This window comes from Alexandromys fortis, unplaced genomic scaffold, assembly GCF_014885135.2.
Source record: "Alexandromys fortis isolate MF-2015 unplaced genomic scaffold, M_Fortis_MF-2015_v1.1 scaffold_294, whole genome shotgun sequence".
Classification (NCBI taxonomy): domain Eukaryota; kingdom Metazoa; phylum Chordata; class Mammalia; order Rodentia; family Cricetidae; genus Alexandromys; species Alexandromys fortis.
In genome coordinates this window covers 941045-1013133 of record NW_026068192.1, presented here as the reverse complement: position 1 = coordinate 1013133, position 72089 = coordinate 941045, and positions in this window count along the sequence as shown.

Genomic DNA, 72089 nt, shown 5'->3' with positions numbered 1-72089 from the left:
AAACTAGCCTGTGTGTTTCAAGATTAGCAATACATTGTAAATGTCTGCGTATGAGTGTATTTAAAGCAGGCAGAATGCTGTAAGCACATGTAATCCATTGTGTATTAGAGTTTACAGTGCTTGTATCCAAGCTTTTCTTGGTTTCAGATTCAGCTTTAAGAAGTCAGGTGTATTTGATTTGTTTCGTTTTATCTTTTGTCCTGCCATTTTCCCACAAAAGGTTAATATACTTTCTGTGTTTTTTATGTTGGATGATTTCATAATTATATGCCAAAGAGACTTTCTTTTCTGACACAAACTATTTTGCATTTTGTGTATTTCTTGTACATTTATGAGCAGCATTTTCTTTAGGTTAGAATTTTTTTTTTCTTTTATGATTATTTTGAAAGATTTTCTGGGATTTTGACCTGAGATTCTTTTTCCTCTATTCCTGTTATTCTAAGGACACTATTCATAGTATCCCAGATGATCTGGATGTTTTATGTCAGGAATTGTAGATTTAGCGTTTTCTTTGCCTCGTGTATTCATGTCCTCTACTGTATCATTGATGTCTGATATTCTCTTTTCCATCTTTTGTTTTCGGTTAGCCAAGCTTACTTCTGTAGTTCTTATTTGAACCTGTAAGTTTTTCATTCCCCCAGATTGTTTTTTCTTTATTGTTCTACTTTGTTTTCCAATCCTTGAACAGATTCATTCATTTATGTACACTTTTTCTTTGTGTTTTTCTTCAAAGGATATATTCTTCAAAGGATATATTAATTTTCTCTTTAAGAACTTCTGTCATCTTCATATACGCAGTATATGAGCAATGCTGAAGTATTCAGGGACTATTGTGATAGGGTCACTGGTCCCTAGCAGAGACATATTCCACTTACTGTTATTGTCGTTTTTTTTTAATTGATTTTATTGACCTTTATTTTTTACTCTGCTCCTCTCCCTGCCTCGCCTCTCCCCATCAACCCTCTACCATGGTCCCCATGCTTGCTCCCAATTTATTCAGGCAATCTTGTCATTTTCTACTTTCCTATTATTTGTCTTTTTATTCTGCTATCTAGGCACCTGGGTTTGGAATGATTACAGATGTATGTGTTGATTTCTGGTTTTGTCTTTGTTGGTTATCTGTTTTCCTTTCATGTTTCTGTTTCCTCTGTTTCCATGACCTCCTTAGTTACTTACTCACAGATAATCCCTGCTGATGTTGCATACTGTGATAATAAGATAAGTTGGGTGCAGGAAAGTGGGAGGAGAAGATCTGTGTGATCCTTTGATAATGGGACAGAGATGAAAGAGAGACCACAGCAGGTGTTCTGCTAAAGATCCAGGTATGTTAGTAGGGAAATAGGGATCAGAAAAAACAGGAAGAAATGAATCTCCATAGTTAGCCTATCTGGTTCCCTGTAAGGAGGTTTTTTTTTTTTTTTTTTTTTTTTTTTTTTTTTTTTTTTTTTTTTTTGTGGGGAGAGGTTAGCAGGGGTGTCTGCTGTAATTTGGGGCTGACATAAAGCAGAGCCATTAAAGGAAGTTGGGAGAGGAAGTTCTGTGAAATTTACAAGAGACACGGTAAGGCTGGGGGAGGAATATAGAAGCAGGTATTCTTTTTAAGAACTAGGGATGAGAATGAGGAATTGGATTTGTAAGAGAGGAGGGAGTGGTAAAGGCTGTTAGTTAGGTTACCTGTTTCCCTGGCCTACTCCACTGGTTAGTTTTCAGGGGATATCTAGTGGTGTTAGGGGCTGGGAAAATGGGATGATTTGGGGGAAGGAAGATTGGTGGAGAAGAACTTTGTGATACTTTAGGGATGGGGTCGGATATTAAAGACAGACCACAGCAGGTGTTCTTTTACAGGGATGGTGGTGAGATTGTGAGAACTAGATTTGTTGGAAGAAAGGAAAGGAGATCTGAAGGCAGTCTACCGACATCCCTGGAACAAGTTTCATGACAACTTCTTCTTAACTCTATTATCATGTAAAATAAAAATTAAAAAGCAGATCACATACTTCAAACATTAATTGAAACATGATATACATTACAATAAGGAAAATGTAAATATAGTGAGAAAATTCTGGACCAAAGCAAGACTGAAAACTAGCTGAGAAAACTTCATATTCTGCATGACCATATTCAATATCAAAGCATTGTAGGCAGCTGATTTTTCAAGTAGACTTCTGGGTCCTTAATAATGATACAGAGGCTTATTATTAATTATAAAAAACCTTAACCAATAGCATAGGCTTCTTTCTAACTTGGCCTAAAACTTAAATTATCTCATTTTTGAATTTTACTTCATTTTTTTTACAAGTTTGTACCATTTTTTCACAAACATTATTTACACACCAACCCAAATTCCCTCTCACTCCTGTTCTTCCCCTCCACTCACCTTCTCCCCAGTCCAGAACCCATCCACTCCTTAGACAAGGTAAGGCTTCTAATGGGGAGTCAAGAAAGTCTGTCACGTCACTTGGTCAGAACCATGGCCCTTCCACATTTATCTAGGTTGAAACAGATATCCCTTCACAGGGCATGGGCTTCAAAGAGCCATTTCCTGCACTAGGGATAGATACTGGTTCCACTGTTAGTGGTCACACTAACTGCCCATGCCACACAACTGTCACACGCACCCAGAGGGCCTAGTTTGGTCTTATGTAAGGTTACTCAACAGTCAGTCTGGAGTCAGTGAACTGCCACTTATTCAGGTAAGCTGTTTCTGTGGGTTTTCCTAGAATGGTCTTGGCCCCTTTGGTCATAATATCATTCTTCCCTCTCTATGACTGGATTCCAGGAATTCATCATAGTGCTTAGCTGTGGATATCTGCATCTGCATCAATCAGTTCCTGGATGAAGGGTCTATGATGACTTTAAGGTAGTCATGAATCTGACTACAGGAGAAGAGCAGGTAAGGCACTCTCTCTATTATTGCTTATATTCTTAGCTGTGTCCAATCTGAGAATTTTGCTAGTGCCTGGTTTCATGCAAATTCAATAATGGCTCCCTATTTCAAGGTAACTCTTTCTTTACTCTTGCTTTCTGTTATTCACCAAAGTCGACCTTCCAGATCCCTCTTGTTCTCCACCACACTTTCCCCTCCCTATTGCCCTACTGCGCTTTCACCTCCCATCAAGCTGCAAATTTACTAAGGAAATCTTGTCTGAGTCTCTTTCTTGAGGGGATACATGTATGCCCATTTTAGGATTCCCCTTCTTTCCTGTCTTTCCTGTTGCTGCGGAGTACAGGATGCTTATCCTTTCTTTATGTCTAATATTCACTTATTGTAGTGATGAGGAAAGCAGGCCTGCTTTACGTCCCACCCGGCTCCCACACAGCTAACTTTACATGGGGAAATAATTACATGGAAACTGTATTCTTTTAAACACTGCCTGGCCAATATAGTTCCAGCCTCTTAATGGCTAATTCTCACATCTTGATTAACCCATTTCTAATAATCTGCATAGCACCACGAGATGGTGGCTTACCAGGAAAGATTCTAGCCTACATCTGTCTTGGGTCGAAGAATCATGGCATCTACCTCACTGACTTCTTTCTCCCAGCATTCTGTTCTGCCTATTCCACCTATTTAAGCTGCTGTCCTATCAAAAGCCAAGGCAGTTTCTTTATTAACCAATTAAAGTAACCCATAGACAAATGACCCTCCTCCATCAACTTATGAGTGAGTACATAGCGTGTTTGTCTTTCTTTGTCTGGATAACTTCACTCAGGATGTTTTTTTTTTTTTCGAGTTCCATCCATTTGCCAGCAAATTTCCAGATGTGATTGATTTTTATGCTTAGCAACAGTCCAGTTTGTAAACATAGCACATTTTCTTTATTCATTCTTCAGATGAGGAGCATTTTGTTTATTTCCAGATTCTTCCTATTATAAATAATTATAAATAATGCTACTCGAACATAGTTGAGCAAATGTCCTTATAGTATGAGTGGGATTCCTTTGTGTATATGCCCTAGAGTGGTGCTATATTGCTGGATTTTTCAGTCAAGGGGCATTTAGGTTGTTTCTCGGTCCTGGATATGACAAACAAAGCTGCTATGACCATAGTTGAGCACATGTCCTTGTTGCATGATTGAGCATCCTTTGGATATATACCCAAAAGTGGTATTACTGAATCTCGAGGAAGGTTGTTACCCAATTTTTGAGAAATTGCCACACTGACATCCAAAGGGGCTATACCAGCTTGCACTACCACCAGCAATGCAGAAGTATTCCCTTTTCCCCACAACCTCTCAAGCATAAGTAGTCATCAGTCTTTTTGATCTTGGCCATTCTTACAGGTTTAAGATGGAATCTCAGAGTCGTTTTGATTTGCATTTCTCTGATGACTAAGGATATTGAATATTTACTTAAGTGTCTTTCTGCCATTTTAGATTCTTCTGTTGAGAGTTTTCTGTTTAGGTCTGTGCTTCATTTTTTATTGGATTATTTGTTCTTTTGATGACCAATTTCTTGAGTTCTTTGTATATTTTGGATATCAGACCTCTGTCTTATATGGGCCTAGTGAAAAACTTTTTCCAATCTGTAGGCTGTTGTTTTGTCTTCTTGACCTTGTTCTTTGCTTTACAGAAGAATTTCAGTTTCAGGAGGTCTCATTTATTGATTGTTTCTCTTAGTGTCTGTGCTACTGGAGTTATATTTTGGAGGTAGTCTTCTGTGCCAATGTGTTCAAGTGTACTTTCTGTTTTCTCTTCTATAAGGTTCAGTGTGGCTGGTTTTATGTTGAGGTCATTGATCCATTTGAACTTGAGTTTTGTGCACGGTGATAGGTATGGGTCTATTTTCATTCTTCTACAGGTTGATATACAGATATGCCAGCAGTGAGACAAGCAAGTCAGGGCACTGACTCTCTCCTTCCAGGACCTAAGTCACGGGAGTTAGTTTCTATATAAATATACAGTGATGGTGGAGATAAACTAGACATACAGATAGTAATTACTAGCCCTGACAGTGAGGTGCCATGAGATTCAGTGTGTGCTCATTGGTCACCAGAGGCTTTTATTCCTAGTTTTTGAGAATATCTATAACACACATTACAGGGACCCACCACCATCTTCTGACATCCCTGGGCAAGAGGCCTACATGTAGTGAACAAACATAACTGCAGGCCAAATACAAAAAGACAAACAATAAATAAATATAAAACTATTCCAAGAAAAGAAAATTGTTTGGATATGTAAAAATGTTCTACTTCCTTCATTTCATTAACAGTTAATATCTGGTGATTCTTCCTGTAATGCAAAATGAGAGTATCCACTAACCATTTTGATTAATGCTGTCTAGGACTTATTGCCACGAATGTACTGTCTAATAATTATTTTAAGGGTGAATTTCTAAACATTACTTGTTTTGTGAATGTATGAACTGTTATACAGCACACAGTAATGCCTGTGGTCTGATATGGAAATCATCATATAATCATACATGTGAAAATGAAGCAACAGAAATTTAGTGTGGTAAATGCACTGACTTTTCAATGGCAGGAACCATAGACACAAGGGAGATTCCATTACAATTTCTGTTCCCTTTTCTTTTTTTCTCATACCATTTTCATATGCCTCTTCTGAAGAGATGATGTAGTTAATGTAGCAAAAATTGTAAGAATTTATAAAAAATTAAAAGTCAAAAAATAGCGATTTGCTTGAATTTCTGTCCTTTTAAAAAAATTTCCACATGTTATTCTAACACTTCCATATTAACTTGTAAAATTAAAGTAAAACAAAATACTTAATGACTATGACTATAGTCATTTTGGGGATAGACTACTATGATTTTACTGTGAGGAAGAATCTGAAGGGTTAAATATTAATTTGCTTCTTCAAAGCCTCCCTCCATTTGGTGACAGGTTTTTCAAAGAGAGGCTCCTCTAAGTCTACAAAGTTCCCATGTGGTCTCTCATTGTTTTCTTGCCCTAAACAATAACGGCCAGCATCTTCAAGGTTTTAATTACTTACTAAGTGACTCTTTGGAAAATAAAGTGTTGAACTCTGAATTACAATGTTTGGTTCAAATTTTTCTAAGACAATAAGAAAATCCAAAACTTTGAATAAAAGGGTAGAGGCAAAGTTATAGGACCAATTAGGGAGAAAAGTTAGCAGAAACCATCAAGTGTTAGGCTATATTAAGTGAGGATATGAAGTGCTCTGTCCCTGAACTTGTTGTAAAACATAGTATAGAAAGTTTATTGATACTTGGATAATTTTAAGTGGTATTTTATAATATGTATACATGAATATAGATAATGTATGGCATTGTATCATCAAATCTCATGTTAAAATAACTTTGATAGAAAGTTACAAAATAAGAGAGTCATTTGAAAAATGAAAATAACAATACAGGAAAATGCAGCACACTAGCTTCTCTAGAAGTGGCTGGGACTCATCACAGTTAGAGTTTCCAGGTGAGTATAATATAGATAAATGATAACTTATAATATTGATGCAGAAAGGTGAAAAATAAGGAATTCTGTACCATGTCATCTTTTCCTGCTCCTTAATAAAATTAAAAAAAAAAACAGACTTGTAGTATTCACTTTAAGAACAGCAGGAAAAGATGACATGGTCCAGAATTCCTTATTTATTTATATGAAACACAAACAATATAACTCTTCTCCAGCCATTAGTTGTGACATTTCAATATTGAAATAAAACTTTAAGAGTTCAGCTGAACTGAACATAGTACTTTGCTCCTGAGGCACCAGTTTTCATGTAGGAACTTTTAAATGGCCTTTCCTTAGGTAACTTCATTTTGTAGGATGGTAGGTGGAACTGTGAGCACAGGAGTCACTGACTCCCCAGAACATAATGAGCCATGGAAGTCTGATATGTGCCTTTAAGACAGTGGTTCTCTAACTTCCTACACCTGTGATCCTTTACTAGTTCCTCATGTTATGGTGACCCCTGCAACCATAAAATTATTTTTCTTTTACTCTATAATTGTAACTTTGCTACTGTTATAAATATTGATGTAACTATCAGATATACAGGATATGTTATAGGCTACCATAAAAGGGTCTCAATCCATAGGTTAAGAACCATTGCTTCAATATATGGAAAAAAATCTGAACTTCAACCAAAATTGTCTCCTTATCAGAGGAGAGTTTATGTTCATCTTGGAATCTGTGACAGAGAAACACAGGTAAATCAAAGGAAGTTCAACGTTGACAGCATATTATTTTTCTTGTCTTTTATCCTTATGCTGTTGCAATTTCTCCTATTGCATATCCTTTCTTTCCTTCTACAAGAGCTTCCTGTAGCACCCACTTTCTTCTTCCCCAAGTTTTTTAATCTTCAAAATTTAAATGTTCCAGGAATGTGGTTTTCGTTTTCTTTCTTATCATCTTCCTTTCTTTTTCCTTTCTTTCTTTTTTGTTTTATTACTTTCTTTCACTTGGGTATTTTTAGATGGAACAATGCACATACAAAAGTATAAATGACTGAAACCAAGAGAGATAGATGAACATAAGGACAACTAAATAAAAATGAGGGAGCCAAGGCCCTGGCTGAGGAACCTCCCAATGGCATCGGTGCCATTTAATTCTCAGGATTTCAATCACTACCCCCTAGTCTGTGCATTAGATACTCAGTAGGAAGGAAGGAGAGATTTAAGAAAGTGAGATTGGAATAGAGCACAGAGGTGAGAATAATAATGTACAATCCAAAAGAAAGTAGTAGGCTACTTTAACAGAGTACTTGATCAGAGGCAATGAGAGATGGAAGACCCTAGACTCTAGTTCCTAGAGAGTAGGCAAAGAGAGGAGCCTGAATCAGATGCTTATCCTTTTCCTCTTATGCTATGAAGATGCCCCATCCTCTCCAGGAGCTACTAAGGCCCTTTAGGTATGAGCTCTTCACATTATCTACCCAAGGTCAATGTGCCAACAGCCCGAACTACACACCTTGCCTATTCAGTCCTAATCCTGCAGTATGATGAAAAGGGACAAGGTGATGTCCACATTTAAATCTGCATTACATGTTTTCCATTGCAAAATGTTACTTATATCCCTCTTTTAAACAGTCAGCCTCAAAAGATTTTAGTTGATTGTTAACCATTTTACTATTTTCTGTATGAGATGACATCAAACAGGTTCCTTCATCAGTACATTGTCTGTTTCTGAAGGGTATATATACATCCCTTTTTGAAATTAGACATTAAGTTTTGTTTTCAATGTGACAATAAAATCATTTTGAAATGAGCACAGTCATTTCGTATTCTTTGGTGTCTTTACATTTTTGCAGAACTTTTGGGAGAGGGTTCAATCCATCTTCCTGTTTTGTCATCTGCTAGATGGCACTGTGAGTCCACTAGTCATTGATTTATCAAGTATAGTTTGGCATGTGCTTTTAAGGGCAGCAATGTTATCTGTGCTTAACATGACTCATCAACATCTGTTAACTTTAACAAGAGATCTAGGCAGATAAAGGAGATTTTACAATGAGAACCTGTTTTTTCTCACCATTTCCCTGTGCTGGATTTCTGTAGCCTCTTTACTTTATCTACCCTCATATTTTTAACTTTCCCTATCTAAAATCGAACCTTAAACTTCATGGTTTACCATCCCCCAAAAATCAATTACACAGGATATTTAAATTCATTAAAAAACAGTATGGTTTTTCGAGACAGGGTTTCTCTGTGGTTTTGGAGCCTGTCCTGGAACTAGCTCTGTAGACCAGGCTGGTCTCGAACTCACAGAGATCCGCCTGCCTCTGCCTTTCAAGTGCTGGGATTAAAGGCGTGCGCCACCACTGCTCGGCCAAAAAACAGTATTCTTAAGATCTATAGATTTGAAGATGAAAGCACAAAATTCTGTAACACTTATATATACTGACCAGAATATAATTGTGTAGTATCCCCTTGTGATGCATTTCTCAAAGAATGGGCTGCTTTGTCTGCTATGGTTTCTCGCTGAATAGTAGTCCTTCCATTGTCTTCCTTAGCTTTAGTTTTTATGAATTGCACCTACTAATCTGTGACTATTCAATTATAAATTGCTTGCTCTAATGGCCCATAAAGGACTATTCAAATGCTGGTTTCACTTAAAGAATAATCAACAACCTTGTCATGTGGACAGGCATATCAAAACCACTTGCAGATGTCATTTTACACTAATCAGGATGGATAAGATCAATAAACAAACTACTGCACATGCTGGAGAAAATGTAGATTAAGGGGATCCTGATCAGCTGCTGGTAGAAATGAAAACTTGTACGTATACATTGGAAATCCTTGTGCACATTTTGTTCAAAATATGAAATTATAAATCTCACAGGTAAATGAATGGAAATAGAAAAAAGAAACCATTCTGAGTGAGGTCCTAAAATTGCAAAGAAAAATATGATATATATTCACTTATATTTGGAGGTTAAATTTTAAGCTTTACAAAGACATTCAAGAATCCAAAGGTAAAGTATAGAGTAAGGGAATATGAAGGAGGGAAGAGTTTCCCACGAAAGGAGAAATTCCATATGCAATAATGAAGACACTTGTGTGGTCATGCTGTAGTGGGAATATTAGCTGGAGGTAGTGTTGAAATGCTGACAGGAAGACTAAAACTATGGACCATGTAAAAAGTTAGAGAAACCTACTATAGCAGAATTCTTAATATATCATTTATAAATGAAAGAAATATAAATCAAATCACCAAGTAAGTGGGATACAAATCTCCAACCACATTTCTCTCCACCACATAAATTCTCTAGTCCAAGGCATGGGTTATATCTAATTGATTTCTTGGACAAAGGCTTCACATGGAAACACACACACAAAAAGTGATTATATTGCTCAGGAAATTGGTTCCTCTACACAAATTAAGGACATGGCCCTATTGCTTACTGTAACACCTACGTATCTCTTAAAACACAGAGGAGTTTAGCATGTGCCTTCCTGAAGCCCTCACACTGACAGAATAGTATGATGGTATTGGAAGGTGTTCTGCATGCTTACTGGGGAGAAACTTAAACATAAGGCCAACTCTGAACTGTTTGTTCTACAATGGAAGTAAGCAAACACTATGCGATTAGATTTAAAGCCTTGAGAAAATACACATTTTTGACATTGCTCTTTTTGTGTTTGTTTGTTTATTATGTTGTTGTTTTTTTGTATTTGTTTTTTTTTCTAGAGAGGTTTTCTCTGTAGCACTGGATGCTGTTTTGGAACTAGTTCTTGTAGAACAGGCTGACTTTGAATCACAGAGATTCACCTGCCTCTGTCTACAGAGTCCTGAATATAAATAATGGCCACCACTGCCCAGACTGACATTGTTCTTGTATCCAGGTAACTGGGATTAAGTATTGCATGAACCTATGAAAAACCAGGTAATTTTATTTTGCTAAAGAAATACAGAAAAGTAATGTTTACAATGACATTCTGTTGTACCCATGATCAGTGGGTTATTCAGTCATCCAGAGAAAAGATACCATCTGCAATAAATGGGAACAAATCCGAGACTTGCTCCTGGAAAATGTGCAGAGAATGAAAGATCTTGGATCATCCAGTCATAAATATGTCTCCATCTAAACCTTCCCTTCAGTGCACAGAAAACTGCAGGAGATACATAGATTCTAAGAACCAGTGGGATTGGAGAAATGTCACCAATGAAACAATGTTTATCAGAAAAAAACAAGACTGTTTCACCTTTCAACACACAAAGAGACTGCAGTCAGCAAGTATACACAGATCCAAGTCATATGGGGTCTCAGCACTGAGATGAGGAAGGGGACATAATCTGTCATCTCTCACAAAAAAGCTATCTCGATTTGGCAACTGTTCCCAAAGGAAATATTAGTTTACTTAGATGGAGCTCCACTGGACATGTCAACTATTCTCAGGTGGAAGCCCCATGCCACACAGTAGACAGCTAACTCATATGAACACAAGTGTTTATTATTATTTTGTTTGGTTCATAAAGCTCTGTCTGTGCTTTTTTTACTTTCTGGTAATATGCTTACATATTGTGATTTCCAATTTTGTGCTTTTGTGGGTATTGTGTGAGAACATTTTTCTCTTTGCTTTGTAATGGGCTCTGTCTCTGAATCTCTCTGTCTCTCACTCTCTTCTCTGTTTCCGGATTGTGTTCTATTATGGTTAATTTTAAAAAATTTGGCTACATGTTTCAAAAATGAGAGGAAAAATAGAGGCATTAGATCCTTGGCAGGTGGCATGCATGGGGGGGTGGTATGATCAGAATACATTGTCTGAAAAATAACTATCTTGAATACAAGTAATAAATGATGGTTTCATGTTCACTCACCTTAAGGTAATAAAATTAAATTAACTTATAAATGGCTGGTGGTACTTTAATTGGTTCAAGAAAAACTTGAGTAATTCAATTCTGTTTCTGTCATAAGACTTTCGTGGATGAGACTCTGGGTGTTAGTCTTGGCTGGAAATCATTCTACCTAGAATGTCCTCTTGGTTGTGCTACAGATTAATTTTTGACAGTAATGCTGGGGTTCAGCCCATGAGCTCCAACATGTTGGGCATGCATACTACAACCGACCTAAATCCATATGCCTTAAGGATTTTGAAAAGAATAATATTGTACAGCCTCGAAGCCAGGATATCAGGCATACTGAGCATGCATGATAATATTGAGCTATACCCTCTGTTTTAAAGATTTTGAAAATAATCATAATAATCTGATCTAATCTATACTGTCAAACCTAAAATCTTAATTGATTCCTTTAATGTTTGTCTTACTAGCACCTCAGATAAAATAACTTTTTGTTTCTTTGTCTGTTCTTCTCATCATTGCCACTACATTCTTTTATTTTTTTAGAAAGATTCTGAAAATGCAGCCTAGGCTGGATACTATCCTTTGTGGTTGAAGTTTCTTCTGTGAAACTGTCTGTTCAGAATAGTGGCTGACAGTTAATTCCTTCAAGCTATTCTTAAAATGAAGTGGTTGCTGTCACATCAGGAAAAATTGGATGGACAGGGACAGGACTCCTTGAAATACAAAACTTTCTTTAATTTGGAATTAAAGGACAGCATTGATTATCAGTTTAAGTGACAATATGACAATGAGTACCATTTATTCTTAAGCATGGCCAATTGCTGATAAAGATCACCATGACTATGGAAATTTTTTATAAAGGAAAATATTAAATTGGGGCTGGCTTACAGCTCAAATGTTTAGTCTGTTATTGTCAAGTAGGGAAACAAGGTGGCATCCGGGAAGATGTACTAGGGAAGGAGCTGGGAGTTCTACATCTTGATGTTCAGGCAGCACGAAGAGATTATGAGTCTTCCTTAAATTCTGAGACTTCAAAGCTCACCTCTAGTTATACAGTTTCTTGAACAAGCAACACTTACTCTAAGAAAGCCATATCCTATAATAGTGCCTCTCTCTATTGAACTATGGGAGCCATTTTAATTCATCATTTTCTACTTTCTGGCCCCATAGGATTGTAGTCATATGATAATGTAAAATTCATATAGTCCAACTGTAAATGTCCGCATTGTCTGTCACAGTAACAACACTGTTTAAATGTCCAAAGTTCAAAATATCTTCTTAGACCCATGTATTCTCTTAACTGTAATCCCCTATAAAATGAAAATGTAAATGCACATCACATATTTTCAACATACAGTGGCACAGGATATACATTACAAATACAAAAAAGAAGAAAGAGAGCATAGTGTGGACATACTGAACCAACACAAGACTGATAACCATCAGGGAAAGATCCAACACTGCATATCCATGTCTAATGTCAAAATGTTCTTCAGATAGCCAACACCTTTTGTGTTTGCTAACTGCAACATACTTCTTTCTTTGCAACGTTCCACTGCTATCAGCTTATCTTGGCAAGAATACTATTGCTCTGGAATCTCCACCATCATGGGGAACCCAAGACAATCCTGGCTTCATCTTCACAGCTTCTATGAAATTAAAGCCCCCCTCCCACATGACCAGTAACACAGTTCCTTCTAAGAGCTGCACCTTTTAACAGTACCCGTCCTATGGGTCTATGGGGTTCGTTTTTCTTCAAACAAGTGCCCATTGTTTTGATGATAATGAAAGGAAGCTCCAGTGATCCTGAAAACTACTCTCATAAATATAACAACAGCTATAATTTTTCACAATCAAGAAATTGGGAGAAATTACAGTCAAGACACATGAACCTTTCTAGCTTATTCCCAATAAGCCATCTTTTGACTCTTTCATTAGTCAACCAATACAATAATTATTTAGCTCCCTTTTATAGAATGTGCAGTAAAATCCAGAATCATTATAAAATAAAATAATATAAATCATTTCAATGGGATCTAGCTTAATATTCTTTCCACTACCATTTTATTCCCTAAAATTCAGCTTCAAACCTCACCTCCAAACCTTATCTTACATAGAGATCTCCATAACTTCTTTATTAGAATAGTACAATTCCATGAGGTGGTGGTGCATGCCCCTAATCTCAGAATTAGGAGGCACTGCCAGGCAGACCTCTGAATTCAAAGCCAATTTGGTCCACAGAGCAAGTTCCAGAGTAGGAAAAGATAAACAGATAAACCCTACCTTAAAAAAACAAAACAAGAGCATAATACAACCCATGAGGCAAACCTGTCTTCTTCGTGTATATGAGTTTACAGCAAATTGAGTCTTTTTTTCTGGTCTAGAAACAAAGACTGGTTGTCAAGGAATATCCTAAGGACCATCAACACTGGATTACTTAGCATCACCTTCTGGGAAGCTGCTTCCAGTGACACAACAGAATTAATTTTTTAAGGCAAAATTGGATATATATATAGTGATTCTCCTGTGTCATAAACATACTATACTACAAACATAATACACATATTTGTGACTTTCTAAAGTATCAGAATATGTGGAATAACAATAAATTTCAAAAATCATCAATTATGTTGGGTGTCTTTTTCCAATTAAATCCCAATTTTCTTAATAACAGCCCAATTACAATGATAGGTTATATGTTAGATTTTATTTATTTTCATTTTATGTGTTTGTGTATTAGCATTTGCCTGAAATCTGTGTACCATATGTCTGCAGTGTCAATGGAGGCTAGAATAGTTGTCAGACCCCCTGGAAATAGAGACACAGATGGTTGTAATCTGACGTATGGGTACTGCAAATTGAACACAGTTCTTTTCGACAAGCAGCTGGTGTTCTTAACTGCTGAGCCATTATTCATGTTCCAGGTTTTTAAGGCTGATCTTAATCACCAATATTAACAGTCAGGCACAGTGGGGACTGTTTTTGAGCAGAATGAAAGGTTTGAATGCTTCCATCACAGGCGTGGGATGCTGGAGACTGAAGAGTGGTTTCCTAATATGAAGGGAAGAATACAAAAGGCCAGATATATGTAGGATGTCTACTTAGATAATTGATTTTTTCATCTGGTGACAGAGACTCAAAACTAGATGATAGCTCCTGAGGCTTAGTCTGCCTTAGTGGTTAATAATTTCCCTCTGTTGATTATTCACTGGCTCCTTGAGTATAAACAAATTCAAGAACATATGGTGTACTCTGATCTAACCTCAACCTCCCAAACAAGATTATGAATGAAGTTCCTATCATAATGGTCAACTTTGTTTTCTGCTTTATCAGGAAGCTTTACCATCTTCACACCACACACACACACACACACACACACACACACACACACTGTCCTGGTGGCAAAATTTAAGATGTAACATGTGCCATGATACTTTATATTGAATAATGTGGCGCTGAAGCAATTATCTTCTATTAAAGTATGTCTCTAGATTTCTGTTTGGAGACATATTGGTAGAAAAAAAATAATGGTATCAAGAGAAAAGCAAAATGTGTTAGACATCCACAATGTATTTAGGAATTCAAGTCTTTAGTACTTTTAAGTGACAAACCTGTTGAAAATTCAGTGTAAAACTTCATTTTCTAAATGAGAAGCAGATGGATGCATAAGATGTTTACCCGCACAGAATTAACGCCAAGGTTAAAAAGCAAAAGACTCTCATTAGGTCTCATTTATAAAGCTACGTCTATTAGTAAGTTTATGATTTAAACAATTTAGGACTTAATTCAGTCAATGAAATCCGAAAATTGAAAACGGAAGAAGAAAAGTGCTCAATGCCAAGCTCCTGCGACCTGGAAATTCGACTGTGTTTACTGCTGGGGGAAACCGCAAATAAAGAGAATCTTTGATTTAAACAACAAATTTCCCACCGAAAGGTACGACATCGCCTGCGTCCTGGAAGTGCGACTGTGTTTGCGGCTCGCGGGAAACCGCAAAGAAAAAGAAACTTTTATTTAATCAATTAAATTTCTCGGTCATAGCTAACTCGGCTTCCATCCGGAAGTGCGTCGGTATTTGCTGCTCCGGGGAAACAGCAAAGGAAGAGAAACTTTGGTCCCTCTGGTTTCCTTCCCTTTCCTTTGCAGCCTCGTCCGCGGGACCGTGACGCACTTCCGGTAGTGCCACTTCAGAGGGACGAAGTGACTGTGAGAACCTTTAGCAGAGTTGGGGAGGACAGCGAAAAATAAAGGGGGTCGGTTTCTAAATCCACGCTTCAGAATAATCTAGAAATATGTTTAGAAAATAATCGTAATAACTTAGGAAAAATCGCCGTAAATATCATCACAGTCCTGCGCCTTGGAAGGAAGGAGACTGAAGAGGAAAGATGAGGAGACCACAGGGACCAAAGTTTTCTTTTTTTGTCCTTTCGCCGAGCATCACCCTTTTTAGATATAGTTTATTTAGAAACAATTAAGTGATCAATGAAGGAAAAGAATAATACATAAAATATAATACTACATTTTCCAATATATTTTACTTATTTTGATATTTTAATGCCATTTTAAAACCGTTTATTATTTATTTATTTATTTATTTATTTATTTATTTATTTAAGATTTCTGTCTCCCGCCACCGCCTCCCATTTCCCTCCCCCTCCCCCAATCAAGTCTCCCTCCCTTGAAAGCCCAAAGAGCAGTCAGGGTTCCCTGCCCTGTGGAAAGTCCAAGGACCTCCCCAAAACCGTTTATTTTAACAAATACAACAAAACAAATATGTCACCTTTTAACAAATACCCCCAGTTCACTCCTCTAACAGCTGTAGATTCTACATAGTAATGCAGAAAAAAATTGAAGCTTAGAAAGCAAAGAAATACAGATTCCTCTCTCCCGTTACAGACAGAATCATGGCTTCACTCACACTAAGTAACTGATTTAGTAAGGAACTATATGCCCATACACATGTAGTTTTAAGGTATTGATTTGTATACAGATACATTTTGTATGCTGCTAAGTAGTAACTATGTGAATGGGGAAACACTGCATAGTCTTTATTGTAAATTAATTTATTGCTATTTTTATAATTATAACCACTGTAATTGGGTCACTGGTCTCTAGTACAGACATAATCTCCTCACTGTTATTATCTGTCTTTTTTTATTCATTTTATTGAGCTCTACATCTTTCTCTGCTTGCTTCCCTGCCTCTCTCCTCCTTTTTGACACTCTCCTATGGTCCCCATGCTCCCAGTTTATCCAGCAAATCTTTTCTACTTCCCAATGGTCTGTCTTTTATGCTGTCATGTGGGATTGGGATGATTACAGATGTATGTGTTGATTTCTCATTTTGTCTTTGTTGGTTATCTGTTTTCCTTTCCTGTTTCTGTTTCCTCTGTTTCCATGCCCTACTCAGTTACTCATTTGCAGGCAATTCCTGCAGATGTTGCATGCTGTGATAATGAGATGAGTTAGTGTAGGAAAGTGGGAGGAGAAGATCTTTGTGATCCTTTGATAATGGGCCAGAGATGAAAGAGAGACCACAGCAGGTGTTCTGCTAAACATCCAGGGATGATAATGGGGAGACAGGGATCAGAGAAATGGAGGGAGAGATCATTCTCCATAGTTATCTTGCCTGCTTTCCTGTTAAGAATGGGTTTGGGGTGAACAGGGGTGCCTGCTGCAATTTGGGGCTGGGACAAAGCAGGGTCATGAAAGGAACTCGGGAGAGGAAGGTCTGTGCAATTCACAGGAGATATGGGAAGATTGGGGGAGGAATAAAGAAGCTTTTTTTTTGCATTACTAGGGATGAAAATGAGGATTTGGATTTGTTAGAGAGGAGGAAGTGGTCCAGGCCTTTAGTTAGTTTACCTGTTTCTGTGACCTACTCAACTGTTGTGATTTCAGGGAAAGTCTGGTAATGTTGGAGGTTGGCATAAGGCATTGTTTGGGGGAAGGAAGGTTGAAGGAGATTTTTGTGATACTTTGGGGATGTGGTGAGATAGAAAATAAAGACCTCAGCAGGTGTTCTTTTACAGGAATGTTGATGAGACTGTGAGGACTAGATTTGGTGGGAAAGGAGATCTGAAGTCAGCCTACAGACTTCTCTGGAAGGATTTTTATGACAATCTCTTAACTATAATATTTTGTAAAATAAAAATTAAAAAGCAGATCACATAGTTCTAAAATAAATTAAAATATGATATACATTACAATTTCAAAAGGGAAAATGTATGTATAGTGAGGAAATGCTAGGTCAAAGCAAGACTGAAAACTAGTTGGAAAAACTTCATATTCTGCATGTCCATATTCAATATCAAGGCCTTGTAGGTGGCTTATTTTTTGAGTGGACTGTTGGGTCTCTAATAAATATAAGGAGACTTACTAATTGTAAAACACTTGGTCAAAACGTTAGACTTTTTTTTCTAACTAGCTCTTAATCTTAAATCATCTCATTTTTCATTTTCATTTTTTTTGCTAGTTTTTACTATTTTTTCTTTACAAGCAACACATCTCACTCCTGTTTTTCTGCTCCACCCATCTTCTCCCCTGTCAAGCCCCATCTACTCCTCAGACAAGGTGAGGCCTCCTATGTGGAGTCACGAAAGTCTGTCATGTCACTTGCAGCATACTAAGCCCTTTTCCCCTGTATCTAGGATAAGGAAGATATCCCTCCACAGCAAATGGGCTCCAAAGAGGCATTTCATGCACTAGGGAGAATACTGTTTTCACTGTTAGTAAACACACTAACTACCCATGCCACACAACTGTCATACACACTCAGAGGGTCTAGTTAGTTCTTATCCAGTTTACCCAGTTGTCAGTCTGGAATCAGTGAGCTCCCACTTATTCAGGTAGTTGTTTCTGTGGGTTTTCCCATCATGCTCTTGGCCCCTTTGATCGTAATATTATTCTTCCCTCTCTCGGACTGGACTCCAGAAGTTCATCCCAGTGCTTAGCTGTAGATCTCTACATCTGCTTCCATTAGTTATTGGATGAGGGATCTATGATGATATTAAGGTAATGATGAATCTGATTATATGGGAAGGCCAGTTAAGGTACCCTCTCTACAATTACTTAAATTATTATATCTAGGTCCATCATGAGAATTTTGCTAGTGCCTGGGTTCCTGCAAAACTCCATAATGGCTTCTACTTTCAAGGTATGTCTTTCCTCACTCTTGCTTTTTGTCCTTCACCAAAGTCAACCTTACAAATCCCTCTTGTTCTCCATCCCACTCCACTTTTCTCCTCCCCACTCCTCTACCTCCCTTCCTCCTCCCACCATGATTCAAATTTACTAAGGAGATCTTGACTGCTTCCACTTCCTGAGAATACTGGTAAAATACTGGTAAGAAGGGCAGAGTAGCATGGGTATGTCAGGACTCAGAGGAAGGAACATGTGAAGTACAGAGTAAAGGTAATGAAACCAAGAGGCAGAAAAATAAATGAATAGAAATTAGTTAATTTTGCCATTTTTACTGTATTGATCCTACCTATCCAAGAGCATCTTTTCATTTTTTAATATCTTCTCTAATTTCTTTCTTTGAATAAAAAATGGAAAAACAAACACCAGAAAACTTTAAACAGAAGAAGCCCAAAATATCAGGCACAATAAAGGAACTCCTGGAGGTATCACCATCCCTGACTTCAAACTCTACTATACAGCTAGAATAATGAAAACAGCCTGGTATTGGCATTAAAAGGCATAATAAAGATGAGTGGAATCTAATTGAAGAACAATTATCAATCTGAATGCCTATGAACATCTGATTTTTGAGTAAGCAGCTAAAATATATAATGGAAAAATAAATTATATTCAACAAATAGTGCTGGCAGAAGTAGATATTAACATGTAGAAAATACCCAACTTCTAACAGAGGGCTGAGCTGTGAAATATACCAGGAACTCAAGAAATTTGACATCAAAAGATCAAATAATCCAATAAAAATGGTGTAGAGACATAAACATGTAACTCTCAACAGATGACACTCAAATGGCAAAAAAAAAAAAAAACATTTAAGGAAATGCTCAACATCCTTAAACATCGGAGAAATGCAAATCAAAACAGCTCTAAGTTTTCATCTTATACATATTTGAATGGCCAAGATCAAAACACCAAGAATAGCTTATGCTGGACAGGAAGCAGAGTAATGGAAATAATTCTCCATTTTTGATTAGAGCAAACTTGTACAGCCACTTTAGAAATCAGTAATGCAATGTCTCAGAAAATTAAGAAACATTCTATCTCCAGACCAAGTCACACCACCATTGTGTATATACCTATAGCTTGCTCAATTTTACCACAATGACATGTGCTCAATTATTTTCATAGAAGTATTATTTATAACAGTCACAACCTGGAAACAGCCTAGATTTTCCTCAATTGAAGACTAGATAAAGAAAATGTGATACATTTACAAGGTGGAATTCTGTTCAGTGCTAAAAAATATTTGCTTCACATTTTCAGAGAAATGGATGGATCTAGAAAAAAAACATATTGTGTAAGTAAATCAGACTCAAACAGAAAAAAATATATAATATACTCATTCATAAGTTTTTAGAATAAAGCAAAGAATAAACATCATACAGTCCAAAACTTCAGGAAACCAAAACAACAGAAAGCCCCTAAAAGAGATATACATGTTTCTACATAGGGAGGAGAAAAAGGCAAAATGTCCTGAGTGAATTTGAAGCATAGAGGTCATTGGTGTGGGTAGAAGGCAAGGGGGGAGGGAGGGAATGGAGTAGAGAAATTGTATAGTGCAATAAAAATAATAAAAAATGAAAAAGAGGGGGTAAATAGGATAACAATTTAATTAAAGGAAGTTTGAATTACAAAAAACACTTGACATTTTGAAATTTGTAGGTATATGTTTGGAACTAGAAAAAAAAAATCATCACAAGTGAGGTAACCAAGTCCCAGAGAGAAAACACAGTATATATTCACTAAAATGTGGGTAATAGATGTCAAGCAAAGGATAACCACGCTACAATCCACAACCCCTGAGAAACTAGGTTACAAGGAGGATATTAATAAAGATGTACATGAATGACCCTATGAAGCATGAATGAAGAAGAGTGCCTGAATAAAATGGGAGAAGCAGAAGGAGGGTCAAAGGTGAGAGAGAAGGAGGAAATGAGGGGATGGGACAGTTGTGTTTGGGTAGGTACAGAAAGGGAGAGCAATGAAAGAGATATATTGGTATTGGGAGCCATTATGGAGTTAGGGAGAAATCTGGTACTAGGAAAACCACCAGGAATAGACAAGGAAGACAGCAGCTAAGACTCCCTGCCAAAGTGTAGAGGGTATTTAAACTGGTCTCCCCTTTAATCAGATTGATAACCACCATAATTGTCATTATATACTCTTCATCCAATAATTGATGGCAGTAGCTCCAGTAGCTCATGGTTTCCAGCGCTCCAATGTGTATCATTTCCTCTGTTCTCATCTGTTGTTGGATGAAGGTTCTATGGTGATATTTAAGATAATAATCAGTCTGACTACAGGACAAGGTCAGTTCAGACACACTCTCCTCTATTGCTTAGGGTCTTAGCTGGGGTCATCCCTGTGGGTTCTTGGTCATTTATCGAGAGCCAGGTTTCTTGAAAACTCCATAATGGCTCCCTCAATCAAGATATCTCTTTCCTTGCTCTCATATCTGTCCTTTCTCCATCTCGATAATCCCATTCCCTCAAGTTCTCCTCAACCCTCCTTATCCCCTTCCTCCTACACCCTGCCCCCATGGTGCCAAATTTTTGTCTGATTCCAATTTCCAGGTGGGTGTATATATGTTTTTCTTTGGGTTCACATTATTACTTAGTTTCTCTAGCATCCATAACTGTAGGCTCATTGCCCTTTATTTATGACTAGTATCCACTTATGAGTGAGTACATACCATATTAGTTTTTATGAGTCTGGGTTACCTCACTCAGGATAATTTGTTCACTCAGGATGAAATGAGTTTTCTCATTTCATCCGTTTGCATGCAAAATTCAAGGTGTCTTTATCTTTTATTGCTGAGTAGTACTTAATGTCTAGAAGTGCCACACTTTCTTTGTTCATTCTTCAGTTGAGGGGCATCTAAGTTGTTTACAGGTTCTGGCTATTACAAATAATGCTGCTATAAACATAGTTGAACAAATGTTCTTGTAGTCGATTGAATCTTTTGGATATTTCCAAGAGTGAAATTGCTGGATACTGAGGTAGATTGATTCCCAGGTTTTTGAGAAACTGCCACACTGACTTTGAAAGTGGTTGCACAAGTTTGCATTCCCACCAACAATGGATGAGTGTTTCCCTTGTTCCACAACCTGTCCAGCATAAGCTATCATTAGTGTTTTTGATCTTAGCCATTCTGACAGGTGTAAGATGGTATCTCAGAGTTGTTTTGATTTGCGTTTCCCTGATTGCAAAGGAAGTTGAGCCTGTCCTTAAGTATCTTTTGACCATTTGAAATTCTTCTGATGAGAATTCTCTGTTTAGTTCAGTACACCACTTTTTAATTGAGTTATTTAGAATTCAATGTCTAATTTCTTGAGTTATTTATGTATTCTGGAGATCAGTCTTTTTCTGATGTGGGCTTGGTGAAGATTTTTTTCCCATTAAGTAGGCTGCCTTTTTGTCTTATTGACTGTGTCCTTTGCTTTGCAGAAGCTTCTCAGTTTCAGGAGGTCCAATCTATTTATTGATGCATTTATTTTCTGTGCTACTGGGGTTATACAGAGAAACTGGTCTCCTGTGCTCATGCATTGAAAGTTACTTCCCATTTTTTCCTCTATCAGGTTCAGTGTGATCAGATTTATACTGAGGTCTTTAATCCATTTGGACTTTAGTTCTATGCATGGTGACAGATATGGATGTATTTTCATTCTTCTACATGTTGACATCCAGTTATGTCAGCACCATTTGTTGAAGACACTTTATTTTTTTCCATTGTATCTTTTTTGCTTCTTTGTCAAAAATCAGGTGTTCATAGATATGTGAATTAATATCCAGGTCATCAATTCAATTCCATTGGTCAATGTTTCTGTTTTTATGCAAATACCAAGCTAATTTCATTACTGTAGCTCTATAATAGAGCTTGAAGTCAGGGATGGTAATGCCTCCAGCAGTTCCTTTATTGTACAGGATTGCATTGGCTATCCTGGGTTTCTTTTTTTTTTCCATATGAAGTTGAGTATCATTCTTTCAAGGTCTGTGAATGTTGAAATCTACTTTTAGTGTGTTGGGTTCATTGTGGGATTTAAATTCTAGTAATGTTTCTTTTACAATGTGGGTGCTCTTGACTCGGGGTCATAGATATTCAGGATTGAGACTTGATCTTGATGCATTGTTTCTGATATGAGTATAAAGTGTCCTTCTCCATCTCTTCCTATTGATTTTGGTTTGAACTCAACTTTGTTTGATATTAGGGTAACCATACCCACTTGTTTCTTAGGTCCATTCGATTGGAAAACATTTTCCCATCCCTTTACTCTGAGGTAGTGTTTGTCTTTGAATTTGAGGTATGTTTCTTGTAAACAGCAGGAGGGTGGATCCTGTTTTCATATCCATTCTCTTAGCCTGTGTCTTTTTATATATGAGTTGAGTCTATTAATATTAATCAATATTAATGACCAGTGGTTGTTAATTCTGGTTATTTTTCAGTAGTAGTGTTTCTGTGTTTTCCTTCTTTGGGTTATGCTGGTGGGGTTTTATCAGATGCCTGTGTTATTGTGGGTGTAGTTATCTTCCTTGGTTTGTGGTTGTCCTTCTAGCACTTTCTGTAATGCTGAGTTTGTGGATACATACTTTTTAAATCTCTTTTTTCATGGACTATCTTGTTTTCTCTATCAATGGTGAATAAAAACTTTTCTGGGTATATTAGTCTGTGCTTGCATCCATGGTCTCTTGGTTTCTGCAGCATATATATCCAGGACCTTCTGTCTTTCATGGATTCCCTTGAGAAGTCAAGTATAATTCAGATAGGTCTATGCTCTGTGTGAGGCACAGAACAAAACCATGAGGGCCAGGAATATGCCTGACATCTCTTGGGTTGCATCATTTTCCAGAGGGGAGTCAGTGGCAATGCAGGTCCAACAAGCTGCAGCAAGTCCTATACATGCCGAAGGGAAGGTACAGGTTCAGGGCACCAATGGCACACCTGCTCCAGACTCACTGCCTGTCTGTAGTCAGCACAGGGAAAAAGAATAGAGATAAAATGTGCAGTGAAGATAAGAGTTAAAAACAGTGTGTCTTCTTTATCTATCATATACTGGAGATTTTTTTGAAGGTCCTGTGACATACCTGGATAATGGGTGCTGATAAACACTCATGTGAACTGATATATGAGGGAAGAATTTATATATATATATATATATATATATATATTCTGTGAGTGAGGTAAAGGTAAGGTCAAGATGCTGAACTATAGCTTCCCCGAAATTCATCGTAAACAGACAAGACAGTACAATCTAGCTAGTGGGTCATCACCCAATTGTCCAGGAGCTGTTATGAGTGGGAAAACATGGTTGTCTATGTCATCATGATGGACAGGGGTCAACTGGAATTTTGAACCTGAGAGATGTGTGGTTGCCCAGTACTAGGGCTTGTGGATGTGTCTTAAATATAATAAACAAAGGTTGAGAGATGAATCCTCATTCATGGAAGCATGGACATAGATGGAGATGGAGAGGCTTACTGTTATTGATTATGGTGGTGTTGGATAGAGGCATTCAGTGATCCTTCAGTTGAAAAAGTGACCAGATTGAAGGTTACAGGTTCATGACACACCTCAAACTGCCAGGGCAGGAGGAACTACCAGCAAAGCCTGCAGAGTCTCTCACAGCACCAGTGTTATGGTGCTGCACAATATAGATCTTTTTTGTATCTAACCATGGCAAATGAGGAATAATGGCACCATGTAGTCAAGTTTACATAGGGAGTTTTATTGGGAAAGTGGAATGAAGTGTGGAAAGGGAAGAAAGAGAAGAAGAGAGAAAGGTAGCACAGAGTGGACTTATGGGAAGAGAGAGAGAAAGAAAAGGAGAGAAGAGAGGGGAAAGTGAGAGATAGAGGTGAATGGAGGCAGAGAGCTAGAGAGAGGTGAGTGGGAGGGAGAAAGGGGAAGAAAAAGAAGAGCAAGAAGTATGTGCAATTATACCTTTTAAATCAACATGGTGAGACCACACAACTGGCCAGAGTACTGTCTGTCATGCATGCGGGGTGATGTATTTTGTAAGGTCCCCATGGGGTAGGCCAGATGTGGTACACCTGAATGATAAGAAGTTAGTAGCTTTCATATGTTTAGGATTTTATAGTTTTTGTTCCTGTTAAGTTTGAGCCTTAAAAACACAATCCCTTAACATCAAAATGAAACTTTAATCCATAAATATATTCACAAAGACAGGGAGGTCAGACATATAATTTTAAATTAGCCTATAATTTCCTTAATATAGCTTAAGATATTATAGATCTTATTTTTCACATGTATCTTATTTATCAAATACATGTTGCTATTTAGTTAAATATTTTTGTAGTCTGTTGTTAGCAAACACGTAAGTAGTTAGATATACATCACAATCCAAATTTTGTTCACTTCAGTAGACTTTTACAATCATATAAATTTATTGTTATATATGTGAAGAGAGAGAGGAGGACATATATGATCAATGTGGGGGTCAAGATCATGATGGGGGAAATCAGAGACAACTGACCCATGCTATAGGAGCTGACAGACTCTGGAGTGACAGCTGCAGACCCTGCATAAAACTGAACTAGGCCCTCTGATTGTGTGTGGCTTGATCTGCTATGGGTACTGGAAATGGGACCAATTCTTAATGGAGGTGCACAAATTGGCATAAAGCCTTTTTTATCCAGATGTGCCATCAGCTAACATTGACACAAGATATGTGACTGTTATATAAATGTCATTTATTTTACATAGTATGATAGAGAAGACCTAATTTTTACATAAGAGCTGAATCTTATAGATAGCAAGCTATGGTTAATCTAAAGTATTTATTTACAGGTTTAGGTTTCTGCCTTTTGTTACAAGTTGAGTCTAAATTATTATTGCATATTATATATGTTTGTAAACCATGCCTAATGAATTTCCAAATGCTGAGATAAAACGTTTATGTAGAACAGAAAGATCGTTTCTGCATTGATTTGAACATAAGGTTACTTAAAATATTGAATGGCTTAAAAATATCTAATCAAAGCTCATTGATTATAGCAATTTCAGATTACTGAGTTGTACTATCTAGAGTACACTCGTTTTTGGTGAATATGGAATTTGTCTATAAAATACATACTCCTTGTCTTTTTGAAGGGACAATTATAAAAGCAAGAAAAACAATATTTATAAAAATTTTAGATGTACATTAAGATAATTACTGTGTGATACCATTAAAATATTTAAAAATATTTTGATAATATGCAAGATATTCACCAGAGTGGTTATAGTATAGGGCCAGTTCAGGCGCCCTCTCCTCAGCTGCTCAAGGAACAAGCTGGGGACATCTCCTTGGACATATGGGAACCCTTCTAGAGTCAAGTCTCTTGCCAACCCTCAAATGGTTCCCTTAATTAAGATATATACTTCCCTGCTCCCATATCCACTCCTCCTCCATCCCGACTGACCCATTCCCCCAAGCTCTCCCCATCTTCCTCTTCTCACTTCTCTCTTCCCATCTCCCCTTACCCCCGTCCCACTCCCACCCTGAAGCTCTCAATTTTTGCCTGGAAATCTTGTATACTTCCAATATTCAGGAGGATAACTACCTGTTTTTTGGGGGGGGTGTGGTGGGGGTGTGGTAGCCTTCCTATTTAGCTTCTCTGGGATCATGAATTATAGGCTCAATGTCCTTTATTTAGGGCTAGAATCCACTAATGAGTTAGTATATACCATGTTCATCTTTTGGGGTCTGGGTTACCTCACTCACGATAGTGTTCTCTATTTCCATCCATTTGCATGCAAAATTCAAAATGTCATTGTTCTTTACTGCTGAGTAGTACTCCAATATGTATATATTCCACACTTTCTTTATCCATTCTTCCATTGAGGGGCATCTAGGTTGGAGATAGAGACAGACACACACATTGGAGCACTGGACTGAGCTCCCAAGGTGCAAATGAGGAGTGGAAGGAGAGAGAACATGAGCAAGGAAGTCAGTGCCGCAAGGGGTGTGCTCATCCACTGTGATGGTGGGGCCGATCTAATGGGAACTCACCATGGCCAGCTGGACTGGGACTGATGGAGCATGTAATCAAACCAGACTCTCTGAATATGGCTGACATGGAGGGCTGACTGAGAAGCCAAGGACAAAGGCACTGGGTTTTGATTCTACTCTATGTACTGGCTTTGTGGGAACCTAATCTGTTTTGATCCTTAACTTCCTAGACCTGGATGGAGGGGGAGGACCTTGAACTTTCCATAGGGCAGGGAACTCTGATTTCTCTTTGGACTGGAGAGGGATGAAGGGAAATGGGGGGAGGAGGAGGGAAATGGGAGGAGGAGAGGAGTTGAAAATTTGTATAATAATAATAAAAAGAAAAAATATTTTGGATAGTGATTCTTTATAGATCCTGAGTAACATGAAATATAAACTCCCAATTATTATCAGTGTAGAAGAAATAATGGAACTCATTTCATTTAGGGCTATAATTTCTGTAAGCTTTTTACTAGTAAGGTATTATTTCTATGAGACACTGTTTTGGCAGCAGCAGTATTTAATACATTAATATCCATACACACTCTATATTGTATATTGTTGGAGGAAGATGGTAGTTAGTTCATGGCTGTTCAGCCCCATATAGTCACATAGAAACCATATTACTTAAATCCCTGTTTGGCTCCTTAGCCCTAGCATTTTATTGCCTAACTTTTACATATTCATTTAACCTATCTCCATTAATCAGTGTATCGCCACTTGGCAGTGGCTTACCAGCAAAGTTTCTGCATGTCTGAATTTTGTGGAGACTCCATGGCATCTCTCTGACTCTGTCTTTCTTTTTCCTAGCATTCAGCATAGCTTGTTCTGCCTACCTAAGTTCTGTTATGCTATAGGTCCAAAGCAGTTTCTTTATACATTAATGGTAATCACAGCACACAGAGGGGACTCCCACATCAATATATGTAGTATTTAATTGCAATTACAAAAATTATGTAAATCTGATAGCCAAATCCCAAATCCCAATTATGATAAAGAGATGAAAACCTAACCAATGAGAAGACACAGAATTTTATTTTTGTTTTTGTCATGAAAGTTAAGCATTCATTTATGTATTGATTAGATGAGCATATAACGAATGACTAATACCTCTGGAAACTTAAACTACATTGAAAAATGCTTTATGACCCAGCTGTAATTGCTTCTATATTAAAAATGGACTTTCCTTTAATTTTCTTCTCCTATGAATCAATCATTGATATTGAGTTATTCCCATGTTTGGGCAACACAAACAAACAAACAAACAAAAATTTCCCATGAAGAAACCTTTGGCATTGAACAATAATCTCTATGAAGGGAAAATAAAACATTTAAAGAAATCCCAAAGATTCAACTCTGAGCAGTGAGTCTCACTCATCCTGTTTCCCTGGAGCCAGACCTCTAATCTCTGGAAACTGAAAAAACTATGGCATGGAGTGGAGAACTTTGAGTTCCCCCCATATTTCTGGGGTGAGCAAGAGGGCAGATATGTCTCTGTGACCACTGAAAAACTTAAATGACTGGAATCCTTTCTGGCCCATCCTGAGAAGATAAGCCAAGATGTGTGGCAGAAGATTTTCTCTTTCTCAACTTCTTTCCCATGCCTCAGTGTCCAGTCAATATATTACTGTACTCAAACTTGTAAAATAATTAACAGGGATTTGATGAACCTTTTCATATGCTCTGTTTATGTTAGTTCTTTTGTATGTGAAGTTGGAAAAATGTCGCTCTGAATATTGTGTTCTTGTGGACCTTACAAATTTTTCCAATAATTGTATTAAATGTTTTGTCACAAAGAACTGAGAAAAACATATTAATTTTCACTTTGTCACTTATGATCATGATCCCTTTTGAGTAGGAAGACTGAGGTTCTTAAACCCCTAAGTTCTATTTAAAAAAATGATTTTTTCTTCAGTGGGGAGCTATGTGTCATGTGCCCCATGTTTGGCACCAGCTGTGGAAATGTCCCAGCAGACTGTATAGCAGGAAGGGAAAAATGATCAGGGTGAAGGAGGAATGAAACTCAGACGGTCTGATTTAGTAAATGATTAGAACTTCTAGAGTCTGACATTAGTGTGTATGTTTTTGCCATATATTTGCATAGCACAGTTTTGGAAAATAGTTTTTAAGATGATAATTAACTTAAACTCATGAGTACAATAATGCTCAAGACATGTTTACCTTGAAGCTACTTGTAAATTACATTTTGATTTGCCTGTTATAAAGTTTTTGTTGAGTTTGAAACAATGCTCCAGATAAAGGAGCTAGGGAAATGACTGGGACAAACATATTGACCTGACTCTGAGATAACACAGATGTTACTTAAGCTGTTTCAAATTAAAAATGATGTTTGTCACAAGGATGAGTTTTATGGTATAGAAACAATGCTCGAAATTTTAGGGGGAAATGGTTTGTGATAAGTAAAACAAATGCTGGAAGAGACAGGCTGAACCTGACTCCTCATAGAACAATGGATCACCAAATTGTAAACTACACCCATTCCAGCATTTCAGGAATGACATTTTAAACATCCCTTTCCTGTGAAGTATGCCTTGTTGTGAGTTTAATTCTCCTGGATTCTCCAGTGCTTATCTGTGTGCACTCTGTGCCCTCTACAAACCTCGTTTTGTTTTTATTTTTCTCCATTTATACCCAAGATGCATTACTTGATTCCTTAACTCTGTGGCACTCTCTGTGCTAGTATGCCAAATGAATCCATGAATTGTTTCACTGCAATCAAAGTATAGAGAGTCTCAGGCATCAGACTAATCTTTAAAATATCACTTCTTTCTATAATCACTTCCCCTACTCTGTCTTTAAGAGTTATTTTTTAAAGCCAAGAAAGCAGGTATATGGTACATTATAGTCCATCCAAGAAAACTTTTTCATTAATGACAGTCATGTGAGCAAGTCACTACATACAGAGAGCTACAGTTGAGTTTCTCTGAGAAGTAGAATTTGCCACTACACACAACAATTTTCAGATTGTTCCAGTGATGGCCACAAAATCCAATCATGGATGCTTTCAGTGGCAAGATGTACAATTTTTTCCCCAAACTCTTTAGGTTGGGATACGTAGGTTGAAGAAGAGTAGCCTATGCACCATATAAAAACAGGTTAGGCATCTGAGTTATGAGGTCAAGTATAGATTAGCTGTGTCTTTATTAAGTCCCAAATATAAAGGGTCAGATTCTTTTAATAAAGCCTTTTGGGCCCTGGACAGGAAGGTGGTAACCCTTTCCAGATTTCCCATTTAGTACTAACCCTGTAAAGACCCAAATTTTTGCTAATTATTGACTACTGTCCCCTTAGAGAGGCTCTGCTTTTCCCATTAACCAATGAAAAAAATTGAAAATCTTCTTGTTTTCGGTACATGGCATGTGGTAAAACTAGCTTTTAGGAGCAGTGCTCATACAACAAAGCTCACAAAAGCTCTGATTTCTATGAGACAGTGCTATTGGCCCTCAAGTCCCTCCATTTCCATTTTCAGAGTTGCATTGTACAGACAAGACTTCACTTTCCACCATGCATAATATGGGGCAAGAGTCTAATATATTTTACAGTCATTCACTATGTCAGTGAAATCATTACTTTGCATCATTTTAGCTGGCTGAAGACATGAATGAATCATCACTTCTTGTCTTGATTGTGATTTTCTGATTGCCAGCTTCCCTGAATCATTGACTTCTACTTGGGCAGAATTGCATTAAAAGAGCACTGCTCAGTCAGTGTTGAAATTTCAATATCAGGAATGAAATGAGGTCAGAGGCAGGAACCCATAGAAAATATATATGAAAGGAAAGTATGCCTCCTGTGCACTGTAGAAAACAGCCCTTTGGAAAAAATAAAGTGGAGAATAAGGTCTTCAAGAAGCAAGTGATGGTGTAGAGTCCTTAAGTTGAGTTTCAGAAACAAACACATTTGTGCAGTCAAATTGGAGAAAATTTGTGGGTATAGATTCTGATATTATGAAGAGATACAATCTATATCTATATAGATACCTTGTCTATAGGCTTTTACATTTTTATAACCCCTCTTCTGCAATGTTTACTGAGCCATGGTACAATAATGTTTTGTAGACATATCTATAGGACTAACTAGTAAACTCTGTGTTTTGGTCAATTGAAGAGTAGTCCTCAGGAAGGAAACATCATGTCAGTTGCATTAATAATTATAACTTACATTATTCCAATATTCTAGTATATGTTAACACATGGCTCGATACCTTTTTCAGTGGGGCAGGTCACATCTTGCTTCTTCAGTGTCTGGACAGGACTGGGGAGGAATGGGCTTCCTCCTTCCCAGAATTCTTCCATTCTCATTGACCCACCTCCACTTTTTATCAGGTTGTCCTGCATATACTTCCTGCTTGGCTACTGGCCAATCAGCATTCAGCATTTATTTAAAACATAACTGACAGAATACAGAATGTAGACAATTGTCCTGCCCCACTTCCTCTTCTAAAAAAAAAAAAAAAAAAAAAAAAAAAAAAAAAAAAAAAAAAAAAAAAAAAAAAAAAAAAAAAACAAGAACATCCATATTCTAATTTTTGGGAATGTGGGCATAGTTTTCCAGGTATCTTTTTGCTGGTTAAGGACACTGATAATCTTATGGGGACCTAAAGAAAATTTAGAATTATGATTAAGTCCTTTCTGAAGTATCCCGTGAGTCTTGATCATCTCATGCAGAAGTCTTGAATCTGAGAACTCAAACATCCAGGCCATCTGTTCCTATTGGAGATTTCTCAGGTGGTCTTCCTTGATCAAACCTGATTTTTCTTAACTCAGAATGAATCCACATCCTCTCATTTCTTGTGGAAACAAAAGCAAAATCTATTCTCCAAAGTAACATACCTTTTGACTTCAATTTTGAAGTCAAGGTATTTTTTAAATACCTGTCTTAAATTAATTTAGCAGAATTTATAAACAAATATCTTTTTAGCACCCATTGTTCTTTCCTCAGCATTCAAACAATTCAAAGAGGCATAAAAACATACAGCATCCAGATTCTCTGTGTATTTTCCATCTCTATGTGGCTTTACTCTAACCTCTATATCTTTTATATTTACTTTTTGAGACAGGATCTCTGTATATCTTTGGCTGTCCTAGAACTTCCTTTGTAGACCAGACTGTCTTTGAACACACAGAGATCCACCTGCCTCTACCTCCCAAGTGTTAGGATTAAAGGTATGTGCCACCACACCATGAATTCACAGAGGTGTTTGCCTCTGCTTCCCAAGTTTTGGGATTAAACGTGTGTGACACTACACCTTGAACTCGCAGAGGTCTCTCTGCCTCTGCCTCTGCCTCCCAAGCGATGGGATTAAAGGCATGTGCCACCATGCCTTGAGCTCACAAAGGTCTGTCTGCCTCTGTCTACCAAGTGTTGGGATTAAAGGTGTGTACCACCACACCCAACTACTCTTTCTTTTTTATTTTAAGGACTTTAATTTTTAGCCTGCATATATTAACACACTGTAAACCATTTAAAAGTTTTCTTCATCTTTGACTCTCTCTTTACTCTATATCTCTTTTTTTCTGACCATATGAGTCTTTAATTTGCTAATCAATATGGAGAGGATTAAAGCCATGGCTTTGATGGCTAGATCTAGCCCATTCCTTAGTTTTGTGAAATTACAGGCTCATGGCAGAGGTACAGACTGGAGCCATGCTTATTGCCACAACTCTATGGCATTCAAGGTTCTTGCCAGCAAGCAAGCTGCAACAGTGTGTCCAAAAATAGCACTCAAATGCTCTCTCTATAGCCAGACCTCCTGCCTCAAAGAGTCAGAGTTTGCAGTGGCAGGATGGCCCAGAAAGCCAGCATTTTAAAATGGTCCAGCTTTTTTTTCCTGCCATTGCTGAAAACCAAAAAGCATGCAGTTAGCCTTTATCAAAACCATTTAAGTGTTTCATGTCAGGACCTCTTTAAGAGCTGCAGTGTTTTCCATCTAAAGCTGAGTCAGGAAGCTTCTCTTAAATCAAAGTGCTTGTCTCTAATGAACAGACCCCATTTGAGAAAATGCTGCTATCAATAAGCCATGCTTAACTCTATTTTTTTTTTCTGTCTAGATTACTTCCCAAGCTCTGCCAGGCTTTTTGTGGATACAGTTTTCTGGGTTGGCATCATTTGGAATAGGGTGGTGCTATTGAGCAGGGAATTTTTCAAAACTGTCTTATCCTGTCTTGGCAAGATTTGACAGTCCTTCTTATTCATTTCTGGATATCATGTAACTTGTCAGTGGTTGAGGCTTGTCAGTTCCTTGACCAAAGGCCAGTTTTTCCAAGAAGAAAACAAGCTCTAAGTGCTCTTTGATGCTCAACATTCTCTCCAGAACAGATTGGTGCTGTCAGAAGCAGTGATGTCTCATGTCAACAGAACCCTAAGTTATTTAAATGCCATACTGCACCTATCCTCGAAGCGGTTGAAGATTACCTAGATAGACAGAATACAATCTCTAGGTATCTAAAAAACCTAACTGATCTAATTGTATGTACAGCAAGCATAAACAACTATTGACTTATAATAATTAATACCTATATAACTTAAAGACTAAAACTTCATGTCAGAATATTAAATAATCTGTAAACAAGTGTGCAACAAATGAGGACAATGACCTCAAAATGTAAACAATATATAAGTACCTTGATCAGTGGTAGGAGTAATATATAATGCAATATGAAAATATATCCTAAAAGTTGTATCAATATAAACATTTGTCCTAAACAGAGATAATAACATACATGTATACAATCTGATAAAATAACTTTGTATAGGTGTACAATAATGTAAACAAAATTGACAAATATAATTTGAACTTGTATCAATATACAAAAACTATACCAATGTAAATTATCCATGAATAATAGCTCACAAGTATTCCCTCCATTACCCACTATTACTTTCCCCCCTTTTTTAAACAGATATAGTTTTCACAAAGAACGGAGATGTGACCTGACCCTCTGAAAAAGGTATCAAGCCATGTGGCTAGCTTAGACAAAAATAACTGGCTAATGTAAGTTATAATTATTAATAAGAAGCCTGAACTAATGGGCCAATCAGTTTATGATTAAGGTAGACTTCTGTGTGATTCCTTTGGGGCTAAATGGCTGTGGGACCTAGTGGGATGACAAAACCAGGCAGGACAGAAAACCCAGAAAACACAATTCGTTACACTATTCAGTAGTCTGATTAAAAAAAAGACACTAACCTAATTAATAACTATAATATATACACAAAGGACATGGTGTAGAACCATGCAGGCCCTGTGCTTGCTGTGTCAGTCTCTGTGAGCTCGTATGTGCCTTGCATAATTGATTCAGGGGACCACTTTCTCCTGGTATCCTATATCTTCTCTGAGTCTTTAAATCTTTCTACTTCAAAAACCACATAATTTCTTGACCTCCGAGTAAAGGGCTTTGATCGAGAGCTCTAACATAGATTGTGTCTCTGAATAATGACTGGCTGTTAGTCCTTCCATCCATTTCTCTCTGCTACCAAAGGATGACGCTTGATGGTGAGGGGAAAAGGCCTTGATCTATGAATATATCAAGATATCATTAGTAATTGTTTATGTATTATGTATATATGCATGCATATATGCATGCATGTGTTTACCTTATTGTGGCCAATTGTATTTGATTTTATCTGAGATCTTTTGACTGTCTAGTCTCGTTCTGTATTTCCCAAGCACTGTCAGGTATATCTAAGATCCCAACCCAGCTACGAATCTTTTGACCTACAGTTTGTTCTCCTGCCTATGCTTGGACAATGATGCCAAAGAAACTGTGAGAGTATCCAACCAAAATTATTCCGATATGACTTCAGTACTACTTAATGAGTTTTAAGATGCTATACATTTATATGTCCTACAGATTTCTGGCTGGTAAACTCCCTTTTAACCAGATTTTGTTTGTGTAAATAGCACACATGGTAGTGTTCCAAAATCACTAACTGAACTTTACAAGGTCTGCTTCTTTTTTTTAACCAAAATTATTCAATTATTAATACTAAAAAGCAGAAAATACTCCCTATGCTTATTTAAAGTAGGCCAAAACAAAATTCCCCCAAATGATCTCTAAAGCCAGTCCAATAGAAATGACATAAGACTTTTTTTTATTGAAAAATGAAATTTCTGCCTCCTCCCAGCCTCCCATTTCCCTTCCCTTCCTCCCACTCCTCTCCCCTTCCCCTCACTCCTCTCCCCCTCCCTCTCCAGTCTGAAGAGCAATCAGGGTTCCCTGCCCTGTGGAAAGTCCAAGGTCCTCCCCCCTCCATCCAGGTCTAGGAAGGAGAGCATCCAAACTGGCTAGGCTCCCACAAAGCCAGAATTTGAAGAAGGATCAAAACCCAGTGCCATTGCCCTTGACTTCTCATCAGGTCTCATTGTCTGCCATGTTCAGAGAGTCCGGTTTTATCCCATGCTTTTTCAGTCCCAGTCCAGCTGGCCTTGGTGAGCTCCCAATAGATCAGCCCCACTGTCTCTGTGGTGGGTGCACCCCTCGCGGTCCTGACTTCCTTGCTCGTGTTCTCCCTCCTTCTGCTTCTCATTGGGACCTTGGGAGCTTATTCTGGTGCTCCAATGTGGGTCTCTGTCTCTATCTCCATCCATCACCAGATGAAGGTTCTATGGTGGTATGCATAAGACTTTTTAAAATGGAAATTTTATGGTTGTTTTAAAATCTGTGTAAAAATGTTAAGTATCTCGAAATTTTATATTTTATTGATTTTTATTGAGAAATGCATTTTTTCTCTGCTCCCTTCCCTGCCTCTTCCTTCCCCTTCTACTCTCTCCAAAGGTCCCTATGCTCCAAATTTACTCAGGAGATCTTGTATTTTTCTAATTTCATGTAGATTAGATCTATGAAAGTCTCTCTTATTTGTCCTCATTTTTGTCTAGGTTCTCTGGGATTGTGAGTTGTGGGCTGGTTTTCTTTGCCTTATGTGTCAAACCTACTTATGAGTTAGTTCATGTGATAATTGTTATTTTTTGGTCTGGGTTACCTCATTCAAAATGATGTTTTATAGCTTCATCCATTTGCCTGAAAAATTCAAGATGTCATGATTTTTTTTTTTTTTTCTGCTGAGTAACGTCAGCTCCAGGGGATCAAACATTGCTTCTGTATTTGTGGACAAATACACAAACACAAAACACTTGGACACACACACACATACATATGAAAAAATAAAGCAAATACTATTACAATAAGTAGAGAAATAAAAGAAGATATCTGATGTTACTACATGCTCAAGAATATATATGACACAATCACAAATACATGAGTTTAGATTTTTATAGAAAATCTTGGCCACAGAAAGAAAGCATCACTAGCAAGCAGGTGAACTACTAGCAAAACCTCTCTAGAGATACCATACATAAAGGATTAAGTTCATTACCAAGGTCTTTTTCCTTCAGTCCCTTTGGTACATAACTTTCTCCTTGTTCTTAACATTTATTATAAATTCTTACAAAGGGCTAACAAAAAATTTGGACCACCTGCAAAATAAATAATCAAAGACTGCTGACCGAATATGTTGAAGACTCTAGTCTGGGAAGGTTCCTGATGTATCAGTGAGTGCTGGGATTATTACTTCTAATATGAAAGTTTTAAACACACACAAACACAGACACACATACACACAGACACAAAGACACACACAGACACACTTATCCAAAACAGAATATACAGGATAATTTGAGAGTGGGATGTTGGAAGTGGATTCAGGCTAAGTTTAAAGATGTAATGGAGGGGTGGTATAAGAAAATGCATTGCACTCATGTACTAAATTCTCAAAAATACAAATGATGAAAGTATAGCCAACAACATAAATTATATACTTATACTGTGTACTTAGTCATAAGGTACCTAAAATAAAAATTTTGACATGTGACACTTATTTGAACAAAGCAGTATTTCACAACTATGTAGACAAATGAAAATAAAAACAATAATAAAAACAAACATATCAAAACAAAAGTAAAAGAGTTCAGTTAGCAAAATAATATATTTTCAAATAACAGAGTCCCTAAGATTGTCTTCTCTATAACTTCTTATAAATGTGACATTAAGGAAGATATCTAAACTAAATAAATGAATTCTCTAATGAAAATTTCAGTAAGTACCTACATTAAACATGAAGCAAAGCACATAAAAGTTATGAATATTTAGCTCTAAGTGTACTAGAGATCTAAGTAGCCTTGATTTATGATTCACATACCTAAGGATCATGCTGCAATATGGAGAAATAATTTTCAAAAACCAAAAAGCATTAAAGAACGCATAAATGGCAGTGAGGTACTTTGGCTGTACATACTGGATTAATAGGTTTCTAAAGACCTGATTTTTATTTTCTGTCTCACAATTAGAAATGAGCACTGCTCTCTTGTCCAGCCCCTCCCCACAATGTAATTACCTAATCCAGAACAACTGTCAATCTAACTTCATCTTTATCCCTGTTCACGTTTTTGAAAACCAGAATATGATCACACAGATGTCTCCTTAAGAATGGGAGAATACATTTAATAGAGAGGAATTGAAAAAATTTTACCCATGCATTTATGGGCACAGTTTTCTATGCAGAATAGTTCAATGACAGGCCAATAGTTTATGACTCATATTCATCTGACTGGCATTTTTATTTCTTTCTGGGAATTGTAAAGGAAATTCAACCTCTGGGAAATTTTATTCCAGGGGAATTAGAGGGTCAAATTCAAATGTATTTTCCATTTTACTAGTGTTATGTGTTATTGTGTTATGTCATTAGCACCCGGTTCTGAGCTAATCTAACATCATTTTGCAAGATTTATGTGGATATTCTCTCTTCTTTGGTTCTGGGACAATCTGTACAAATCGATATTAATTTCCTTGTGAAACAAATCCCCTGTGTCCAAGGCTCCATGAAAGTCTAGAATAATTTCCCAGTTCTCTGAATGTCAATATGGCTGTGAGTGTATGTGAGAAGTTGCTGCCCCACGCTTGTGAAAACAATGCATAACGTAGTAGGTTGTACTGCAAGCACAGGAATGACAAAGTCACATGAATTATCAGAAGTATCAAAATCTGAAAAGTACTTCATACTTCTGTAATCATGGTAATGCTCCATGATTTTACATTTATTTTGAGATTTATTGTCCATTTTCTGGAGTGAACTGTGAGATGGAATGGGTGGGAAAACCTGTGCAGCTTCATGTGTAGTAAGAGGTCGCTAAGGATGTGCTGCCCTCATCTCAGCAGTGAGACAAGTAAGTCAGGACACTGAGACTCTCTTTCCAGGATCTAAGTCACAGGATTCAGTTTTTCTTTTTCTTCCATCCTTCCTTCCTTCCTTCCTTCCTTCCTTCCTTCCTTCCTTCCTTCCTTTCTTTCTTTCTTTTTTTTTTTTTTTTGGATTTTCAAGTCAGGGTTTCTCCGTAGCTTTTTGGTTCCTGTCCTGCAAGTAGCTCTTCTAGACCAGGCTGGCCTCAGACTCACAGAGCTCCACCTGCCTCTGCCTCCCAAGTGCTGGGATTAAAGGCGTGCGCCACCACCGCCCGGCAGGAGTCAGTTTTTATATAACTGTACAGTGATGGTGGAGATAAACTAGACATACAGACAGTAAAGCACTGGTCCTGCCTGAGAGGTGCCATGAGGTTCAGTGTGTGCTCATTGGTGATCAGATTCCTGTTTTTGAGAAAATATACAACCCACATTATAGGCATCCACTACTGTCTTTTGACCTCCTTGGACACCAGGCCTACATGTAGTGAAAAAACATACTTGCAGGCCAAACACAAATAGACACACAATAAATAAATCTAAAACAAATTTTCAGAAAAAGTAATTTCTGAAATTTTTGGATATGTAAAAATATTCTGCTTCCTTCATAAACAAAGGGCAACTATAGTTCAGGATTCTAGAGAAACTAAGTAATAAGGTGAACCCAAAGAAAAACAAATATAGACCCACCGGAAAATTGGAATCAGACAAAAGTTTGGGAACAGGGGAGCGGGGAGTAGAGGCGGGGGAGAAGGGGGGTTGAGGAGAACTTGAGAAAATGGGATGATTGAGATGGAGGAAGGACAGATATGAGAGCAAGGAAAGAGATATCTTGATTGAGGGAGCCATTATGGAGTTTGCAAGAAACATGGCTCTAGAAAAATGCCCAAGAATTCATAGGGATGAACTCAGCTGAGACCCTAAGCAATTGAGGAGAGGGTTTCTGAACTGAGCTTACCCTGTAGTCAGACTGATGATTATCTTAAATATCACCATAGAACCTTCATCCAACAACAGATGGGAACAGAGGCAATGACTCACATCGGAGCACTGAACTGAGCTCCCAATATCCAGTTGAAGAGTGGAGGAAGTGAGAGTATGAGCAAGGAATTCAAGACTATGAGGGGGTCATCCTCTGAGACAGTTTGCCTGAGTTAATGGTAGCTCACCAACTCCAACTGGACTGGGAGTGAATGAGCATAGGAAACACCAAGCTCCTCTGAAGTGGGTTGACAGCTGGGGAGACTGAGAGGCCACTGATAGTGACACTGGGATTTGTCTCTACTGCATATATCAGCTTCCCGGGATCCTATTCTCTTTGGACGTAAACATTGTTCAACCTAGACGTAGTAGGGAGGGCCTTGCACTTTCCACAGGGTGGGGTGCATGGCTCTCCCTTACAGTTGGAGGGGTGGGGGAAGGGTCTGTGGAGGGAGAGGGAAGGGACTGGGGAGAGGGGAGGGAGTAGGAGTTTGGATATTTGGATTGGTATTTTTTTAAGTAATAAAAAAGAAAAAAACAATAAAATAGAATACCATCAAAAAACAGAAAAGAAAAAGAAAAAGAAAGGTTCATTGAGCAAGAATCAAAACTGACAGGAAGAGAAATCAGTAAACGTTTTCACTGTGGGCTACAAAGTGAAAGAACTGGCAGTGTTTAGACTTGTGATAAATTTCCAAAAGCTGGTTTAAATCCACTCAAGCAGAGACAATGGAAAACAGAGTGTGGGGATCACCAGTGTTTTGCACATCAAGTCCTCACAATGGAGAACAAAGGGGAGAAGCTCCAGTTGGTGTTTAGGTCTCAGCCACCAGGCACAGGGGCCTCCATTCCCCAGCTCTACTGGTATTCAGTGAAAATGATTTCAGCAGGGTGTCAGGGACCTGGACACCACCTGGAGACTGCGCCAAATACAGATTCCACTCTACCACATTTACCACACACTAAAATGCATGAATCTTTAACTTAAGTGATTATTTTAGGTTTTTCAACCATATAACAACTGTAGACAAAAAAAAAAACTTATGGAAATATATCACATATAGTTAGTCAGTCAGTCAAAAATAAATATTATAATACAAGGTGAACTGAATAAATCTGAGAGCCAAATATAAACAGTGTGTGTGTTCATGCCAATATATCCTTGTTCCTCCATGCTTGTAAATACGCTTAAAAAAAAAACAGACTTATAGTATTCACTTTAAGAACAGCAGGAACAGATGACATGGACCAAAATTCCTTATTTCTTTATATGAAGCATGAACAATATAACTCTTCTCCAGCTATCAATTGTTAATATTGAAATGAAGCTTTAGGAGTTCAGCTGAACTGAATACAGTACTTTGCTCCTGAGGCACTGGTTTTCACTTAGAAACTTTTAAATGACCTTTCCTTATGCAACTTCGTTTTGCAGGGCGGTAAGTGGTGCTGTGAGCACGGGAGTCACTGACTACCCAGAACATAATGAGCCATGGAAGTCTGACATGCGCCTTTAAGGCAGTGATTCTCAAATTTTCTACACCTGTGATCCTTTACTAGCTCCTCATGTTATGGTGACCCCTGCAATCATAAAAGTATTTAGCTTTTACTCTATAATGGTAACTTTGCTACCGTTATGAATGTTAATGTAAATATCTGATATGCAGTAAAAATGATTTAAACCAAGATTTTTCATTGCATGGATGCAGAGAAAGGTGACTCAATAAAAATGAGGGATCCAAGGCCAATGCTGAGGAACCTTCCAATGGCATCTGGCCAATTTACTACTCAGGCTTTCGAGCACTACCCCCTAATCTGTGCATAAGATGCTCAGTAGGAAGGAAGAAGGGATTTAAGACAGTGAGATTGGAATAGAGCACAGAGGTGAGAATAATAATGTATAATCCAAAATAAAGTAGGAAGCCACTTTGACAGAGTACTTGGCCAGGGGCAAAGCAAGATGGAAGACCCTAGACTCTAGTTCCTAGAAAGTGGCAAGGAGAGGAGCCTAAATCAGATGTTTATCCTTACCTCTGACACCATGAAGGAGCTCCATGCTTCCAAAGATCTAATACGGCTCTTTAGATGTGAACTCTTCACATTATCCAGGAAAGGACAATGTGCCAGCAGACTGAACTACACAACTTGTCTATTCAGTCCTAATCCTGCAGTATGATGGAAAGAGACAAGGTAATGTCTACATTCAAATCTGCATTATATGTTTTCCATAGCAAAATGCTACTCTATACCCTTCTTTTAAGCAGGCAGCCTCAAAGGATTTAGTTGATCATTAACCATTGTGTTGTTTTGTGTAAGACGTGATAGCAAATAGGATCTCACATTAGTATACTGTCTGTTTATGAAGGTTTATACACATTAGATATCCCCTTTATAAATTAGGCATTAGGTTTTCCACTTGATGTGACTATGTAAATCCTGTTACAATGAGCACAGTCATTTCATATTCTTTCACCTCTTCATTTCCTTTTTTCAACTTTTGATAGAGGGTTCTAGCCATCTTCCTGGTTTTTTGAAAGCTAGATGGCGCTGTGAGCACAGTGGTCATTAATCCATCAAGTATGCTTTTAAGGGCAGCAATATTCTCTGTGCTTAAAATGACTTGTCACCTTCTGTTATTTTAACAAGAGATCTATGCAGACAAAAAGGAGAATGTACACTGGGAACATATTTTTTCCTCACCATTTTCTTGTGCTGGATTTGTGTAGTCTCTTTACCTGATCTACCCTCATATTTTTAACTTTCCTTATCTAAATCTAACAAACTCCAGTTACCATCCCCCACCAATCAATCACACAGTTTAGTTAAATTCATTTAAAGACATTATTCTTAGAATGAATGACTTTATTTTTGATGATGAAAGGACAAAATTGTGTAACATTTATACATACTGCCAAGAAAATAATTGTGTAGTGTCCACTTGTGATGCATGTCTCAAAGAATGGGCTGATTGTCTGCTAAGGTTTCTCTCTAAATAGTAATCCTTCCATTGTCTTCCTTAGCTTTGTTTTCCATGAATTGCACCTACTTATCTGTGATTATTCAACTATAAATAGCTTTTTTTTAATGGTCCATAAAGGACTATTCAAATGCTGGTTTCACTTAAAGAATAAATAACAACTTTGGTCATTGTGGGTATGCATATCAAAATCACTTGCAGATGCCATTTTACACTAATCAGGATGGATAAGATCAATAAACAAACTACTGCACATTCTTGTGCCAGTGTAGAGTAAGGGGATCCTGATCAGCTGCTAACTTGTATGCATACTATGGAAATCATTTTGAATGTCTGTTAAATAATGAAATTATAAAGCTCACAGGTAAGTAGATGGAAATAGAAAAAAGAAACCATCCTGAGTGAGGTCCTCAGAATTGCAAAGGTGAATATGATATATATTCACTTATATTTGGAGGTTAGGTTTTTAGCTTTACAAAGACATTCAAGAATCCAAAGGTAACATATAGAATAAAGGCAAATATGAAGGAGGAAAGAATTTCCCATGAAAAAAGAAATTCCATATGTAATAATGAAGACACTTGTGTGGTCATGCTGGAGTGAGAACATTACCTGGAGACAGTGTTGGAAGGCTGAGAGGAAAACTAAAACTATGGCCTATGTAAAATGTGTTATAGAAACCTACTACAGCAGTGTTCTTAATATATATAATATAATAATGAAAGAAATATAAATCAAATCATCAAGTAGCTGGGATAGAAATCCCCAACCACTTTTCTCTCTCCAGCACATAAAATCTGCAATCCCAGATATGTGTTACATCTAATTGATTTCTTGGACAAAGGCTTCACATGGAAACACACACAAAAAAGTGATTCTATTGCTCAGGAAATTGGTTACTCTACACAAATGTTGAATTAGGAGTGGAGGGGCTGCGTCCCCGGCACCCGGCCACCCGCATGGCTAGCTTATGCCCAGAAATAATTACACGGAAACTGTGTTCTTTCAAACACTGCCTGGCCCGGCTAATTCCAGTTTCTTATTGGTTAGCTCTTACATATTGTTCTAACCCATTTCTAATATTCTGTGTAGCCCACGAGCTGGCTTACCAGGGAGGATCTTAACCTGCGTCTGTCTGGAGCGGGAGAATCATGGTGACTCTTCCACTAAGCTTCTTTCTCCCAGGATTCTCTTCTGTTTTCCCCGCCTACCTAAGGGTTGGCCTATCAAATGGGCCTAGGCAGTTTCTTTATTAATAAGAAATCACTCCCACATCACACAAATTAAGAATATGGACCTATCACTTCATATAACACCTACATATCTCATTAAACACAGAGAAGTTGAGCATGTGCCTTCCTGAAGGCTTCACATCTACAGAATAGTAATGATGGTACTGGAAGGTGTTCTGCATGCTTCCTATGGAGAAACTTAAACATAAAGCAAGCTCAGAACTGTTTGGTCTACAATTGAAGTAAGCAAACACTATTTGATTGGATTTAAGGCCTCGAGAAAGAACACATTTCTCATTTTTGTTTGCGTTTTTTTTTTTTTTTTCCCAAGACAAGTTTTGTTTTTAGCTTTGTATCCTGTCCTGGAACTAGCGCTTGTATACCCAGGTGACCTTGAATTCACAGGTATTTCCCTGCCTCTGCCTGCTGAATCTTTGAATTGAAGTCGTGCACCACCACTGCCTGGCCTGATATTGCTCTTGCATCCAATACCTGGGACTAATATAGCATGAACCTAGGGGGGAACCAGCTACTGTTGTTTTGCTAAAGAAATATAGCAATGCAATGATTCTCAATGACATTCTGTTATATGCATGACCAGTGGGTTATTTAGTAATCATGAGAAAAGATATCACCTGCAGTAAATGGGAACAAATCCCGAGACCTGCTACTGGGCAATGTGCAGAGAATGTAAGATCTTGGATCATCCCATCCAGTCATAAATGTCATGTTGCCAACCAAACCCTCCCTTCAGTGCTCAGAAAACTCCAGGAGAGGAGGTACATAGATTCTAAGAACTGGTGGGATTGGAGAAATGTCACCAAGGAAATAATGCTTATTGGACAAAACAGGACTGGTTCACCTTTGAACTCACAGACTGATTGTATTCACAAAGTATACACAGATTCAAGTCATTTGGGCTTTCAGTACTGAGATGAGAAAGGGGACCTAATCTCTTATCTAAGATAACAAAGAAGCTATCTCCATTTGGCAACTGTTCCCAAAGGAAAAATTAGTTTACTCAGGTGGAGCTCCACTGGATGTTATCAACCATTCTCAGGTGGAAGCCCCATGTCTAGCAATAGAGAGCTAACTCATATGACCTCAAGAATTCATTTATTTATTTATTTATTTATTTATTTATTTATTTATTTATTTATTTATTTATTTATACATTGGCTCATAAAGCTCTGTTCGATTTGTTTTACTTTCTGGTAATTTTCTAATATAGTATGATTTCCAATTTTGTGGTTTTGTAGGTAGTGTGTGATAGCATGTTTCCTTTTGCTTATTATGCTCTCTGTCTCTGTCTCAGCCTCTCTCTGTCTCTCACTCTCTTTTTCTGTTTCTTTACTTTGTTCTACTATGGTTATTTTTTTTTTAATTTGCCTGCATGTTTATAAAAAGAGGGAAAAAATTGAGGCGTTAGATGGCTTGTCAGGTGGCAAGCATAGAGGTGTTGTTGTCAGAACAATTGAAAATAAGTAATAAATTATGGTTACATGTTCACTCATCTTAAGGCAGTAAAATTAAATTAATTTATGTATGATATTTTAATGTATGTATTTTAGTAGGTTAAAGGAAAATTTGAGGAAGTCAATTCTTTGTTTCTGTCATGAGGCTTTCTGGGATGCGACAATGGTTGTCAGGCTTGGATGGAAAGCCAAATTCTACCTACCATTTTTCCCTAAAATTCAGCTTCAAACCTCATCCCCAAACATTTTCTTAGATGAATTGCCAAACTCCATAACTCCTTTAAAGGATAATACAATTCTGTGAGATGGAGGTGCATGCCTTGAACCTCAGAATCTCAGGCATATCAGGCAGATCTCTGAATTCAAGGCCATCTTGGTCCACAGAGCAAGTTCCAGAGTAGCCAAGGATAAAAAGGTAAACCCTATCTCAAAACACAGAATAAAACAAGAGCAAAATACAACCCATGAAGCAAACCTTTCTCCTTTGTGTATATGAGTTTACAGTAAATTGAGTCTTTTGCTGGTCTAGAAAGAAAGGCTGATGGTCAAGGAATATTCAAGGACCATCAACATTGAAATATTTAGCATCATCTTCAGGGAAGCTGTTTCCAGTGGCAAAACAGGATTTTTTTTTCAGGAAAATTGGATATATATATGTGTGTGTGTGTGTGTGTGTGTGTGTGTGTACTCCAATTACATATATGTATATAAACAGTGATTCTTCTGTGTCAGAAAAATGCTATGCTACAAATATGATAAACATTTGTGATTTTCTAAAATATCAGAATATGTGGTATGACAATAAATTTCAAAAATCATCATCAATAATGTTGGTAGTAATTTTTTTCAATTAAATCCCAATACGCTTTTTAACAGGCCAATTGCAGTGCAAGATTATTCTTTAGATTTTATTTATTTTCATTTTATGTGTTTGTGTATTAGCATTTACCTAAAGTCTATAAACCACATGTCTGCAGTATCAAAGGAGGCTAGAATAGTACTTCAGATCCCCTGGAACTAGAGACACAGATGGTTGTAATCTGACATATGGGTACTGCAAATTGAACCCAGGTCTTTTGGACAAGCAGCCAGTGTTCTTAACTGCTGAGCTATTCTTATTCATATCACAAGACAGTTTTTTTAAGGATGACCTTAATCACCAATATTAACAATCAGGCACAGTGGGAACTGTTTTTGAGCAGAATATACGGTCTGAATGCTTCCATCACAGACAGGGGATGCTGGAGACTGAAGAGTGGTTTGCTAATGTGGTGAGAAAGAATATAAGGGGCCAGAGATATGTAACATGTATACTTAGATAAGAGAAATAATTTCATCATCTGGTGAAAGAGACTCAAAACTAGATGATATCTCATCACTGTAAATTCTTGAGCCAGAGTCTCCCTTAGTTTTTAATAATTTTCCATCGACTGATCCTTCACAGGCTCCCTGAGTACAAACAAATGTAAGAACATATGTGTACTCTGATATAACCACCAACTTCTAAACAAGATAGTGAATTATGTTCCTATCTTAATGGTCATCTTTGCTTCCTTCTTTATCAGGAAGCTTTACTAGCTACATACTTCTCTCTCTCTCTCTCTCTCTCTCTCTCTCTCTCTCTCTCTCTCTCTCTCTCTCTCTCTCTCTCTCTCTCTCTCTATATTTTTTTCCTTATGTTCACTGCTCAATAGCAAATATTTCAGTTCTTGAGGTCTCCAATGCAATCCAGATTTCACTTCCTTAACTTCACATAATAGCTGATCAGGGTCTCTTGTTCTTTGGGNCTCTCTCTCTCTCTCTCTCTCTCTCTCTCTCTCTCTCTCTCTCTCTCTCTCTCTCTCTTTCTGTTCTGGTGGCTGGCATAATTTAAGATGTATTATGTGCCATGATACTTAAGAGTGAATTATATGGCACTGAAACAAATATCTCCTATAAAAGTAAGTCTCTGGCTCTCCTTTTCTAGACGTATTGGCACAAAAATTAATAGTAGAGATATAAGTAAAATATGTTAGACGTCCACAGAGTATTTAGGAATTCAAGCCTAACATTTTTAAGCGACAAACCTGCTGAAAATTCAATGCATAATCTTCATTTTCTAAAAGACAGATGGTTGCATAAAATGAAGGTCCCCCCCCCCCCACAGAATTAACGCTAAGATTAAAAGGCAAAAGGCTCTCTTTAGGTCTCACTTATAAGGCTACACCTGACATTAAGTTCATGATTTAAACGATTTAGAACTTAAAACAATGAAATCCTAAGACTGACAACGGAAAAAGAAACGTGCTCAATGCCAAGCTTCTGCGACCTGGAAGTGCGATTGCGTTTACTGCTGGGGGAAACCGCAAATAAAGAGAAACTTTTATTCAAACAACAAAATTCCGAACCGAAAGATATGAGATCTCCTGCGACCTAGAAGTGCGACTGTGTTGGCCGGTGGGGGGAACCGCACATAAACAGAAATTTGATTTAAACAACAAAATTCCCCACCGAAAGGTACGAGATCTCCTGAAACCTGGAAGTGCGACTCTGTTTGCTGCTCTGGAAAACCGCAAAGAAAAAACAAAACAAAACAAAAAAAACCTTTCATTTAAACAATGAAATTTCATGTTCAAAGCTACTCGGCTGCAACCCGGAAGTGCGTCGGTATTTGTTGCTCGGGGGAAACCTCAGAGAGGAACTTTGGTTCCTGTGGTTTCTTCCCCTTTCCTTTGCAGCCTTGGCCGCGGGATCGTGACGCAATTCCGGTAGCGCATCTTTCCGAGGAATAAAGGGACTGGGAGAACCGTTAGCAGAGTTTGGGAGGGCATCGAAAGGTAAAGGAGGTCGGTTTCTAAATTCACGCCTCAGAATAATGTAGGAATATGTTTAGAAAATAACGAAGGAGCACATCGCCGTAAAGAGCATCACAGTGTCTTGGACGGAAGGAGAGAGGCTGAAGAGGAAAGATGACTAGACTACAGGGAATGAAGTTTTCTTTATGGGATTTAGCTAAGCATCATCCTTGTGAGATATAGTTTATCTAGAAGTAATTAAGTTATCATTCACCAAAAATTATTATGCATAAAATATAATATTATATTTTCCAATAAATTTTACTTATTTTGATATTTTAATGTAAATTTGAAATAATTCATTTTAACAAATACAACAAAGCACATAACTCAACCTTTAACAAATACCCGTGATTTACTCCTCTAACACCTCTAGCTTCTACATAGTAATGCAGAAAACAAATTGAAGCTTAGAAAGCAAAAGAAATACAGATCCCTCTCTCCTGTCTCAACACGACTACAAAAATCTAGCTTTTAAAGTGAAATTTTCATCCCCTGTGTGCTCAGGCCTAGACTCTTAGGTCCATGAAAGCATCTTATGCCTCCCACTAGGCTATTTTCAGATATGCAGGAAGGTCATCTGATTTTGTAATTAAGAGCAATGGGTCTCTTGGATGGTTCAAAAAAGTTGTGAGAGGATTGAATGTCCTCTATGATGCCTCTGAGGTTGTTTTATAAGTTCTGTGTGTCAAGTGGAATTTAAGCACCTTGGAGGACCAAGACTTTATAATTTTTTCTGAGAAAGTAGAATTAATAGGATTAGGAACTGGGAGAGATTACTTAGGGATAGAAAAAAGGAGGAGGAGCAGAAAAATATGGATAATACAATAGAGAGAAAGCAGTAGGAAAATCGGAATAATGAGCATAAATAGGAATCAAAAACAAGGAATAGAGAAAAGAGAGGAGAGAACATGAATGAAAGCAACAGCCTGGAACATGTCTTGAATCCAATACTAATGGGGGCAGAGTCACAGGGATCTCTGTGAGGACAAGGCCAGCCCAACTTACAGAGTCAGTTCTACAACTGCCAGAGATACACAGGGAAACCTTGTCTTGAAAATCAAAAAAAAAAAAAAAAAAAAAAAAAAAAAAAAGGGAAGGAAGGAAGGAAGGAAGGAAGGAAGGAAGGAAGGAAGGAAGGAAGGAAAGAAGGAAGGAAGGAAATAAGTCTGGGCCTGGGAGATGGCTCAGCCTGCAATCACATGAAGCTTGATGACCTAAGTTCCCTCCCTAGGACCAACAAGGCTGAAGGAGAGAATCAACTCCTCTGAGTCTTCCTCTCACCTCAGCACCAGCGTGTGCAACATGGCACATACACATTTACATAGCTGTGCACACAAAAGAGCACAGTCATACACATACATGCACATAGGCATACATGTACACCAATGTACACACTCACACATCCACATAGCCCACAAACACACACATATATGCTCACACATGTACAAGCACAAGCTCTCTTGCAAGAATATATGTGCACATAAAAACACACCTGTCCTTACACATGGTCTCTTGCACAAACACATGTGCACACACATGTACACATGCCCCTACATACATACTAGCACATACACCTTCACATACGTTCACATACACACACTCGTCTTTAGTCACGTACATTCACACAGGTGCACACACAGTCCAACACACTGAGCAGCACACACACGCCAGATTGTCTCTGCTTCCTTTTCAAAGAAATCTGGGTTTTTAAAGGTCCTTTCCCATCTGTGATGTGGGAGTCCCCTCTGTGTGCTGTGATTACCATTAATGAATAAAGAAATTGCCTTGGCTTGTTGATAGGGCAGAATTTAGGTAGGCGGGAGGACTGGACTGAATGCAAGAAAAAAGGATGGAGTCAGGAGTCGCCATGGAGCCACTGCCACTGGAGATAGATGTGCTAAAACTTTGCTGGTAGGCCACGACCTCATGGTGATATACAGATAAATAGAAATGGGTTAAATGTAAGAGTTTATAAAATTATATGTAAGAGTTAGTCAATAAAAAGATACAGCTAATTGGCCAAGCAGTGTTTTAATTAATACAGTTTCTGTGTGACTATTTTGGGGCTGAGCTAGCCAGGCTGCCGGGACAAACAAGCAGCCCCTTCCCCCAACACATCTGGACACCCATCAACATGCTGTAGAAGGCTAGCCAACTTCAGCCCAGCACAGCGACCATCAGCCAGGTCCTGTCCTCCCCGTCCATCATCTTGTGGGAATTTTCAGGGGTCAGGCTGCAGAAGGGTCAGTGGTGACACCTAAGGAGCAGTCAGCAGGAACTGGCTGAACCTGTCCTGGAAGAGCACCCATGAGCAGGCCACAGGATCTGGTGAGTGGTGAGATTTTCCCCTTCTTTTATTGCTGTGTCTTCTATGAAGGTGTCCCTGGAAGATGGCTCTCCAGGATAAAATGCCCACCAGTGTTATTGTCCTGCCATTTCCCTCAGATCTGGGAGTCAGTGACCCACTTAGGAGGCATCAAGGGGACAGAAATAAAGGAGTCATAGCCGGGCGGTGGTGGCGCACGCCTTTAATCCCAGCACTCGGGAGGTAGAGGCAGGCGGATCTCTGGGAGTTCGAGGCCAGCCTGGTCTATAAGAGGTAGTTCCGGGACGGGCACCAAAGCTACAGAGAAACCCTGTCTCGAAAAACAAACAAACAAACAAACAANGTCAGCCCAAAGAGCAATCAGGGTTCTCTGCCCTGTGGGAAGTCCAAGGACCACCCTCCTCCATCCAGGTCTCGTAAGGTGAGCATCCAAACTGCCTAGACTCCCACAAAGCCAATACGTGCAGTAGGCTCAAAAACCCATTGCCCATGTTTTTGAGGTCTCAGTAGTGAGATTGAGGAATTTTTTTTCCTGACAATTTTAACCCATTAACATGGAGATGACTTTTCAGTTATATCCTGTATAGTCTGAAGATTTTAAACAACAGCAGATGGATTTCTGTTCTGTGATTAGATAAGTGTGTAGGAATTTCCAAAACAGGCTCCTGCCATCACATTAGTTGTAAGCTTTTTTTTGAGATGGTGTGTGAAGCTCCACTGTGGCATGATAAGCACAGATAGGCCAAGAGGCACAGCATATAACACCTCATTGGCAACTGAATGAGAAAGCCATAATATCCCTACATAGTATGAAATACTCAGTTTTCCCAGTAAGCTCCAAATATACTATGATGCATTTCAAGTGCTTTCTATTATTTACACAACTTTATGAGTGTGTGTATATGAGTTTGCTTAAGCATATGTGTGTGTGTATATATATGCATATATACATATGCATGCTTGTGTATACTCTCTTGACATAGTTTAGAGTTTCAAATATGAGTACTGTAATTTATACACACGTATTTTGTGTTCCCCTTCAATGAAATATCTACACTAAAAAACATCAGAATAAATACAATTGCTTATTAAAATTAATATTATTTTATTTTTTGCAAATACAAATATATACCTGACTAACAGAGACTCTACACAAAATTAGGCAATTGTGTGTATTCATTTTTAAGCACTGAACTTGTGGCTTTGAAAGACTATCAATGTTATTTTTCGTTAGAAAGAGATTCTTTTTTGTTTCTTTTTTATTAGATTTTTTTAAAATACCAACCCAAATTTCCACTCACTCTCCCTCCTCCCATTACCTCCACACACCCTTCCACCCCACCCCCTCTAATCCTAAGAGAGGGCTAGGCACTTTGCTTTGGGGAACATCCAAGGCCCTTTCTACTATATCTAGGTTGAGCAAGGATCCATCCAAAGAAAATAGGATCCCCAAAAGTCAGTATGTGCAGTCTGAATAAATCCTGGTGCTACTGCCAGTGGCCTCTCAGTCTGACCCAGGAATACAACTGTCAGCACATTCAGAGGGACTAGTTTCATCCTATGCTTGGTTCATTCCCAATCCAGCTGGAGTTAGTGAGCTCCCATTAGTTCAGGTTATTTGTTTCAGTGGAGGAACCTTTCATGGTCTTGACCTCTTTGTTCATATTCTCATTCCTTCTACTGAAAGAGATGCTTTTCATGCTTAAATCGCATATTTTCCTTGGCTTTCTCCTAAGTTGGAATTTGAGAGTTTCCCATCAGCGTGGTAATTAAAATTTGTGATGATATTGTGCTAATCTTTTTTTTTTCTTTGCTTTTCTTTAATTTGTGGTCGCATTCAAAATTTATAAACAACTTGTTTCTTTCTTTTTGTTTTCCATTTTTTTCTTTTTTCTTTTTATTTATTTTTTCTTTTTTTAAAATTTTTTTCCATTCAAAAATTTACACTTCCTCCCCTCCTCCTATTCCCCTTCTGCTCAACCACTCACCCTCCTCCCTCTCTCTCCCTCCTTAAGGCTTCCTGCCCTGTGGGAACACCAAGGTCCTCCCCCCTACATCCAGGCCTAGGAAGCTTAGCATCCAAATAGACTAGGATCCCCAAAAAGCCAGTACATGTAGTAGAAACAAGTCCCAGTGCCTTTCTCAATGGCTTCTCATTCAGCCCCATTGTCAGCCACATTCAAAGAGTCTGGTTTGATCACATGCTTATTCAGTCCAGGTACAGATGAATTTGGTGAGCTCCCATTAGAACAGGCACACTGTCTCAGCTGGTGGACCAAACCCTCCCGGTCTAGACTTCCTTGCTCATCTTCTCCCTCCTTCTGTCTTTCAACTGGACCTTGGGAGCTCAGTCGTTACTCTGATGAGGGTCTCTGTCTCTATCTCCATCCATTACCGGACGAAGATTTCATGGTGATATTCGAGATAATTATCGGTGTGATAGTGGGGCAAGGCCAGTTCAGGCACCCTCTACTCTGCAGTCCAAGGATCTAGCTGGGGACATCCCCGTGGACACCTGGGATCCCCTCTAGAGCCAAGTCTTTTGCCAACCCTAAAATGGCTCCATAATGTAGATATCTTCTTCCCTGCTCCTATATCTGCCCTTCCTCCATCTCCACCCTCCCACTCCCCCAAGCTCTCTCCTGTCTTTTCTCCCTTCTTTCTCCCCCTCTCCCCTTCCCTCAACCCAACCCCTACCCCTACCCTTACCCCCATGCTCCCACCTTTTGCCTGGCAATCTTGTTTGCTTCCAATTTCCAGGTGGATCTATATATGTTTTTCTTTGGGTTCACCTTGTTATTTGGCTTCTCTAGGCTTGCGAACTATAGGCTTAATATCCTTTGTTTATGGCTAGAGTCCACAAATGAGTGAGTACATACCATATTCATCTTTTTGAGTCTGGATTATCTCACTCAGTATAGTGTTTTCTATTTCCATCCATTTGCATGCAAAATTCAAGATGTCATTATTTTATTTATTTATTTATTTTTATTTTTACTTAAAAATAAAATTTCCACCTCCTTCCCTCCTCCCATTCCCCTCCCCCTCCCCTCATTCCCCTCCCCATCCCCTTCCCCCTCCCTCTTCACTCCAAAGAGGAGTCAGGGTTCCCTGCCCTGTGGGAAGTCCAAAGCCCCCCCCATCCAGGTCTAGGAAGGTGAGCATCCAAACAGACTAGGCTCCCACAAAGCCAGTACATGCAGTAGGATCAAAACCCAGTGATATTTTTTATCATTGCATAGTACACTAATGTGTATATATTCCACACTTTCTTCATCCATTCTTCCATTGAAGGGCATCTAGGTTGTTTCCAGGTTTTGGCTATTACAAATAATGCTTCTATGAACATAGTTGAACGAATGCTTTTGTAGTATGATTGGGCATCCCTGGGTATATTCCCAAGAGTAGTATTGCTGGATTCTGGGGTAGATTGATTCCCAATTTCCTCAGAAACCGCCACACTGATTTTCAAAGTGGTTGCACAAGTTTGCATTCCCACCAGCAATGGATGAGTGTTCCCCTTACTCCACATCCTCTCCAGCATAGTCTATCATTGGTGTTTTTCATTTTAGCCATTCTGACAGGTATAACATGGTATCTCAAAGTTGTTTTGATTTGCATTTCCCAGATTGTTAAGAAGGTTGAACATGCCCTTAAGTGTCTTTTTGCCATTTGAACTTCGTCTGATGAGAATTGTCTTTTCAGTTCAATACCCCATTTTTTAATTGGGTTAATTAGCATTTTAAAGTCTGGTTTCTTGAGTTCTCTATATATTTTGGATATCAGACCTTTGTCAGTTGCGGGGTTGGTGAAGATCTTCTCCCATTCAGTAGGCTGCCTTTTTGTCTTAATGACAATGTCCTTTGCTTTACAGAAGTTTCTCAGTTTCAGAAGGTCCCATTCATTCAATGTTGCCCTTATTGTCTGTGCTAATGGGGTTATACGTAGGAAGTGGTCTCCTGTGCTCATGTGCTGCAGTCTACTTCCCACTTTCTCTTCTATCAGGTTCAGTGTGGTCAGATTTATATTGAGGTCTTTAATCCATTTGGACTTGAGTTTTGTGCATGGTGATAGATATTGATCTACTTTCATTCTTCTACAGTTTGACATGCTGTTATGCCAGCACCATTTGTTGAAGATGCTTTCTTTCTTCCATTGTATATCTTTATTCATTTTACATAACAATCCCAGTTCCCACTTACCTCCATTCCCTCAACCTTTCTTCCCACCCCATCCACCCACCCACTCCTCAGAGAGGGTAAGGCACATTGCTTTGAAAAGGACCAAGGGCCTCCCTACTATCTCTAGGCTGAGCAAGAAGTCAATCTAAAATTACTGGGTTCCCAAAAGCCAGTACAAGCAGTAGCGACAAGTCCTGGTGCCACTGCCAGTGATTCGACGTTCTGCCCCAGCCATATAACTGTCACCAACATTCAGAGTGTCTAGTTTTGTCATATGTTGTTTCCTTCCCTGTCCATCTGGAGGTGTTGAGCTCCCATAAACTCAGGTAAACTGTTTCGGTGGGTGGCCCCATCATGGTATTGATCTCTTTGTTCATAGTCTCACTCCTCTCACTCTTCAAATGGACTTTCTGCACTCAGCCCAGTGCTTTGCTGTAGGTCTCTGCCTCTATTTCCTTCAGTTGCTGATGACAGTTCTATGGTGACATTTAAGATAGTCATCAATCTGACTACAGGGCAAAGTTAATTCAGGCACTCTCTCCACTATTCCTTTAGGTTATTGGCTGGGATCATCCTTGTGGATTCCTGGGAATTTCTCTAGGTCCAGGTTTCTTCCTCGTCCCATAATGTTTCCCTCAATAAAAATATCTCTCTCTTTGCCCTGCATCTCTGTCCTTCCTCCATTTCAAATATCACATTCCTTCATGTTTTGATCCTCCCCTTCTCTTTGCCTCCCTCCCTTCTAACCCCCTTCTCCATCCATCCACATGTTCCCTATTTTCTCAGGAGATCTTGTCTACATTTTTCCCCAAGTATATTTATATGTTTCTATTAGGGTTCACCTTGTTACTTAGCTTTTCTAAGATCATGGATTATAGGCTCATTATTCTTTTCTTTATAGCTAGCATTCACTTGTGAATGAGTACAAATGTAACACATTTTCTTCATCCATTTTTTGGTTGAGAGATATCTAGGTTGTTTCCAATTTCTGACTATTACAAAAACCAAAAAAAATGCTACTATAAACATAGTTGAACAAATGCCCTTGTAGTATGTGTGAGCATTCTTTGTGTATATGCCTAAGACTGAAATTTCTGGGTCTTGCAGTAGGTTGATTCCAAATTTTCTGAGAAACTGCCACACTAATTTCAGAGTAATTGTACAAGTGTGCGTTCCCAACAGGAATGGTGTTCCTTTTACTACACATGGCCTAATGGATAAGATGTCTGTCTTTGGAACATTTTGGTTTTAATGTTTTATCCTTCTTAGAAGATACTGTCTTAACAGCAGATATCTTGTTTCTTGTGACCTTAAATTGCCTAAATTGTCTGAACATTGTTTTCAATATTTTCTGACTGTAAGAGAATGGTGATTTGTGTGACTTCAAGTGGCAATGGAGAAAGCATTGTATGCGTTGTTTATATATGAACAGTTGTGTAATTTTGTAATATTGGTATAAAATTGTGGCATTTTTTCCTACAGGAAGCAATAATTCTGCTTGCGAGTGTAATAATAAATAATTAGAACAGAGTTAGAAATCATATTCCTTCAGAGAATTTGCAGAGGAAGGTTTTTTCTGGTGGGCTTACTTTCTCCCATGGCACACTGAGTAGGTTAGCTTGTTAGAATGGGCACAGGTTGTCTTCCTTTCAACAGCATATGTCTGCATTACTGAAAAAAGTTAGAGTGAAAAATTAGGACAGGTGTTTTGGTTTCTAACCATACATACTCTAGTCAGGGCTAAATATTGATAAATTAATAATGTTTGAAATAGCCGGTAAAGTCATCAAATTTACCTTGATAGTTTGTAGTCCTTTTAGCTGAAGATTTGATGTTAAAAAAGTAGGAGGATTAGAAGAAATAATAGCTATATTAATGGTATAAGAAATTGTATTTAACAATCTAATAGAATAAGAAATTGATAAAAGACCTTATTTTTAAGAGGAACAATTATATAACAAAATTTCATTGAATTCTGGGGCTTTATATTCCAGGGCTTTCTCAGCAATGTTCTTGTCCTCTGTTTGTGTAGATTATAGTAGGACAACTTAGACACTGTCATGTGTATGTTTTAAATTGTGCAATCCATCTAGAGTTCTGTTTTTCTGTCTGGATCTTTCTTACTGTACATCTTATGGTTCTTTGATCATAGAACACAAATTTTTCTTTTTTTATTTTTTAAAAAGAGCACAGAGTATCTTTTTCATTATATATGCCAATTCAAGTTCCCACTCCCTCCCCTCCTCCACACACACTCCCACCCCACCCCTCATCCACTCCTCAGTGAAGGGAAGGTACATTGCTTTGAGGAATGTTCAAGGCCCTCCCTACTATATCTAGGTTGAGCAAGGTATACATCCAAAGAGAATAGGTTCCTAAGAAGTCAGTTTATGCAGTAGGGATAAATCCTGGTGCCGCTGCCAGTGGCCCCTCAGTCTGCCCCAGCCATGCAACTGTCAGACACATTTAGAGGAACTAGTTTTGTCCTATGCTTATTTCTTCTCAGCCTGGCTGGCATTGGTGAGATCCCATCAGGTCAGGTAGACTGTTTCAGTGGGTCTACCCATCATGGTCTTGACCTCTTTGCTCAAATTCTCATCCCTCCCACTCTTCAACTGGACTTTGGAAGTTCAGTCCAGTCATCCAATGTGGATCTCTGCCTCTGTTTTCATCAGTTGCTGGATGAAGGTTCTATGGTGATATTTATGATATTCATCAGTCTGACTATAGGGCAAGGCCAGTTTGGTACCCTCTCCTCTATTTCTTAGGGTCAGGTTTCTTGCTAATCTATTATTATAGTTCTAATCTAGATTCTATACACTATAAATAATATGTATTATAATTCACGAACATAAAAGAAAATAGCCATATAAACTGACATGAACAGGCCACAAAGAATAATCAACCAGAAGCTTTTGGCAGCCTAATGTAACAATCACAAACTCCAGACAGTAATAAAGGTTTTCCTATTGATAGCTAGAATTTAAGCGAAATAACATGGAAACTTAGTTCACAAGCCACCATCAGTCAGTTATAGCTACTTTTAATTGGAGGCAGAGCTAGGATAAATCACATTTTATCAAGTGTTCTCCTGTCAATCGCACTGCTTCTTTTGCAACATACAGAGAGGAAGGAGATACAAATGACTCATCAGCTCTGGTAGAGACCTGATGTGGGACTCCACTCTGTATGTTCTGAATACCATTTGTTATTTAAAAAAAACTGTCTTGGCCTGTGATATGTTGGATGAGGCCATTTGTTGGTTCCCAGCAGCTCAACCCTGAAATAATCACACAGAACCTATAATATTTAAAACACTGCTTGGCCTATTAGGTATAGCTTCTTATTGAGTAGCTCATAAATATTAATTTAACCCAGATCCTTTAAACAGTGTATCACCACAATGCTGTGGCTTAGCAGTAAAAGTTCCAGTATCTATCTGGTGGAGCTACATGGCTTCTCTTCTAACTCTTTCTTCTTTCTCCCAGCATTCAGTTTAGTTTTCCTTGCCTACTTCTATTCCCTGTGCAGGCCCAAGACAGTTTCTATATTAACCAATACCATTCACAGCATACAGAGGGAATCCCTCACCACCTCCCCTTTTCTGTTTAAATAAAAAAAGGCTTTAAGTTTAATGTAGTAAAATTACATAAAAACACAGGTAAGAATTATAGTTACAATATTTATATCTACTTTATCTTTTATCATAATTAAGAAAAGCTATATAATTTTTTTAATTCCTTAAAAAAACCCAGAGGGATATAATATTACCTAAGTAAACAGGAAGTGCATTGTAAGCAACTTCCAAAAACTCTGGAATGGACAGAGATATCTCACTGCCTGGACAGTTACCGGAAGTTCTTTTGTACTGTTCAGCCATCCATCTTCAGCGTATGGCCCATAAAATTCAGCAGACTTTTCCATGAACCAGGAAATTTCAAAGACAGTTCCACCTATATTGGCAGTTTATCAGTCTTTTACTCTTTCTTTTTTTTCTCCCAAGCTTTTGTACATTTATCTAACACTGTGGCCCATTTAGAGTTCTTTTATGTCTGAATCTGTCCTGTCATGTAGCTGTGACTTTTTACAGTCCAGGAGTGCTTCTTAAAATGCTAAGTGCTTCTTAAAAACTTAAGCTGCACCATTGGTAGGCGAAACATGGCACTTCCTGCTTGCCCACCATTGTGGAGCTGCTCACAGCCTCTGAGAGCCATGCAAAATGCTTCATCTCTAGACACACAGGTTGTCCATGTTGCCACCAGGCAAGCCATAGCATGTTGCTCACAAGCCTTGTTCAATTGCTTGGCCTCCTAAAAGAGCCAGAGGTCATACTGGCAGCATGGCCCAGAAAGCCAGCATTTCCAAACATTGTGGCAGTTTTCTTTTTCTGCCACCACGGAGTCAGAGAAACCTCTCTTAAAAAAGCTGTTGCACGCTGCCAGCAGGAGCAGGAAGCTGTGTTAAGGGTCAGGTTTTCACCATCTCTCCAAATATACTATGATGCATTTCAATTACTTTCAATAATTTATATAAGATTATGGAAGTGTATATACATGAGGTTGCTCTTGTATATGTATATTTACATACATATATTGGTATGTTTGTGTACTCTTTCTTGATATATTTAGAATTTCACATATTAGTACATTATTAATTTTATTTCACACTTCTTTCTGCTTTGTCCTCAAATCAATATCTGTACTACACAATGTAAAAATAAATGAAACTAATTAGTAAATTATTTTATATTATTGTGAAAATAAAAATGTATACATAACTAACCCACACTGTATACACATTGTGATGATTATATACTACTATTTTTAGCATTGTCCCTGAAATCAATTAATTTTAATTCATTTCTTTATCGTTAAGACACTGTGGGTTACTGCATTACAGTCGGGTCAATTTGCAAGCGGGCTTGAAAACAACATTTCTCTCTACAGTCCACTCATCTACATGTTCAACACTCTAACGGACTTAATAATATTATGTATTTTAATTCAACTACATGAAAAATATAATTATATGTTATATTTATACATAATACATACATTGTGCATTACATATAATATTTAATCTTAATTTCACTGCAGAAGAAACACATCAAAACAACCAGACAAAAACAGATCACAAAGAATCAGAAGCCATATGAATTTGACAGCCCAGAGTCCTAAACAAAAAACTCCAGACAGGAATGGAGGCTTCCATATAGACATTAGAATCCACACAAAAGCAGCTGCAAGCTTGCTCAGACAGCCAGTTCTAATTAGCCATTTTGTCTGCAAGCTTGCTCAGACAACCAGTTCTAATTAGCTATTTTGTCTGCAAGCTTGCTCAGACAACCAGTCCTATTTAGCTATTTTGTCTGCGGTAAACTGGAGACATAAAACAGGGTAAATTACATTTTATTTGTCTTCCCCTTTCAATGGCTCTGCTTCTTTCTACAACAAAGAGAGAGGAGGGAGACACAGATGATTCGTCAGCACTGGGTGAGATCATCACATCAAATGCAGTCCTGTGCTTTCCAATCTTTGGTTTGAGATCTCTCCTTATTGGTTCCTAGACGGCATAAAAATGTCTGCACTGAAGGATTATTCTATCCAGTCTCCTGACTGAAGTCCAGCTTTTAGCTGGGTTTACTCATGAGCCTAGCTATAAGAAAACCCAGAGAAGAAAATATATCCTAGAAACCTGCAATAGATAGAAGCAGTAGAAACCTAGAAAAAGCAAGGAATTTGTGAGATTGCTCAAGCTTCTGCTAAAAGTTGCCTGTTCCTGTTTTTTTTTTTTTTTTTTTTTTTTTTTTTTTTTTTTTTGTGCAAGAAATATGCTCGAGTCTCTGAAGCCACTGCTTCAGCCTTAATATCTGTGATTCTTGGGTAAGTCTTTGATTCTGCATTTTCTGTAATCAAAATTTACTTTGGGAGTCATTACCTCTCGAGAGAAACCGGGGATGTACTGATCATTTGTGCCATTGGAGGACCCACGATGTTAATTGCTATGTCGGGAAATAGCTTCAGGTATCTTGGATTCTGAAAATTTCAAGTGGCAGATTCCCCAATGTGTATGTTTAGAGAATATATCTTGGCATTTCTGGATGTGATACCAGAAAGCTGCAACTGGCAGCACAAATCACATTTAACCTTCTGCAAACAGAAATGGAGGATTTCGGTAGAGAGGCAGGATGCAGATGAAAGAAGTGGGATATATGATTACTCCTAGTAACCTCACAATGGCTTTCTTCTTCATAATTGCATTCTGATCCCAGGTAAACTGCATTTTTTCCTGTCATCCACTTTGCCTTTCATTGTTTCTGCTGGACGAAACATTGAGATGGGAGGGGGAAATTATTCAGCAGCTGTGAATCTCCAAGATTACCACAGGATTTGTTCCTGTTGGTAGAATTGGGAGCATTGTCCCCATCGCTAAATATTTCAGGGACAATTTGAAAGCACACACTTCTTCAGTCAGAGGCAAGGAGAGTCATAACATTTTCAGCATAGTGGGTCCTTAATATTCAAGCTCTGGATGTATTCCAGTTCTTAGCTGTTCATGGTTATAAATAAAATTCGAATGTACATTTGCTTAGACAAGGCAGACTGCTCTTGACAACTAAATGAGCCAAAGCCCAAGAAATTATATACTATGAAGCACTTCAATTATTTTCGAATATTTACATAAGTTTATGTATATGTACATATATGTGATTGAGTATTCATAATTATATTTACCCATACATATGCATGTATGTGTACACTTTCTTAATGTATTTTAGAATTTCATACATGAGTACTGTATTTATGTTATTTCATGTTCATTTCTGCTTCCTTTTAAAAAACCATACTGCACTAAAAGTGTCAAATTTAATCAATGTGTATAATAACATTATTTTAATCTATTATGCAGATATAATTGTTTACATCAGTATTCCACACAGGAACACATGTCATGGTTTTACATACATAATTTAGCATTGATCTTTTCTAATTAGAAAGCCTATTGATGTTAGTGTATATTAGAAAATGATCTTTTCTTTCTTAGTCTCTAATATTTGTCAGTGGCTTTTCTGTTAATTGGATAAATTTTAGAGACTTTTTTTGTGTCTCTGTGACATTTCAATATGGGATGTCATTGTGCAAAATAGATTTTTTTTGCCTACATTAATTTAATGGCCTTCAAGATTTCTAAAATTTTGCTGTTTATTAGTCTATGCTTATTAGGGTAATAATCTTCACAGAGGCTATCCTGTTCTTTGGGACAATAAATTTTCTCTGGCCATTGCATGAAATATTTTCTAAGTCAACAATAGTGTTGAATTTTTGGATTCATCAGCTAACCTCTGTACAAACACTGCAAGTTGTTTGATATTTGAGCCCTTGTGGAATCATGTAGCAATGCTGTAAAATCATATTTTCCATTTTTTTCTGAAAGTTAGAGCTAATGTTTCCTGTGGGTCTAGGGATAAATATTTAGGAGACAGTTAACAAGTATATTTCTTCAGCAAATTTGCAGATTAAGTTTCGGTTTCTGGTTCCTCTATCTCATTGACCTTTTGGAGTAGGCTTGATTTGCATTGGAAAATTTTCTTCCTGTCAATGATATATCTGCATTACTAAAACAAGTTAGAGTAAAAGTTCAGGCATGTCTGTGGCACCAAACCAGCAATACCCTCTGAGGGCTAAATGTCAGTAATTATAATATTTGTTATAGCGGGTAAAATGCATGATTTTATTTTTATGTAAATTTGTCATAATTTTAGTCTTAGATTCTTAATCATTAAGGCAGTGTTTATTATGCTTTCCATCATATTGTCTTTATAACAACATTTACTTGTTATATATGTTGTAGTCCTGTTATTTGAGATTTTGAGCTTAATATATTAGGATGATTTTAGTCGAGATTAAAATACACTAATTTTTAAGAGACTGCCTCTCTGATCCTTATAGTGTAAAAAGATGTTTAAGGATATTATTTTTAAGAGTAACAGTAAAACACAATTTTATTTAATTCTGAATGGTTATGTATGGGAGATTCCTCAATGCTGCTCTTATCTGATGTATCTGTGGATTTCATAAAAACAGCAGAGACTCTGGATTGATCCTACTGTTTAGTTCAGGAGGCAGATGACAAAGGTTGAAACTTCAGGAATGCAAAAGTTAAAACCAAAAGCAAGAATGTAGTAGAATAGTTAGCTATATAAAAGAAACAACTGTGTCGTCTCAATATTATATTTTATGTTATTTTCTGCTTTTATGTTTATAAAATGCACACTTAGAGAGGAGTCTTTCCATGGTCTGATAATTTAAAATATTAAGAACTTGGTCAATTTTTTAGTATATACATATGAAAAAACTGGTATTTTATGAAGCATATGTAGTGAATGTGGGAACTCTGAGATTTACTGGCCTGTATTCATAGCAAATGTGGAAACTTATATGGTTGTGACATGTTATTTCACTAATGCATACAAATAGTAATTGATTGGTATTAAAGTACAATTGTAATATTGAATTTCCATTGAATAAGTTTGAATATATAATTATTTCACTATAAAATCCAGACAACCTTATACTGTATTTTGAGGAAACACTATAAGTCAAAATACTATCAGAATAACTTATATTATCTAATAAGGTGATCAAAGCAGGCAGATAGATTTTCTCAGGTATGTTAGGAATGAGAAGATGTCCATGTACTAGAAGAAAGTCCAGTATCCAAATACACACACACACACACATACACACACACACACCACACCCCACACACAATTTCCCTGAAGTCAGATTTCACTGCAAACACAAATGAAGTATTGACCTAAGGAAGGAATAATGATATTGGTATTTGCAGAGAAAATCTTGTGAAGTCAATGTTGTGAATTTTTTTCAAAATTTTAAATTAATGTAAAAATGCTGAAAAACATTTCATAAATATTAATTGAGACTATAACTCTGAAATCAATGTCAAAGGCATGCACACATGTGGAAGACACTAATAAAAGCATACATAGAAAGGTAAAATTGTTGAAATTATACATATATTTTGATTTTTTACTAAATAAAAACCTCAAAAACTATTGCTAAATTTTCATAACTTTGTTAGATACCATATTCAATATGTGTATGTTCATACACATACAAATTGGGTTTGAAATTAACATTCTTATTAGGAAATACTCATTTTTTAATTTTTTTTCATTAAAAATTTCTGCCTCCTCCCTGCCTCCCTTTTCTCTCCTCTTAAAAATTATTATTTAGAAGATATTTTATATATTGTGTTATGTAAGAAGCAAAAATATGAAGGCAACTTTTTGCAAAGGTAAATGTGCAAAAAACCTATAAAGCCTTAAAACAAGTAAGAACAAATGTTAATAATATAAATATATTTACATTTTTTCCTGAAATCGATTAAACTGATTCATTTCTTAATCATTAAGACTCTGTGCGCTACTATGTTAAATGGGGTCTATTTGGAAGAAGGTTGCACATCTAAATTTCTTTCTAAAATCTAACTGTTTCCTTGCACAACACTATAGTAAGCTTTAATATGTTATGTATTATAATTAAGCTACATTAAAATGGTAATTACATATTATATTTTTATATAATATATTATTGTATTATATGTAACATATTTAATTATAATTTGACTGCATAAAAACCACACATAAAAACAGACAAAAACAGATCACAAAGAATCCGAAGCCCGATACACTTGGCTGCACAGAATCACAATCATAAATCTCCAAAAAGAAATGGAGGCTTCCATGTATATAGGTAGATTTGAGGCAAAAGCAGCTGCAAGCTTGCTCAGACAGCCTGTCATACATTGTCAGTTTTGTTGGCTGTTAACTGGAAACAAAAACACAGGGTAAATTGGGTTTTATCCTGTGATCCCCTTTCATTTGCTCTGCTTCTTTTCACAGCACTCAGGGCAGAGGGAGACACAAATGACTCATCAGCTCTGGATAAGATCACCATATTAAATGCAGTGGTTGAGGCAAAGGCAGTTCTTTGCCCAAAGTCCAGTTTTGAAATAAAAAAAACAAAACAACAACAACAACAACAAAAAACAAGCTCCAAATGAAGTGTCCTCAGTGCCCAACATTCTCTGTGGAATAGATTGGCGCTGCCATGAGCAATTGTCTTCTGTCAATAAAACACTTTATTTTTTAAATGCCATATTCTACAGTTTTTTGAAGTGATTGAATGTTGAAACTAATGGGCCACTTGTTTGTCCTGGTCACCTGGCTAGCTTAGCCCCAAAATAAGCACACAGAAATTATATTAATTAAAGCAATGCTTGGCCCATTAGCTCTAAATTCTTTTTTTTNTGGCTTTGGAGCCTGTCCTGGGACTAGCTCTGTAGACCAGGCTGGTCTCGAACTCACAGAGATCCGCCTGCCTCTGCCTCCCGAGTGCTGGGATTAAAGGCGTGCGCCACCATCGCCCGGCTAGCTCTAAATTCTTATTGGCTAGCTTTTACATTTTGATTTAACCCATCTCCATTAATCTGTGTATAGCCATGTGTACATGGCTTACCAGCATGATTCTAACTGGAGACTCTCTCAGGCGAAAGATCCATGGCTTCTCTCACTCTGCATGCATTCTGGTATTATTCAATTCCAGAATATTTGAGAAGAGTGGAAAGAGGAAGTTTTCTTAGCATTCTTGGACAGCTAGGCTATAATGGCACATTACAATAGAAGGAGAAATCCTATGTCATATCTTCTAGTTTCAATAAATATCTGCACTAAACTAGTATTTTATTAATATGTAAGCACATTTGCCCTAATGAAATTTCAAAAACTGGAAATAATGCATGATTCTTATAGTATATCCAGTGCTCAAAAAAATCCCAGTATGCCTGCTGGCAGGACAATTGAAGACAAACCCTTTTTAGAGTGGCTATTTGTTGTATTTAACTAATTGAAAAGGACAGTCCCAATTATTTTCAAGGTAGTTTGCCATGCAATATGCTCATGTAACAAAGATGTCTTCAAATTGATGGACATACGTCTATCCTAAACAAATTGTTTTAATAAAGATAGAAAAATGCTTCAGATTTAGTAATGATTATGAGATTTGAAGAGAAATCCTAGCATTTAAGATCTAAAAATGTCTGGCAGAAATGAAAAGAGTACATGAGATGGGAATGAACCCACATAAGAGTTTATTAAGAGGGTTTTGTGCTCACAGGCCAGGGGAAATTGGGTGGACAGAAAAGAGGAGGTAGAAATGGTGCATCTGCCTTTTAAAGGCTGCCTTGCACATGCACACGAAGGGAAGGATGTGCCTACGTCAGACACTGATGAAGAGGGCTACTATTTCTGCCTGAGTATAGGGACTTTTGCTTCAGACGCTGATGAAGCAGATGGTGGGCGACCCACACATGTGCACAAAGTACATGCGCCAGCTTCAGAACCTGGAAGCACAGTCTAAGGGTGGCTAAAACAATTACTTTTCACCCTTTCGTTTATTATAAATTTTTTTGGAGGGTGGATGATCATAATGTGTAGGCAATGGGCAGCAGCAAGGTCTCTCATAACTGCTTCATCCCGACTTTGTGGGCATCGAGGAGTTTGGAATGTCCAATTATGTCCTATCTGATCGCGTCCTGGGGTAGCTGATTAAGACTATTTTGAACTGGGTCATCTGGCAGCTTGGACCTCGCAAGATGCTAGAAAGACAAAAACTACATTTGGGAGAGATAAAAATTAGATCCAAGTGATTAATAGAGGGGAGGTTTAAGATGGGCATGTTAGGGGTTCCCGAGACCAGTAATGACAATGAAAGAATTAAAAGATGGATGGAGGGGGGTATAGGGGTTCCCAAGACCAGGAATGACAAAGAAAGAGTTAAATGATACTTACTCCGGGTAAGTCTGGTCCATTTAGGTGGGTCAAACTTGCTCCCTTTAGCTTATAAAAATGTCTTGAAAATAAATTTTAAATATAAACCATCTATGATTATGACAATAGAGTGTATCATGGCATTGCCTCAACATCCAGGAGACACTGCTGCAGTCAGTGACGTGCCTGTTATGTTAAGGTTTGTTTACCACTTGGGCTTTTGATAGTCCTTGTACCTCTGCCTCTATGATTGATGATGGTTCCTGTAATAACAGTTTAGTGGCTATTTGGAAATTTATGCATGATATTGGAGGTATTTGGAAAAATTGTATATAGGAAAAAGAAAAGAAGGGAGAGAATATTAGCACAAGAGAGTTGAATAAGGATGGGGCCTTTATCTTCTTTGACCTGGAGTAAGAGAGGCTTAACTTGGTGTCCTCAGGAACCAAAGGGAACAGGGTCCAGTCTGAGTTACTGTGTATGAGGGGTCTTCTTGAGATGGGAGTGTAAACGCTTGAAGATGCAACAGGTGAATCCAATGAGGAATTCCCTCGAGCTTGGCAGCTGTGGGAGTCAAAAGAATTACTCTGAGGGGACCTTGCCATTTAAGGGAAAGGATAAAGGATGTTGGCCTGGGGGAGAAAATAATACCTGATCTTCTATATTAATCAGTTGTGGGCATGGGTTAGCAAATGGTTGAGGTAATGAGTGGTTGGTAAAATCCCACAGTAGGGAGCACAGGGGAGATAGTAGGGGAGTAAGCAGGTGATCAGGAAGGGAGAGGCCAGGGTTAAAACAGGCCTCCCATACACAAGTTCGAAGGGTAAAATGAAAAGGGTGCTTTTTGGAAGGGCCCTAAGCCTAAAGAGGGTGAGAGTCAAGTGTTTTACCTGGTCGAGGTGAAGTTCCTGTGGCATTTTACAAGAATATTTTTTAAGAAACATTTAGTTCGTTCTGCCTTCCCTGAAGACTTTGGGTGTTATGGGATATAAAAATGTCAAGGGATGTTAAGCAAGTTTTGGAAAATCTCAGAAGTGAACTCAGGGCCAATATCTGAGAGAAGAGAGGTTGGGATTCCACACCACAGGATGATTTCTCAGAGAAAAACATCAGAGACTGTCTGTGCCCTTTTATTAGTGGTGAGAAATGCTTCAACCTACCCAGACATTGTATCCACCATAACCATGAGATATTTACCTCGTTTGACTGTGGGCATATGAGTAAAATCCATCTGCCAGTCATTTCCTGAAAAGGAGCCCCTGGCTGGGTGGATGACAAAAGGAAAACTATGGTATTTGGTCTTGGGATCTGACTTTTGACATATCTGACAAGAGGCAGTGATAGCTTTTAGGTACTTTCTGTTCTCAGGGGTGCGTGGGAAGTATGCCTTAACAAAATGAAGTAGAGCTTTGTTATTAGGATGAAAGTGCTGATGTGGGTAGGACAGAATTTATTGAGACTCAGGGTGTGTCTGTGATAATGTGGGCTGTACTGTATGAATCCCCTGAGGTGATTGAGGTAGGTTTGGACTTTGGAATACTGCTGTTTTAGCTGCTAAGTCAACCCAATTCTTTCTCTTGGAAATAGTGGAACTGTCAGTATCATCAGACTGACAGTGAATAATTCCTATAGCTTTGGGGAGATGGGAGGTTTTTAACAAGTCCATAATGTAATCTGAGTTACTTATGGATCCTCCTTTCCTCATAAGAGGCCCGTGATCCTTCTAGATAGCCATTTGGGACAGGAGAATATGAAAGTGATATTTGGAGTCTGTGTAAACATTTAAACATCATCCCTTTGCTAACTGAAAGGCATGGTTAAGAGCGGTCAGCTCAAACTGTGGACTAGTGGTATGGGCAGGGAGTTCCCCTGCCTCCACAATCTCAGTATCTAATACTACGGCATAGCCTGCTCTATGGGTCCCAACACATAAAAAGGAGCTGCTATCTCTAAACCAGGTATAAGTGGCCTGGGACAGTTTGCCCTCCTGTATATGTGAGGGTTGGTGCAGTAGATCCTCTAATATCTCAATGCAGGAATGAGATGGGGAATCATTAACATTAGGTTGATTTATGAGATTTGAGATATTAAGGGGCGGGCAGCTTTGGAAAATGTGTGTGGCATCTTCTACCAGTTCCCCTGGAGGGAAAGAACTCAGAATGGGGGTAGGGTTTGTAAGCCTTTGTAAATTAAGAGATGAGGCAGACTATGGTGGGAGAGGGCAGTCATTGGTGACCCAAAGGTTAGTTTTTTTGACTCACAAATAAGAAGCTCAGCAACCTCTAAGACACGTATGCAGGGTGCCCATCCCTGAGTGGTGAGGTCATCTTCTTTGACAGGTATGCTTCAGGTGCAAAAGATGGTCCCAGTTGTCCCAAGACTCCAAGGGCATATCTGCTTTTGCTGCTATATAAAGAGAAAAGGGGTTAGTTAAATCTGGAAGATGAAGTGCTGGAGCCTGGATAAGAGCCTGCTGAAGTTTCTGGAAGGGTTTACTAACAGGATTTTATGGGGCTCATGAATAGAGCCAAGAGCTTCCTCATATAAGGGGTGAGCAAGGAGAGAAAAAGAGGGGATCCAGGAATGCAGGAAGCCAGACACTCCTAGGAATGCTGAAAACTCTTTTTCGGTGGAAGGACTGTAAGAGATTGAACTAGTTTTTTTTCTGTCTAGAGTGATAGCCTCTTGCATTGGGGTTATAGTTAATCCCAAATAAACGTCCTAAGTTGTAGAAAATTGAGCCTTAGAAGATGAAACTCCATAGCTCCTTTTGGCCAGGAAATTTAAAAGAGCAGAGATATCAGTTTTGCTGGTCTCCAATGATGGGCTGCAAAGTAAAATGTTGCCCACATACTGTATGAGTTTAGATTTAGGCAAAGACAATGAGAGCAGGTCAGAAGCTAAAGCCTGGCCAAACAGGTGTGGGCTGTACCAGAATCCCTCGGGAAGAACAGTCCAGGTGATCTGTGTGGAAAATTTCATGTCAGGATCAGTCCAGGTGAAGGCAAAGATGGTTTCAGATTGTGGGCTGAGAGAAATAGAAAAAGGACATCCTTGAGGTCTAGAACTGAGAAGTGTGAGGTTCCTGTAGGAATATTGCATAGAAAGGTGAGAGGATTAGGGACTACTGGGAGGAGAGGGACCACTGCAGAGTTAATAAAGCCAGAGGTCTCGAACCAAATGATAATTTCCATTAGATTTTTTAACAGCAAGTATAGTGGTGTTAAAGGGAGAAGAGATGGGGTGAAGTAGATTTTTCATTAAAAGTTGAGAAAAAATAGGCTTAAGTCTCTTTAGGCTCTGGAGAGAGGGAGGGTGCTAAACTTGGGTAATGTACTTAGTGGGGTCCTGTAATTGAATAACAATAGGGGAATGATGTTTAACAACAGAGGTGTTTTATGTGTCCCAGACTTATAGGTCTACCTGGAAGGCTAGTACAGGAAAAGACACCTTAGTGTTGGAAGGTTGGGGAGCTAGGAGAAGGAGTAATGGAGCTGCAGGCGAGTCTTGGGTAAGGTAAATATTAGGAGTAAAAGAAATGGAGGCTCCTATCATTGTTAAAAAGTCCCTTCCCATGAGAGGTACTGGACAGGTTAGCTTAACTAAAAATGAATGAGTGAGATAAATGTCTCTAAACACACAGTTAAGTGGTGGAGTCTGTTGAGGTAGATAAGGCTGTCCTCATACCTCGACAATAGGGAGACTAGGAGGAGAAGTAGGCCCCCAGAATTCCCTCAGTACTGAGTACATGGCACCAGTGACCAAGATAAAGGAGATGGTCCTTACATATACTGTGATGATTACCCATAGTTCCTTATTACAGAGGATGGTTGTGGTCGGGTCAACAGAGCCCAGGCAGCCTCATTCATCCATGGCCAGACCTAAAAGGTCAACTTAGGAATTTTCTTGGGCAGGTGTCTCCATGCAATTATGTGCACGGGAAAAATCTACTGACCAATGACCTTCTCTGTGACGCCTTGGCAAGGTCTTCTAGGACTAAAATGAGGATTAGGGCATGCTCGGCTTCAGTGACCAGATTTAGCACATTTGAAACATGAGCCTGGCAGTTCTCACGCCCCAGAGGACAGGGGAGCAGCATGCACAGTGTAGATTGGGTGGTCTGTCACCTCAGCCAGTTGGGAGGCCAGGGGTACCACGTGACAGTGATTGCTTGCCTTGTCGTTTCTTGCAAGGTACAACTTAAAACTCACCTCTAGGACTTATTGCCTGCGGGGTCAAGGAGCCTTTCTCCAAACATCTAAGTTTAGGCCTAATGTGAGAGTAGCACTGATTAAAGAAGTGGGTCATCAGTAACTGCCTGCCTTCCATAGTTTCTGGATCTAAGTTAGTATACTGTAATAGAGCCTTTGTGAGGTGTTTCAAAAGTGTGGAAGGATTTTCCTTTGTATCCTGAATAATCTCTGAGAGTTTAGCATAATTTACTGTTTTGATGGCAGCCTTACAAAGACCTTCCAGGAGGCAAGTCAAAACCTGGTCCCTAGCTAAGATTCCACCTGGAATATAATATTCCCATTGCATGTCTTGCTCTGGGACCACTTCTGCCCTGGGAGGGCGGGAGGCAAGGGTTTGGTGAATCTCATCTGCATGTTGCCTGGCCTGCTCCCAAACTCTCCTGTGCTCTTCTTCATGAAGTAGGTTATCAGATAGGATCAGATAGTTGTCATGAAAGGAGGCATTATAAGATTGGTAAGATATTGGAATTGTTTCATGAAAGTGGTAGGATTCGACATATAGGAACCCAGTAATTTTTGTATATGAGAGAGCTGTGAGTGAGAAAAAGGAACGTGTACCCAAATCAATCCATCTCTGTCAGCTACCTCTGGCAAGGGGACTACTGTAGCAGGCTTGACTTGGTTAGGGTTAGGTTCCATGGCGGCAGGCAAACGTGTGAGAGGAGGGGTAAGGTGGGTGCCAGTGCAGGGTGGCTGTGTGGCCAGGCACCGGAGAGGAAGAAGAATTTGGAGGGACTGTTGGAGACGGAGCATGTGGGGAGGGGGAGAGAGGGAGCTGCAGAGCTAGCGGCTGGAGGTTGTGAGGCAGCAGAAAGAACAGGGGTAGTGTCCCGAGATCAATAAGGTGGAGGTTCGTTAGCTGGATCCAGAGCAGAGGTAGTGGGTTTTTCAGGAGCAGATGGCATAGGTAGAACCATGTGATAAGGTAAACAGTTTACAAAGACAGAGGAATCAACCTTAGAGCTTAAGTAAAAAAAGGCCTGGATGTATGGAATCTCCTTCCACCTGCCTGTGCATTGGCATATATTGGACAATTCCCACAGATTGTTGTGATTAAAGATGCCAGTAGGATGGCATTTTAAATTCCCCTCTAGGGTGTACCAAGGCCAATTTTTTGAACTAACATAGATAAGTATGGAGGTCTGTAGGTAGGGCATTAAGGCCTGAGGTTTTAGGGCCCCTAAGTGGCATCCTAGAGGAGAGGCTGGATTGATAGGGTTAGAAGGCTTGCTTCTCATGGCCAAGGCTGTGAAAACCCACCAATCAGTGGCACCTCAAAGGGCCTTAATGGGAATATCTTCCCATATATGGGAAGGTTGAAAATCGGCGTGAACACTCAAGACTTGTGGAAAATATCCTCTGACCATGAGGGTGATGTAAAGGAATAGCTGGATCTGATTGGGTAACTCAGAAACAAGAGACACTTAGGGCCGATCTGAGCAGTGTTTATGATGAGGGAAGAAAAGAAAAGAATAGAAATGAAAAAAAAATGAAGATCTGAAGGACCCTGGGCTTTCAGTTGTTGGTGGGTTGACCCAAACATGAGCTTAAAGAAGGGGAACAAGCCGAAGTTGAATGCCGGTGAAGGGAAGAACAGAGGCTGTGAAGACCTTGGTTGGGGAGAGTCTTCCCCCATCTCTAGGATCACCAGCAGATTGCCAGGAGCTCAACTGTCAATTCCTCTGGTTGAAAGAAATGGATAAGCTCTCCAGAATGTGAACACTCACCATTAGAAGCTAGTGTTGTTTGGAGGGGCTGTGCTCAGGCAGATGAAACAAGTGGATCATTATTGAGAAAATCCCTGGTTGCGATTCTGGTCCCAGGAGTCTGGGGCAGGTCCAGGCCCCAGGATAGGGACCTCGGGCTGGAAATTCCAGGTCTGGGATAGGGGCCTGAGGTGGGTGAATCTCTCAAGTCTCTCGATTCAGGGGTGGCTAAACGAATTACAAGACCTAGTTGATTTTTAAAATTAACAAGTATAATTTATTATATAGAGAATAATTTATGTATACTGATTGCATGTAAGAAACAAAAAAAATGAAGGCTTCTTCTTAAAAATGTAAATGTGCAAACACCTATAAGCTTTAAAACAAGCAGAGACCAAAGGTGAAAATATAAATATACTTAATTTTTTTAAATCAATTAAGATTTTATAAAGAATTAATTTCTTTATCATTAAGATACTGTGGGCTACTATATTACAATTGGGTCTATTTGGAATAGGGTTTCAAATCTACATTTCTTTCTACAATATACCCATTTCATTGTACAACACTCTAATCAATTTAAATATATTATGTA